This window comes from Ceratotherium simum, chromosome 16 (genome assembly GCF_057802395.1).
Source record: "Ceratotherium simum simum isolate JZ-2026a chromosome 16, ASM5780239v1, whole genome shotgun sequence".
Taxonomy (NCBI): Eukaryota; Metazoa; Chordata; class Mammalia; order Perissodactyla; family Rhinocerotidae; genus Ceratotherium; species Ceratotherium simum.
In genome coordinates, this window is record NC_141915.1 from 43744965 (window position 1) to 43804597 (window position 59633).

Here is a 59633-nt window from a genome sequence, read left to right on the forward strand (position 1 = left end):
CCTGTCCTCCCTGGGCAGGGCTCCTCAGCTGCCTCCCCACCCCCCCCCACCCCCCCCCCCCCCCCCCCGCTCCAGATGCTAGAACATTTTTTTTCCCCCAAATGGCTACTCAAGTGTGGTCCTAACACTATTGAAAAATTCTTTTCACCATGATTTGAAATTCCATGTTTATCATAAACACGTTTGAGTTTTCTATTCCATTTATTGATAAACCAATCACATTTTAAAAGTAATTATATCTTTACATGCATTAATATCTGATAGCTCTATTCTCTTATTACCCTTCTGCTAAAGATTCCTGGATATTCTTAGATTTTTAATTTTTCTAGAGTACGTTTAAAAGCAGCTTATCCAGATCCCCTCCCCAAAGCGTATCTTTATACATTGATATATAAAGGTATAGATAGCTATGCGGATATAGACATCGACATAGGTATCTTGGAAGGAAGCATGAGAGAGATGTCTAGACGTTACCTAATTCAATATCCTATCTTTAGGCTGGATTAAATATCTTTTTAAATCTGTGACTCTCGTATTCCTTAACCATTTTTAAATGTACAGTTCAGTGGCATTAAGTACATTCCCATTGTTATGCAAACATCATCACCATCCATCTCCAGAACTTTTTTCTTTTCATCTTCCCAAACTGAGACTCTGTACCCATTAAACAATAACTCCCCATTCCCCCCTCCCCCCAGCCCCTGGCAACCACCATTCTTCTTTTCTAGAAGCCTTTTGATATGATTGCTTTCCTGCTGCTTTCTATCCAGCTGGAGTCCAGGTTCACTCTCCTTGCAGAACTCCTTTGTCCAATAAATTCTTGCTTCTCAACTTGACTGCCCATCAGAATCATCTGGGAAAAAATTTTAAAGTTCCGATGTCTCGGTGTCACCCACAGAAGTTCTGATTTAATTCTTCCAGGATGCAGCCCCAGCACTGGAGTTTTTAAGGCTCTCCGGAGTGGGGGTGGGGGGGCTCATGTGCAGCCAGGGCTGAGACCACAGTTCTGAGAGTGCTGAATGTTCTCTCTGCCCAAGTTGCCTTTAGCCAGGAATCCCACGTGTGGGGTGCCTCTAACCTGCCCACATCCCCAGGAGGACCCTAAGATGGCATGACCTCCAGTGTGCAGACGCCAGACAGGGAATCAGGGTGTTCGGGGAGCCTTGGAGGGCAGACGAAGGAATGGGCAGAGCTCAGGTTAAAGAGGAAGGAGGAAGTTCCACCAACCAGCTGGGGCGCAAACGGTCTCCGGAGACTCCCGGCCTCCATTGCTGGATGTGCCAAGGCTCAGGAGGAAGGGCAGGAGGTGAGCCCAGATAACATGCTGGGGGCCCCTCCAGCAATCAGATTCTGAAATTCTGCCCAGCAAAGGGCTGTTACTTCATTGCCTCAGCAGCACAACCACCCACTGCATGTGTGTGATGATAACTTCTGCCCCATCTGGGCAGGAGGGCCTCCAGACTGAGGGCTTACAGCCTCCTGCTCCTGGCCTACATCTGTGACCTAGCGCTGTGTGTGAGTTGCTGGCAGTTTCAGAATCAAATGCTATCCTTGCTTCCCTTTTTAGTGCCTTCTGGATTACCCCTCCAACCCCCCACTGCCCCATTTCTCCTCACTCACCCAGAGCGGAGGGAAGGAGGGAGGAGGCCACTTGGAGGCTGGGCAGGGAGGGTTCTCTAGAGCCTGCTGGGCTTCTCCAGTGTAGAGGTTAAGAGCACAGACTAGCATTGGACTACCTGGGTTCAAATCCTGTCTTTTTCTGCCCACTGCTGCTCCCCACCCATCGCAGAATAGGGCAGGCACCTTCCCCAATGCCTGCCCGGACACACACACCCTCCTCTGCTGGTGAAGAGATGCCCTGTCTCATTGGGAGCACCAACAGCACCATTTGTTCACTGAACAGATACTCACTGGGTCTGTTAGTCTTCTAGGGCTGCCATAACAAAGTGCCATGAACAGGTGACTTGGAACAACAGAAATGTACTGTCTCACAGTTCTAAAGACTAGGAGTCTGAAATCAAGGTGTCGGCAGGGCCATGCTCCCTCTGAAACCTATAGGGGAAGGAGCTTCCTTGCCTCTTCTTAGTTTCTGGTGGTTTGCTGGCAATCTTTGGCATTCCTTGGTTTATAGAAGCATCACTTCAATTCTCCATCTTCCCATTTTGTGTGTCTGTCTCTGTGTCTACACTTCCCCTTTTTATAAGGACACTAGTCCTATTGGATTAGAGCCCACCCTAACAACCTCATTTTAACTTGACTACCTGTGTAAAGACCCTATTTCCAATTAAGGTTACATTCTGAGGTATTGGGGGTTAGGATCTCAACGTATCTTTTTGTGGGGGAAGGCCCAATTCAATCCATGACACTGGGTGTCCATGCTGCGCTAGGCACAGTGCCAGGCACTGGGGATATCAGTGGGCTCGATGGACGCAGTCACTGCCCTCATGGAGTTTACCCTCTCTTGCAGTCTTTTTACATACAGCTTCTTACTTAATCCTAACTCTTGTTTATGAATCACTCTGGAGTGTTCAAAGCGCTTGTATTCACATGAGTTTATTTGGGCAACATGATGAGATCCCCATTTCATGGATGGGGGGACTGAGTTTTGGAGAACTAAAGTGACTTGTTCAGGGTCACATGACTAGTAAGTAATAACAATAACACAAGTAATAACAATATTCAGCACTTGCTAGATACCAACTAGTGCAAGCTTCACATACTTCATCTCATTTGATCCCCACAAGCATTTTTCAGGATGAGGAAATTGAAGTAAGTTGCCCAATGTCATGGGCTAATAAGAGATTGCATTGGGACTTGAACCCAGATGGTCCAGTTCCAGCATCCATGCTCTTAGCCACCACCATACGGCTCACTGCAGCGAGACACAGCCTTGTGCCTTGTTTGCTGCTCTCTGCTCTAGGCCAGCAAGTCAAACCTGATTACTCAATGTACCCTCTGTGCCTAGCTGAGAGCCACCGCTGTGCTCTTCCTTATCCAACTTCTCTACAGCTCCTTCTCCTTTCCTTCTTCCTTCCTGCCCCTCTCACTCTGGACAGAGTTGCTTTTCAAATATTTAAGTTATTATATAATATTTTAAACATAAAACAAACACCCATGTACCAACCACCCAGCTTAAGAAATAGCAACACTGGTGGTGAGCACGATGCAGTCCATACAGAAGCCAAAATATGATGGTGTACACCTGAAATTTACACAATGTTATAAACCAATGTGACCTCACTAAAATAATTTTTTTAAAAAAGAAATAACAACATTGCCATTATTGTTAAAGTCCCAGCATCACATTGCATTCCGAACCCTAGAGGGATCCAGGATCCTAGATTGGTGACAATCATTTCCATGCATCTTTAGAAACACAAAGTTGCTTTTGACTAGCAGTAAGGGATTTCTGAGCTTGATTCTTGTTTTTTTAATTTTTTTTTTTGAGGAAGATTGGCCCTGAGCTAACATCGGTTGCCAGTCTTCCTCCTTTTTTCCTTTTTTCTCCCCAAAGCCCCAGTAGATAGTTGTATGTCATAGTTGTACATCCATCTAGTTGCTCTATGTGGGACGCTGCCTCAGCATGGCTTGATAAGTGGTGCGTAGGTCCGTGCCCAGGATCCGAACCGGTGAACCCTGGGCCACTGAAGTGGAGTGCACAGACTTAACTGCTACGCCACCAGGCCGGCCCTGAGCTTGATTCCTGACAAGGAAACGTAGCAGGAGGTGGGGATCAAGGTGGAGGTGTAGCTTGGACTGAATCTCTCTTTCTCTCTCTCTCTTTTTTTTTTTTTGAGAGGAAGAGTGGCCCTGAGCTAACATCTGTTGCCAATCTTCCTCTTTTTGCTTGAGGAAGATTGGCCCTGAGCTAACATCTGTGCCAATATTCCTCTATTTTGTATGTGGAATGCTGCCACAGCATGGCTTGATGAGCATTGTGTAGGTCCATGCCCGGGATCCAAGCCCATGAACCCCGGGCCGCCAAAGCGGAGTGCGAGAACCTAACCACTACACCACTGGGCCAGCCCCTGGACTGAATCTCTTTTGAAAATATATTATGATGAAATATTTCAGAGACAGAAAGGCACATAGAATAATAGATGAACTTCTTGCTTAGGAAATAAAACATTAGATAATCTCCAGGGTCTGCCTCCCTGGTCGCATTCTGCCAGATGAACCACTCACTTGAATTTGGGGCTTATCATTTGGAGCTGAATTTGGGGGGAGAAGAGGGGTTTGTAGCTAGGTAGGGGTGAGAAAGGGCATCACTAACCGAGAGAACAGCAGAGCAAAGACTCAAAGGAATGAGTTTGGGAAGCTGGTGTTGGGCATGGCTGGCAAGCTGGGTACCTGTGTGTGGGGGGCAGTTTGGGGAGGTAGATAAGTAGCAGCCCCACCCTCCTTGGGGCCTCGATTCTGTATTTTCCACTGTCATTGCCCTAATCATGTGGAATCATAATTATCTGTTAGCTTGACTCTGAGATCCAAAGGATCCAAAGGGTCATCCAAAGAGATGACCCTCTTAGTCATCTTTGTTACCCCAGCATCTAACACAGTGGCTGGCACAAATGGATTTTTATCAAACATTAAATTGGTAAATGAGTGAATGAATAACTGTTTAATTGATTTCAGCATGCCTTGCGGGGGGCGCTGGTGTCAAGAGGACAGTCTGAATGGAAAGTCTGAATGAGAGGGTTTTCATAGAGAATCATCATATCATTACCATAAAGTACAGCACACCACTGCCGTCATCAGCGTTGCCAAGCAGAGACCTTGCTTTAATGCACATCAGTAAGGGTGAGAGATCTGCTGTGCAGACAGGTGTGAGATGACGCGATGGATGACCAGATGGGCTTCTCGAAGCTTCAGCCACCACCAGCGTCATTCACAACCCTTCAAACTATTAGCTCCGATTGGAGGTAAGCGAATAATCAGCCTCCTGCAGAAGAAGGACCTATTTCTCCTCCTTAAAAACAATCCTCAAAGCCTATGAATCCCCTCCCCTGTGTTCATTATGCGGTTAACTCTGCTCACTGCTGCAGAGACAGCCTGTCGTTTGCATTCCTAGAAGCCCCTCTCAGGGCTGGGCATGCTTCGGTGGGTTTTGAGTGGTGAGAAGTGTTTTTCTCAGAAGCTGCATTCCACACGGGGCCTAACAAGCAGATAAAACGAGTCTGCAATTAGTGGTGTCTCTTTCCACGCAAAGAATTAATGTGCTGAAGGCTGTTATTCTCTTGCACCAGATATGCTCCACAATCCTGTTTTGACCAAACCTTGGCTTAAAAATCCCCCTTTTCTGTCCCATGGAGAGGACAAATGCACCAATATAAAAAAGACAAATGAATCGAGCTATCATATAGATAAATATTAAAAGGTTTTGGATAAAGAGCAAATTATTAAAAGACTTTGGCAGTATGATTCGTAGAAATTGAGGCCACCACCTTCTGAATTTGCAGAGTTCTGATTAATGAAGCCATTTTGTTCCTCCTCTGTGCCCTGTAATTCATTCTGTAATTCAGTTCAGACACAGAGAGTGCTGAATTAGGCTGGGGCTCCATTATTGCTGCCCCTCCCCAGCTATACCCCAACTTGTGGCAGGGTGGGGAACAGTGTGGCCAGGCGTGCCCTGGACTTGGGATTCCGTCTGGGAAGACTTGACATTAAACCCTGGCTCCCATGCTTTTACTGGCCAAGTGAGTTTTCATTCTCCAAACATTTGCTGAGTACTAGGCACTAGGTTGACGTTGGAAAAGCAGAGATAAACAAGACACAATTTCCCCCCCTCCTGTGTGTGTTTTTTTTTTTTTCGGTGAGAAAGATTATCCCTGAGCTAACATCTGTCCAACCCTCCTCCACTTTGTATGTGGGTCGCCGCCTCAGCATTGCTGACGAGTGGTGTCGGTCCACGCCCGAGATCTGAACCCATGAACCCGGGCCGCAGAAACAGAAGGCATAGAAGTCAACCACTATGCCGTGTGGCTGGCCCCTCCTGTTTTTGTTTTTTAACACCGAGGAGTACTTTTAACTATGAAATATGTAGGCAATCAGAAAAGTATAAAGTATACAGAATAATAAAATGAACACCCATGAAAAGAACCACCTAGCTTAAGAAATAAAGCTAGAAAAACATTTGAAGTCCTTTGTGCATTCCTAAGTCCCCTCTCTCCCACTAAAATGGAACCTCTGTCCTGCATTTGGTGTCTATCATCCCCTGGCATGACTCTTGTTTGTAGTCCCTAGGTATGTATGCTTAAACAATACATACTATTAGGTCCTTTTACAATTTCTATGAATCATACGACCTAAATCTTTTAATAACCTGTTCTGTACTCAAAAAGATTTTAAGATTTATGTATGTGATACAAGTAGCTCTAATCATTTTCTTTCTTATATTAGTATAAACTTTTAATTGAAGTATAACATTTATACAAACAAGGGCATAAACCATAAGGGTACAGCTGAATGAATTTTCATAAAGTTAGCACACCTGTGTAACCACACCCAATAAAGAAACAGAACACTGCCAGCACCCCAGAACTCCCCAAGCCTCGCTTTTAACCACCAAGGGTACCCTCTATCCTGACCTCTAACATAGATTCGTTGGCTGTTTTGGAACTTTCTATCAAAATCAACATGCTATATGTACCTCTTTTGTGCTTGGTTTCTTTCACTCTACATTATGTTTGTGAGATTCACCTATGTTGTTATGAGTAGCAGTAGTTCATTTTTTTACATTGATGTATAGTATTCCATTGCATGAACACACTAAAATGCATGGACTCATGCTGCTGCTGCTGGACATTTGGATCGTTGCCAGCTTTTGGTTATTATTAGTGCTGCTATGCAAGTTATTTTATGTGTCGGTGCACATGTGCACACATCCTTCTTGGGTATATATCTCAGAGTGAAATTGCTGGGTCATACCGTATGCATACATTTAGCTTTAACAGGAACTGCTAAATGCTTTTCCACCCTCTACCAACTGAGTATGAGTGTTTCTTTGCTCCACATCCTTGGCCAACCCTTGGTGTTGTCTGTTTTTTTTCATTTTAGCCATCTGGTGGGGATGGGCTTCCCCTTTTTAAGTTAAATTTACTGTGCTAAGCACTTTATATGCATCTTCTTATTTTACCATCATGTCAACCCCATGAGGAGGGTATTGCCATTAGCCTTGTTTTACATATAAGAAAACTGAACTTGAAGCAGTTAAAGAACTTCCTCAAGGCCACATAGCAAGGCCTCCCTGTCCCCAGTTGCTGTGGTCTGGAGCCCAGTCTGATAGGGATGGGGGATCCATGAAGACAATCACTGAAGCCATGAGACCAATACCTTATGCAAGGTGCAGTGGTGGCCCCAAAGCTGAGTGAGATCAACCCAACTGGGTGAGTTAGGAGAAGTCACAGAGGAGCACTGGATTCAACTGGACCTTTCCTGTCTCCAGTGGTTCCAGCGAGGATGTAAGGTGCTGGCATTAGGTAGAGCTCCCGGTACCTTGTACAGAGCTGGTGCTCAGTGAAAGGTTGCTGAAGGAATTAGTGCACATATAGGACTGGGAGACCCTCACACAGTTATAGCCCTTCCTGAAGCCAGGGGGGTGGACAAAATGACCCTCTCTTGGCCCCTTTCATCCTGGGTCCGGGAGGGTCAGGAGAGAGCTGGAGTAAAGGGCTGGCTCCACCGTCGCAGGGGAAGAAGACCCCGGCCCCCATCCCCAGCCCACTCTGCTGCAGCAGGGCTATGGGGACAACTCCTTTCTATACAGGACGAAATAACATCAGACGGAGTACCCGCTCCCCCAACCCAGCGCCCTGTCACCCCCTCCCCATCTCCATCCTGATCCTTGGTCCCAGCAGAAGGAACTGGAGTCTAGGAGCAACAACTCCTGGAGAAAGGCCCAGGCAGGCTGGGGATGGGCTGAGGAGGTGTGTGTTTGTTTTGAAAGCCTGGGACTGCTCAGGAGGAGAAGGAGGAGGAGGGAGAGTAGGGGAGGGGACAGTGAACGGGAGAGGAGGGACGGGGAGAGAGGGAGATGGGGCAGAGAAAAGGGGAGGATTAATTGCCTACTAGGATTCTAGGGCCAAGGACTGAAGCCTCTTCCTGGTTTTCCCCTCCAGTCCTCCAGTCACAGTCCTCCAAAGGAGTTGCCTTGGGGCATCCAGGGTGGGGGAGGGGGTGCGGGAAAGCTGAGGGTCTGGGAGTTGGACGCTAGACTCGGGCAAGGATGAGCGAGGCTGCTTACAGACCCTGCTGGGCCGGGTTCTGGAAGGCATCCCATGGGGGGACCATCTCCAGGTCCCAGCTCAGCCTCTGCCAGGTTCCGCCAGAGCTGGCTCAACAGCGGCACCTGCTGGCCGGGGCCCTCCCTGCGGGGCGGAGCTCCCCCTCCGCCCAGGGAGCCCCGCGGGTGAGTCACTCCTGGCCTGGGTGGGCAGCCGCCCCAGCTGCCAGATAGAAAATTTCGGGGGCCGAGGAATGTGCGTGCCCAAGCGTCAGGCCTCGGCCCTTCCGGTCGCCACCTGTGCCCCTAATACTGCCCAGGGCTAGTGCTGAGGGAAAAGAGCAGGACAAAGGTCTCTAACTTCGGGAGGCTCCTGGTTTGGGTGGAGTTTGTTTATTTTTAAACTTTTTATTTGGAAAAATTTCAAGCTTAAGGAAGAGTTGCAAGAACGATACAAAGATCTTCCATATAGCCCTTACCCACATTCACCAGTTGTTAAAATTTTGGCCCATTTGCTTCCTCTCTCACTATCTCTCTCTCTTTGTCTCTGTCTCTAACTCTATCTATCTATATAAATTTTTTCCCCCGATCTGAGAGTCAGTGGAATCCATCATGCTCATTTACCCTTAAATGCTTCAGTGGGTATTTCCTAAGAACGGGGACACTCTCTTGCATAACCACAGGAGACTTTTCAGCTTTGGGAAATTTAGCATTGATATAATACTTGAATCTACTGTCCACATTCCAATTTCAGCCATTGATTCAGTAAGGGTCCTTTAGAGTACTTTTTCCCTCTAGTGTACGATCGAGACCAGGGTCACACATTGCATTTAATTGTTATGTTTCTTTAGCCTTCTTTAATCTGGAGCAACTCTTTATCTTCTTCCACCTTTCATGACATTTTTTTTCAGAGTAGAGCCCCCCTGTCCCCTTTTAATTGAGTGTTTCTCATTTTGGGTTTGTCTGGTGTTTCCTTATGGATTTAGGCTACACATCCCTGGTGGGAACACTGCATAAGCGATATTATGTTCTTGGGGTGAGATTCTCCACCTTAAACGGTTCATGGAACTCCTGAATCTCTGAGTCCTCTAGTCCCCCAAACTATCTGTAAAAACTTTAATCAGATTTTCAACACAGGTTAGGAACGGCACCATTAATTTTGTGTGTGTTTTCTCCCTGCGATGGCCAGCTGAGGCTCTGCCCCTCTGTTTCTCTCCTTTTCTCCCTCCTGCCAACAAACTTGCCCTTGGAATTCAGCTGGTCCTGTTGAAAGCATTATGCTTTTTGAAGGCCTGGAGGGACGCCCTGATTGCTCAACTCAGGCATCTTCATAGTCCTTACCCTGTTGACCTCCTTCCAGAGCATGGGACTCACCCTTCTTCCTGAAACCTACCAGGGCCACGCTTCCCCAGGCTCCGCCCATCCTCCCTCATCAACAAATGACAGAATGCTGGCTGGTGCCTGCTGCCTGCTCTGAGAGTCGGCCCTGCAGGGGGTGGTTTATCCAGGGAAATCTGCAGGTCCTGGATTTCTTGTGGCCTCCCCACACCCGAGTGGAGACATCCTCTACTTCCTGTCCTCAGAGGGGTCTCTGGACTCCTCTCTGGGAGAGCTCAGCCTTCTGGTGGCTTCCACATCCCCTCCCTTCTTCACCAGCTTAGGAGGGCAGCCCTGTCCATCTCCACCCTCCTGTCTGGACTGGCCCAGTGGATGCCCCTCAGATTCTAGGAATCCCAAATGGAACTGTTTACTTCTCTCCCAACTGGTAACTCCTCCTTTGTCCTTGTCCCTGTTGTGACCCACCATGTCTTTGTCACCTGCACTCCCAACATGAGCTATTTTTCACGCTTACATCAATGTCATTTTTCCCTCTGAAAGATTTCTCCCTTCCCTCTGCTCTGCTTCTCTCTTTCCTGGTCTGTTGTTTTGTGTTGAAATCCCTAACTAGTCTTCAGTTCTTCCTTCTCTTTCTGATGTGCCCAGCTGATCACGTCCCTCCTGCCCCACCTGACCACGTCAGTCACCAGGCTCAAGTCTCATATCCTTAGCATGTGCCCCAGGACCTTGAGGATGGGGCCTGTGGATCCTTCCAGACTCTCACCTTCCCCTCTCTAGTCGCATGCTCCTCATTCCAGTCATACCTAATCTGTTGTGTGTCTTGCAACAGGTCATTGCCACTGGACCTTTGTACATGCTATTCTTTCCGAACAGCCATTCACCCTCCCCCCCAGTTTGATCAAATACTCAAATGTCACCCTGTCTGTGGAGACTTCCTGACGTCCTCAGGTAGTTCTGCCTTTACATCTGGGCAGGAGGGGTCCAGCTCTGGCCTCCTCTGGCTGTATCCCTCCCCACAGGGTGAGGAGCCCACTGGGAGCCCTGCCTCACCTTCTAGACCAGTGTTGTCCAATAGAACTTTCTGCCATAATGGAAATGTCCTCTATTTGCGCTGTCCAGTATGGTAGCCACTAGCCACATGTGGCTATTGTGCACTAGAATGTGGCTCAGTGCAACTGAGGAAATGAATTTTTGAATTTTATTTAATTTTAAATATTTTAAATAAAAATTTAAATAGCCACACGTGGCTAGTGGCTACCATATTGGATAGCACAGGACTTGACCATGCCTTAGGTATCTGGGATCTCGGGGTTCCCCACCCGGAGGGTCCCAAGCCTGCTTCCAGGGCCTGTACAGTTTATGTCCCAGGTTTATTCTCCCAAGGGCAGACTGTTCAGCTGGTGTGCACAGCCCTAGGTGTACAGGTGGGTAAGGGTGCTGTTTATGTGGACGGGGCCTGCATATGCGGCCTGAGGTGTGTGTGTGTGTCTGTGTGTGTGTGTGTGAGATTGTGGCTCTTCTTAGTGCAGGACAGAGCTGGGGGTGGGAAGGGAAGGGGGTGCTCTCTCTGAACTGCCATGTTCCAGTGCAGAGCTGTAGTGCTAGAATTTTTTATTTGAACTTGGCTTTCTGGGTCCTCTTAAAGGTATATTTACCAGGGTGAGAGGATAGAATTTATTTGTCTGTGTTGGCTTGATTTATAACTTTTCAATATTTAAGGAATTGTAAGTGGGCTCTAGCTGACTTCTGGCCCTGGACCCACAAATGTCAGGGGTAGGGCTGGGGATAGTTTCTTCTTCCGTGGGCCCTGCGGCACATAGAACCTCCCCTCACGCCCCCCACTCTCGGCTGTGAGTTTTTCCTAGGCAGACCAGGGTCTGTTCTTCTCTCTTACCCCGTGCCTGGCATGCTGTTGGCCCACCTTAAATCGTTCCTGAATAACAAGTGAAGAGGTCCAGCTGTTTGCTCTAGGCCTTGCCCTGATCTCGGCTTTCATCACAGCGGCCTCTGACCTCGCTGGCTGGCCGGGAGGGAGACCTTTGAAAACTGGCTGTCCCTGCTCCAGGGGAGATAGTAGGGAGAGCTGGGCCCCCAGACCTGGGATCTTGTCTCTGCTCTGCCATTTTCTTGACCTTGGACAAGTCATGTAACGTCTCTGAGCCCTGGTGTTCTCATCTTTAAAAAAAATGGAACTAATAACACCAACCTCAGCATGTTGCCATGAGGATCAAACTAAATGAGACCCTTTCACAGGCATAATGCCTGGTATTCAGCAGGTCTTCCATAAATGCTCCTTCAGTCAGCATTCATTAAATACTTACTGTGTGCCAGGCACAAGGCTCTGTTTCTCATTGTAGGTGCCCCCTGGCCCGGAGGATGGGCCTGGGTGCTCTTGGCGGCTCCTTCAGCCCACCCTCTCCTCTCAGCTGGCAGCTCTGGGCATCTGTGTGCCTCGTTCCAATTGGTTGCTGGCTGCATGTGGCCTCATCTGCCTTAGTTTGTGTGGGCTTCAGGGCCCTGAAAAGAAAGACCACAGTTTTCACTTCTGGCTGGCCTAGCAGAGCTAGTGAGACAGACAGACACACAGACCAATGAAGGAGACAGCTGTAGTTCATGACCTCTCAGCTCGGCCAGCCACCCCAGAGCTTGAGAGGGAACCAAAGGCTTTCTTGGCAGACTGTTTCGGAGATTAAGACAAGATGTTAACCAAAAAGCTCGTCCCCACCTCCCTCGGCTGTTCCCTTGGGGGCGGCATGAGAAGTGAGAGAGCCAACTTGGGTCTGAATGCCCGCTGTGTCATTTTCTAACCGGGTGACTTGACTTATCTCACCATTAGCAGCTCAGGGGCCTCGTTAGGAAAATGGGACCAGAATAATCCCGACTCACAGGGTTGTGGTTTGTAACTCATGCTTTGGGTCCTCCCTTCCCAGACTCATGGTTACCCCAAACTCAATCCTTCAGTTTTTACCCCTTTGACCTCAGAACTGACTACTGCCAACTTTGTTTTACAGACGCCCCTCCCTCCCATCCCCCAAGCGACTGCTGCATCTTCATCATCCTCCTCACTTCCATTTTTAGGGCACGATGTGCTGAGGACTTTATACCTAGTAGATTTGATATTCTATTCCAGATATTTTCTAATTTCTGTTAGGAGTTCTTCAGACCATGAATTATTTAAAAGTGCATTTCAAATGTATGGGGTTGTCTTTTCTTTTTTTCTTTTTTTTTTTTTTTTTGTGAGGAAGATTGGCCCTGAGCTAACATCTGCCAATCCTCCTCTTTTTGCTGAGGAAGACTGGCCCTGGGCTAACATCCATGCCCATCTTCCTCCACTTTATATGGGACGCCGCCACAGCATGGCTTGACAAGCGGTGCATCTGTGCGCGCCCGGGATCCGAACCTGTGAACCCCGGGCCGCCAAAGCGGAGCGCGCGCACTTAACCACTGCGCCACCTGGCCGGCCCCTAGGGGTTGTCTTTTCTTTATATGTCGTCTTTTTGATGATTGATTTCTAATGTAATTTTATTGCTGTCAGATAATGAGGTCTGTATGAGTTTTTTGAATTGGTTCAGACTTGCCTTATGGTCTGATATGTGGCCACTTTTGTAAATGTGTGTCTGAAAGCAAAAGTGTGTTTGCCAGATGTTGACTGGAGTATTCAAAATATTCAATTATATTAAGCTTGTCAATTGTATTGTTTAAATCTTCTACATCCTTACTGATTTTTTTTGTCTGTTTAAACTACCAATTCCAGGGGGAGGTGATTTAAATCTTCTTTTACCTTGGTGGACTTGTCTATTTGTCCCACTATTTCTGCTTTATGATTTTGAAGCTATGTTTTTTTCAAAGATTTTATTTATTTATTTTTTCCCCCCAAAGCCCCAGTAGATAGTTGTATGTCACAGCTGCACATCCTTCTAGTTGATGTATGTGGGACGCGGCCTCAGCATGGCCAGAGAAGTGGTCTGCCAGTGCGCGCCCGGGATTCGAACCCGGGCCGCCAGCAGCAGAGCGCGCGCACTTAACCGCTAAGCCATGGGGACGGCCCTGAAGCTATGTTATTAGGTGCATACAACTGTAGAATGGTTATATCTTCTTGATAAATTGAGGCAGGTAGGTATCCTACCATCTCTCTGCAGGGTGGATTTTTTTTGTGTGTGTGTGAGGAAGATCAGCTCTGAGCTAACATCTGATGCCAATCCTCCTCTTTTTGCTGAGGAAGACTAGCCCTGGGCTAACATCTGTGCCCATCTTCCTCCACTTTATATGGGAAGCCGCCACAGCATGGCTTGACAAGCAGTGCGTCGGTGTGTGCCCGGGATCCGAACCCGGGTTGCCAGCAGCAGAGCATGGGCACTTAACCGCTCCGCCATGGGGCTGGCCCCTGGGTGGATTTTTTTTCAAGTTTATCCAAGGACATCACCTTTTGGGCACCCTCAACTTTTGTGAGGGGCAGATTGTCTCTGATCCAACCTCCTACCTTATGAAGCCCCAGGTTTTGTCTTGTTCCTTTCTAGATTTGTGCCTTTGGGGCTTTTTCTTTTCTTGCCAGCTCAGCCTTGCTTTGAAAATAACACACACACACATTTTATCTTTTATCTAGCATTTCTAGCTGTTTTGTATCAGAAGGGTTTCTCTGGAAATATAGTCCACCTTATTGCTGGAAATAAGAGTCTCTGCTAAGCCCTTTACATGAAAAATTTTTAAATATTCAAAACAATTCTATGAAATCCTATCACCATTTTTTCAGAATGAGAAAACTGTAGCTCAGGGGGTTTACGACAGGGTTTGGATCCTAGCTCTGACATCTGCCAGCTGTGTGACCTTGAGTAAATCAGCCACTCAAGAGGACACTGAACTCAGAGAGCACTGTGATGCAGTCTGCCTTGCAAGGCTGCTGTCCAGCTTGGAAGGAAACGTGCAAAGCTCTTGCCTCTGTGCCTGTCACAGTGCTGGTGCTCGGGAGATGTCAGTGACCATGCTGTCTATAGGGAAGGACATGTGCCCGGTCCTCGGAGCTTGTCCTCTCTTCACTGGGAGGTGTTGGCAAGAATAGTTCAGTGTCTGCCTGAGAGTTACCTGGGGGATCACAAAAGGCACAGATCCCTGACCCCACCCCCTCGGGATTCTGATTCTGATGCACGGCCAGGTCTGGGAACCTGTGTCACCTGGGCTGTGGCTCACGAGGCGTGGTCCATCCCACTCCCATGGGCTGTCCTCTGGTGGGTGCCATAGAAAGGAAGTGTAGTGGGGCTACTTCCCTCATCTACCACAAGTTGCCAACAAGAGGGACAGAGAAGCCCTCCTTGGTAGACAGTGAGCAACTTGCTTTTATTTTCCTTTAACTTTTTGAACAAATAATAAATGCATATGGTTCAAAAATCAAAATGGTATAGAAAAAAATGCATTGAGAATTCTTGCTCCCACCTCTGCCTTGTCCACTGTTTCCCCAGTACCTTATATGTGACCACTTTTATTACTTTCCTATGCGAATTCAAGCAAATACAGACATTTATTCTTGTTTCCACCTTCCTTTCTTACACACAAAAAAACATACTATATATACTGTTCTGTACCATATTTTTGCTTCAAAATATATCCTGGCGATCTTTCCATATCAGTACCTGGCATCCTCATTTTTTTTTTTTTTTACAGCTGCATAGTTTTCCATTGTGGGGAGATACCATAGTCCATTTAACCCTTCATTGTCCAATATAGTAGCCACACGTGGCTATTTACATTGAACTTAATTACAATTAAGTAAAATTTGAAATTCATTTCTTCAGTTGCACTAGCCACATTTTGAGTGTTTAGTAGCTATAGTGTGGCTAGGGGCTACCATATTGGACAGCACAGATGGAGAACATTTCCATCATCACAGAAAGTTCTATTGATTGGATTGCTGGTTTAACCAATCCCCTATAGCTGAACACCTGGTTTATTTCTGGTCTGTGGGCAGTTCGGTGATGATGAGGCCCATCCCTGAGATTCAGGAGAGCTGAGTGAGAGCTGCCCTGGCAGGCTCCTGAAGAGGGAAGCTTTTGGGTTTGGGGCAGAGGCTTGACTAGGGCTAGGAAATGAAAGTGGCCTTTAAGGTCAGGCTTCCTACTCAAACCTAACCATCTATCCCCTCCCTCCAGGCCTGCCAAAAGGCAGTGCTGTTTTCTTTCACTCAATATTTAAGTCCTGTGTTGGAGATACAGGGATGGAAAAGACACAGTCTCTGCCTTGGTGAAAGAAAGAGACAGATCATCACCTGCCTTGTCATAAAGACTTTCAAAGAGGCCTTGCCAAAGATCAAAAGGTCTGATAATGCCCTCTGTTAGTGAGGATGTGGGGAAACAGGCAATCTCATCCATTGCTGGGGGTTGTAAATTGGTGCAAGCTTTTTGGAGAACAATTCCATGAAAACCTATCCAAAATTTAAAAGTGCATAACCTTTGACCCAGCAACGTCATATTTATAAATTTGTCTTACAGACATACACATAAGTACAAACAAATATATGTACCAAGATATTTCCTGCAGGCAGCATAGTTTGTAGTAACAAAAGGCTGACATGACCTAGATATCCATGAGGAAGGGAAATAGTGAAATAAATTGAGACACACCCGTATGATGGAAGACTATATAGACTTTGTAGTGGCAGATATATTATTAAGTGAAAATAGCAAGGTGCCAAACAGTGGGGAGCGTGTGCTATCATTTGTGTCAAACACACACTGTTTGTATATTCCCAAAATATCTCTGGAAAGATACATCAAAACTGTTTTTATTTTAATCTGTGTACATGTATTACCTTTTTTTTATATTTTAAAAGAAGAACCAACTGAGTAATGGTGAGCAGGGAGGGGGAGGGAGGAAATTTCTGGGGAAACCTTCTCAGTCCCCTGAGCTCTGAGTGTCCCCAGTGACTGCATAATCCTTCCATCGGAGATGACAAGGCGACAACAGTCCAAAAGTGTCACCCACACTGTGACTCTATTTCCATCACCACTGGAGGCCTCGCCCTATCTTGGCTGTCATACCTCCTGTGCCCAGCAGGGGGAAGCACAGACCTATCAAAGCATTGGTTCCAAACTTCACCAAGCATCCCTTCTAGGATTTTTTCCTCTGTGGACCATAATTGGAAAGATACTTCCTGGCAAGCCAGCCACATTTATTAGGTAATAATTGATTAATTTTTCTGCCTTTTTTTTGGTACCTCACAGTTCTGATCAGCACCACAGAGAGATAATGTAGATTGGCTGAGCTGATCATTTTCCACAAAAGAGGTTCTACTTAGCCCAGCCTTATTTCCACTGCGCCTTGGGTGGGTGGTGGTCAGCAATGGCCTGAGCACCCCCAGGGATGGAGGGCACAAGCTGGCAATGACTGCATTAGGGGCTCCCCACCCCACTCTGATTTTCAGGGGCATAACGCCCACCTTTCTCCTACCTGCTCAAAGAAGTACTTCTGAGCAAGAGGAAGCATGAACACCTGGCACTACAGGCTCACTGGCAGCAGCCACTCTCCCAGATGTGTTCAGAGTCTGCCCCTTAGTAGGCTGTGAGCAACCCAAGGACAGTGAGCTTTTCATCTGCCACAGAATCTCCAGGAGTGAGCACAGTCCTGGGCACACAGCTGAGGCTAAGCAAAGGTTTGTTGTTAAATGGAAAGAGCCACTGAGGGGATCAGGGACTAAATTCTTTAAAAAAAAAAAAAAAAAAGAGAGAGAGAGAGAGAGATCCTAGCTAATCTCAAGGGGAAGAACTCAAGGGCAAGACTGGTCTGTTAGGCTGGAGGTGAGGGCAGTGGGCACGGAATGGACCACCTTCTTAGCACGCCCAAGGAAAATCCTGCTTTGTCTCACCTTACGGGCCCCTGGCTGGGACAAGAAATAAGTGACTACGTCCCTCACCCACCAGAGGTGCTGGTGACCTTGGCAGAAGAAAGATTTAAATCAGGTCAGCCTAGGGGAAGGGCTGGCTCATCCCAGGGCCTTCCTTAGAATCAGATAAACTTCCCAGCTCCTGCTTAAACTCTCCTCAGTGGTTCTGAATTTGAGGAAGGCAGAAGAAAGAGGAAGCTATGGGGGAGTGGGACACATGGCCCCTGGCCTGACCTAGGGAAAATCCAGGGCTCATTTAGGGGACCCTCCCTCCTCAATGCCTTGGTAGTGCAGAGAGGGGCAATTGGGGATCTCCCAAATTAAATAGGGAATGAGAGGAGCAACTTAAAGAGAAGGGCCTCAAATTCAGGTTGGAGACAGTGCCCAGACCTGGGGTTCTACACGCCCCAATACTCTCTTGTCCTCTTGTCCACTCTAGATGAGAGGGGCTGGGGAGGTCAGGACAGCAGCTCCGAGGCAGTGTAGATTTTGGAGGTAGACAGAAAGGAGGCCTGTTTCTGCCCTTTATTAGCCGTATGCCCCTGCACAAGTCACTTAACCACTCTGAGTCTCAGTTTCCTCATCTCTAAAATGAGGATATCAATACGTACCTTTCCTGGTCATTGTCAGGATGAATGTAGGAAGATCTCTGGAAATACTGCTGTAATTGCCAGACATCAGCGATTGTTATTCTCCAAGGCGAGAGGCCACCCTAGATCCCTGGAGGTGACAGCGTCAAGGAGATATGTTTCCCCTCTGCGGTGCCTGCTCCTTTCCCAGCCTGGATGCTGGCTTTAATCTGCCGTTCCCCAGCCCCCGCGCTTCTCCTCAAGACCACCTTGGTGGTCCCCAGATTCTCACAGCCTGCTTTTTTCCGTAGGGGCCCCCAATCTAAAACCACTGGAGATGCCGGCACAGGCGTTGAGTTGGTCCAGAGTGGGACGGGTCGCGGGGGTCTCCGCTGGCCTGGGTCTGCGCCCCCCGCCCTGCTTTGGGGTTCTCATTTGCAGATGGTTCCCCCTGGTCCTCAGCTAGGCTCTGGGCTAAACAGGGAAGGAGAGAAACAAGGAGTGGGGGGCCTGGAAGGGGGTTCCCACCTCAGTCGGGAACCCTAGAGGCAGACGCAGTCTTTGCGCCCCAACGCTGCACCGTCAGGTGTCTCCAAGCCGCGCTCGCAGTTGCTGACAATCCCCGACTCCAAGGTCTTCCCCTCGGGCCCCCAGGCCGTGACCCCCTTCACCCATACCCCGCCAGTTCCCCGAATCCGAGAGAGCGAGAGCATGCGGTTCTAGGACCCGGAGGCGCCGCCGAGCGCGCCGCCGCCTCTGCCTCTCCTAGGTCGCCTCCCGCTCCGGCAGGTGAAGCGGCGCTAGCCGCCCCCTCTGCGGCAGGTGAAGCGGCTCGGCGGCCCTCTCCCCACCTCGCCATGGCCCCGGCGGACCCCGGGCCCGCGCCTGACGCCCGCCCCCTCCCTCCAGCCCGCCCCCCTGGGGCTGGGTGCGTAGCGGCGGCGGCGGCGAAATGCGGTTTGCGCGCACGGGGAGCGACAGCAGAAGTTAGAAAATCGCCGAGGGGGGAGCCCGCGCCGCAGCTTCCTGCCCCCGGCCCAGCCCTCTGGCCTCGGCGGCCTGCAGCCTGACTTCCTCCCCCCACCCCGCAGCTCGCCGCCCGGCTCCTCGGACGGGGCCACCCGATGGGACGCCGCGCCCCGGCCCCTGGGCGCCGCTGAGCCGAGCTCCCGCGTCGCCGAGCCCGCCGCCGCCGCCAGCCGCTGCCCGCCTGGCCCCCCAGGCCGGGAGCCTCGCCCCCGTCCCCCGGAAAGCTGGATTTCCGAGGCTGGAGGCGCCTGGCCGGCTGGGTGGGGACCACCATGGGCAACGCGGCCGGCAGCGCGGAGCAGCCTGCGAGCCCCGCCGCACTGTCCCCCAAGCAGCCCGCGCCGCCCAAGCAGCCGATGCCCGCGGTCGGAGAGCTGGAGGAGAGGTTTAACCGGGTCCTGGTGAGTGTGACCCGCCGCGCGCAGAGCGGGGGGCGGCAGGGGCTCGGCACGCGTCCCCGCCCCGCCCCCGGGGGCTCAGGTACCGCTTGGAGATCCCCGGCCCAGTGGCTGCCCCTCCTTGGGGTGGGAGTAACAGTGGCTTCTTTTAGAGTGACTTAGCACTCTCCCCCCAAAACTTTCTTCTGCAATCGCCCAGTCTCCCTCCCCAAGACACCCCCCTCCTAGCGCTTCTGGGTCTAAAGGGCTAAACAAAAACGTCCTGTGAGGAAGTTGGGAGCTGAGCAGGCAAGGAGGGTCCCCGCGGCACCCCCTTCCTCACTGGTCACAGGCCCAGCGACCGGGTGCGGATCTGGAGCATCTGCTTGTATCTTAGGGTCAAAGATGGAAGGGGTTACACTTTAACCACCAGGGAGCTGGAGACTGAGTTGAGGTGTTTGGTCCTGATTTGTTGGTGCCTGGGCTGTTGGGAACTGCGTTGTCAGACCATGCAGAGGGGGTGTCTGTTTCTCACCCCCTGTGTGTCCAGGAGAGGCTGCCCTTGGGTCTTTATCTTGAGCATCCCCTCCTGTCCACTGAAGCTGTTAGGTTAGGAAGGGCGGGGTCAGGGTGGGTTGGTCACTCTGGCTTGGGGTGGAGCAAAAGTCTGGAAGCCCCCTCTCCTTACTGTCACCTGTTCCCAGGAATTGGGGGGCTTGGGGACTAGGCCACTGGGGAGGGAGCCATCAGCTTCATGCTGAGCCTGGAGGCAGTCAGGATGTGTTGATGGGTGGAGGCTCCAGAGCAGAGTCAGAACTCCCTAAGACCTGGTGGGAGGCCCAAGTCCGGAGGGGGAAGGGCCACTCGTTCTCACTTCCCTCTCCCTACCTCAGCCCTGTCCCAGGCTCCCTTCTCTAACTAATTGCCTGGTGGTCTGTCTGCTGTCAGCTCCCTTGCTGGACACTGGGTGACAGGCGAATGAGGATGTGCTTTTTCCCAGAGGCACTCCCCGGGCTGAGCAGGCTGGTACTGCAGGTCTGAGGGTGGGGACCCGAGGGAGGCACAGGCAGCAGAGCAATGTTGGCTCGTGGTGGTGCTCAACTCTTCGTCTCCTCCACCTCCTTGACATCATTTCCCCTCCTGTGGCTAGTCATTAGGCCATATTTGCCAGATCCTCTGCATGGCCCCTCCTAATGGTTCCTGGAAATCTTGGCTGCTGCCCCCTCCCAGGAGACAGGCTAGGAGGGGTTTGGAGGAGCTATGGGGTGGGGTGGGGTCTGGTCTATCCTTGTGAAGGCACCTTGCTTAATTAGGGGAGAGGAAGGGACTCTGAGGGACACTTCACACCAGGCTAGGCCCTGATCACCCTATCTGTCCACCTGCTCTCCCTTCTCCAAACCCATGGCCTGGCAAAGCTGAGCTGAGCTGAGCAGATGGGGGAGGGGGAGAATGAGGAGAGACAGTCTCTGGGGGCCATCTGGGGAGCCTGAGTTGGTGGTGGATTCCTGGACCCCTGCTAGCCTGATTGAGGGGACATGGGTCTGTCTTTCCCCCATAGTGTGTGTCTATGGGTGGGGGAGGGACAGGCCCCAGTCAGTGCTCTGTTATACACACACTAATGGGGACGAGCTGTGTGAATAATTCAGACCAGTGGAAAATCCAAAAGTCAAATGGTGAGGTTCTGATGTGTGTGTAGGACTTGATTGCCCTGCTGATTGGCCTGAGCTCTGATTGGCTGAGTCTGACACTAAATGCCACTGGGAGTCCCTAAGAACCTGGGCGTGGAGGGTGGAGGCCCAGAGATGGGTCTTAGCGGATGTCCTGGTGGAGAAAGCGGTGGTGGCTGTGTAGAATCTAGGGCAGCAGCGCCCGCTGGGGCTCACCCCCACTCCTCAGCTGCCAGGAACCCCAGTGTGTTTTACATTTCACCTTCTTCCTGGGGAGGGATCAGCCCATCCCTTGTCCTGTATGGGCAGAATGCACCCAGTCCAAGGTCACTTGGCTAAGAATCTGGCTCCTGTCAGTTCCCCCAGCAGGGGCATGAGCCCCGCCCTGGGGATGACAGCCTTGGCCCCTGCCTGAGGCCACCCAGGGCTAAAGATTTGGCTAAACCCACAGGCCTGGCAACAGGTATTGCAGGGTGCGCCTCCATCTGGGTGCTGCCTCCGTGGCCAGAGCTGCGTGCGTCCTGTCCTTAGTGAACGTCTGAGAGGAGAGACCCTCTGGCTGCTGAGAGCGATGGGCCCACCACCACCAGAGAAGCCCAGCCCTGCCCTTGGGGTCTAGTGACATGGCCCCAGGGAACCTCTTCCTTTCACCTCCATGGTGGGGAGTAGGATCCTGAGACTCAAAACCACTCCTTGGCTCCTGGCTGTGGGTGCCCCCACCAAGGCCCGCAGAGAGGAGCTGGAGCTTGCTCCCCCTTGCCCCATGGGCAGACTTTCTCCCATGCAAGGGTGGGTGGTGGGGGGCTACTTTTCTAAGGAGGCTGTGAAAGAGGGGGGTTGCCCCTGCTTATAACGGGGGTGGGAGAAAGAGCAGGTTGAGCCAGGGTTTCCGCTGCTGCCTTAGCAACAGCGGAGGAGCGGTGGCTGCCCAGCGACTTGGTCCTGCTGCAATGGTGGGAAAACCAGCTAGCCGGCTCCACTCTCTCGCCCCTCCTACGCCATGCCCAAGGTGTTTTCCAGCCCCTTCAGGCCTTCTCCTGTGAGGGTCAGGGATGGGGATGGCAAGGCACCCTTTCCAGGCCTGCCAGAAGTTCCGTGCTGACGGCTGGGCAGCTGGGTGTAGGGTACCCGTGATCTGTCTGGGCAGGGAGGAGCCTATAACCCTGGGGCAGAGGGATCGAGGGAAGTGCCAGGGATGCTGTGCTTGAGGCCGGGGGTGATGCTGGCATCCAAGAGCAGGCTGAAGCACCTGGAGAGGATGGGGCCTAGCACCCTGGGTGCCCTTAGCATGTGCCCAGAGACATGGGCACTTGGCCAGGCTGTATGGGGATGTCAGGGCAGCTCCAAGTAGGGTGTGGACTCTGGGGTCCTGCTTTCAGCTGGCCCCCTCCCCTTGGGCTGGTGGGGAAGAACAGAGGTGGAGGTCTCCATTCTGTCGGCCTGTGACCAGGGCGCTGCCTCCTTCACCAGCTCCCTCCTCTGGGGTGGGGCAGATGAAGTTTGGGGACATGTAGCTGTGGGGTCGCTCAGGCCCTGTGACTCCCATCTCTGGGGTGTCTGACACGGAGGATCTCAGTGGGGTCGTGGCCATGTGGTCAGATGTTGGGCTGGGCAGAGGCTGAGGGGTGACATTCCCAGCCCGAAGGGCTGGCACATGCTGACCCTGGAAACCCAGGGATGTGGTAGGCATGATTCACAGTGACATCTGGGGCCATTTGGCAAAGAGCTGGTGAGATGGGCAGGAGCAGGTGGGGCTGCTCTTGGGGCCACCTCTTCATTTTTCCTGGGAATGTGGAGCCCTGGAAAGGAAGGGCAAGGGGACTCGGGCCTCTGAGAGGGGCAGGGGTTACTCACGGGAAGGGCAGAGTAGCTTCCTGGGCTTTGGGGTCATGAAGTTTGGGGGTTGAATTTTGTCTTTGCCACTTACTACCTGTGTGACCTTGAGCAAGTTACTTAACCTCTCTGAGCTTCCATTTTCCTCATATGTGAAAAGAAAATAATAATGGTATATGCCGGCCTCCTGGGATTGTTGAGGGGATTAAATGGAGTGTTTCGCACAATGCCTGACAGAGCAAGGGCTCAGTGAACACTCTCCACTGTGAGGAAGGGGATGACGTTAGAGCTGATCTGGTCGTCTCCGTCTGGGAGCCCTTCCAAGTGAGGGAGCCCAGACCCTGCCTCTCCCCTTCCCGCCTCCATTACCAAGACCAACCAAGGTGACTGTCTTTAGTCATCGCGGGTCAGGCTGCCCTCCCTGCCATCATGCAGGTCAGCGACAGTGGGGCCTAGACTGAAGACTGCCTGGTGGCCGGAAACCGCGAGAGGGAGGGCCCACCTCTCCCGGAGGGTGGGGCAGCAGGGTGCTAACGGTAGCTGTGTACACATGGGGAGGCCTCCACTTCCCTCTGAGACAGGGTGTGCTGGGGGGGGGGTTCCCCAGTGAGTAAGAGCTCGGTGTGGGCAACAACAGGAAGCGTAGGGTGCTGGGTGGCAGGAAATGGGGCTGGCTGTTACTGGTTCCTCAGATGGGGGCCGGGGGCCAGGCTGTCTGCAGAAGACCCCTGGGGGCCAGCACCCACACTCCCCATTGCCCTCAATGCTCCTTCCTCCCAGGAAACTGAGTCTTCCTACCAGCTTGCCAGCTAGGTCACCTTGGGCAAAGCGACTTAATCGCTCTGTGCCTCAGTTTCCCATTTGTGAAATGGGGATTGTGATAGTATCTGCTTGTAGGCTTGTTGTTGAGGTTTAAATGAGTTAATAGATAGAAAGCACTTAGCATGGCACCCAGCACAGAGTGAGTGTTTTGGGAGTATTGATTATTATTATTGTTGTTGTTGTTCTACTGGCCTGGACTGTATGGGCAGTGCCTGCTGCCCTGGCTCCCACTCTGCTTGCCCTTGTCCTGCCTTGGGGACCCTTGAACCCCGATGGGAGAATATTAGCTTTTTGGGGTTCTCAGCACCTGATCCTAGGGCCAGGTTACCCCACAGCCCTCCTCTAGCCTTGGGATTGCTTATAAGAACCCCAGAAAATCTATATACAGGAGTTTTTTAAAGTGGATAAAATTGATTGTTTTTGGCGATGCGTTGAGAGCTCTAAAACCAAGGTTGAGGCCGTAGAGAGGTGGGCAGAGGGGAGATGGATGGGGAAGTGGGGACTGGGGGACAGGGCCTGCTTCTAGGCCCATCAGGCTGAGGAGCCCCTGTGGGGCTAGGCTGAGACTGGGGTTGGTGCCCAAGTTCGAGGGCATCCTGGGCTCAAAGGGTCAGGCCTCAGGGGGAGAGGGTGGGCTGGTGGGTTGGGACATAGTCTCAGCTCAAAGTGAAAGTGAAACTGGAGGGTGTGGCTGTGTCCAGGTGTAGATGGAACCCTTCAGTCTCCAGATGTCAGCACTGGTGGGTGGGGGGCGGCCAGTGCATGTTATAAGCCCGCAAGGGGCTGGTCTTGGGTGAGCAAGGCTGGAGGCCCCTCTGGCACCCAGAGAGGTAGGGCAGGGAGGGAGGAGAATGATCCCATACACTGTAAAGGAAGACTGGGTATCAGCCCCTTTTCTGGGCTATACCCCAAAAGATGGATCCTGTCTCCCTCTCCCTCTGACCGGAAGCATCAAGGGCAGCAGGGAAAGGGGGCTGAAGGATGAGTTCATTTTGGCCAAGCCTTGGAGACAAGTCTGTTTCTCCCACGTTTTCACAAACTCCTGCCCCCCACACCATCCCTCGCTTTGGAGAGTTGATGGATTCCCCCACCCCTCAATCCGTGAACTGCCTCTTCATAGCGGTGCATCACTGAAGAGTGTTGTTACAGCAAAGCCCAGCTTCTCACTGGTGTTCCCAGGAGCTCGGCGAGTCTGAGAGGCGGGAGGAAGTGTGCCCACTTTGTGGAGGAGAAAGCTGAGGCTCGAGGAGGCGGAGAGGCTGTAGGGCTGGTGGGCCCAGAGCTTGGGTCTCCTGAATCCAGCTCGGGGTCCTTCACGTCACAGCTGCCTCCCCCCTCTGCCCTCACCGGAGGGCAGTGGGTGTCCCCCACACACACCTGGACTTGCCTGTCCTTTCCTGTCCCCTCTGAGCCCTGCAGCCAACCTTCTACTTGTCTTCCAGCCCCCAGGCCCCTGGTGCTGCCTCCTTGCTGAGGGCCTGGGTCGGGGGTCTGTTGTTGTTTTCCAGGATGGCCTCAACCTACCCCGAGTGAGTGGCATCCGCTGGCCCCTCTCCCGCTCCCTAGGGTGCCTGGCTCCTCGGTGGGCACAGCCGAGGAACAGCTGCTAATTAGTGCTCAGCGCTGTCAGAGCTATTTCTGATTTCCGAGCCTAAATTTAGCCCGTCTGGCAGGCTGGCATGTAGGCCCCAGGGGCCTGAGGAGGCCCAGGTGGGGAAGGGGCAAAGGGGCGCCCTGCCCTCCACCACCGTCGAGACAGGTGCTCTGGCCCAGTGGAGGCCTCCCCCTCCCCAGGAATAAACATGGGGCCGTGCTGGGGGTGTGGACCAGGGCACTGGGTCAGAGTCAACTAGGGCTCAAAGCCAGCCTGGTTCCCTTCTTACTGGCTTTGTAACCTTGGGCAGGTCACCAGACTAATCTGTGCTGCACCTGTAAGATGGGAATCATGACGGTGCCAGTCACGGTGGTGAGGGTGGAGGGCTCGGAGCAGTGCCGGGCACGGCAAGCATTCAGGCACAGCTGGCAAATGCTGGGGTCATTATAGCATTAGTTGCTGCCTCTAGAAGTGCCACTGGGGCCATTCCAGAAACCAAACAGGTCCTCTGGATGGGTGAGGGCCCAGAAAGACCCATGTCGGAAGCGGCTGTCCCCTGGAAGGCTCAGATGCTGGGGCTCAGCCATCCCCCTCACTCTTCTGCCCCCTCCTCCTGCTACCACCTCCCTCCTCTGTGCTGCTGCCCCCCCGCCAGCTCCAGTTCCCCTGGCACCGCCTGCCCTCTCCCCTGCTTCCTTCTTCCCCCTCAGCCTTGCCCCCACCACCTTGGCCCTGCCCCACCCTGGGTTTCTGTGGGGTAAGGGTAGATCAGGAGGGACCAGGGAAAAAGAGTGAAAGAGAGAGACAGAGAATGGCCCCAGGGAGGCCTCCCTGGCACAGTAGGACCCTCCTCTGGGCTCCAAGGCCCCTCCCTGGTCAGTCCCTCCCAGGTGGCAGGAGCTGTCTGGCTCTTGGTGGGCTGGGGGAGGGCGGCAGATGAGACAGCAGCGGTTTCCTCCATCTGGGCTCACTTTCGCAATGGGGAGAGGAATGACGTAGCCCCATCCCCAGCTGGCCTGGGGGGCCTGGTGGACAGGCAGTTTCACCTCTCAAGTGGGCCCCGGCCAGAAAGCTTGGGCAGTGGGGGCTGAGAGCGCCCAGCTTCCTGTTGTCTGGGGCTGACCTAAGGCAGTGATTTTTGGGGCGAGGTCTGGCCAGAGCCCCAGAACCAGGCCCAGCACCCCAGAGAGGAAGTTGGCTGAGGAGCCTTGAGTAGGTGTGGCCCCCTCTCTGCTCCAGCTGTGGCTCCTCTCAGGGTCACGTGACCCTGAGGATGTGCAGTCAGAGCCACCAGAGCTAGTGACAGGAGCCTCCTCGACTCTGGGCTGGGGCTCCCTGGGCCTCCCACATCCTCAGGGATACTTGGAACTCCTTGAGGGCAAGAACTGTCTTTTGGGGCCTGATACATAGTAGATCCTCAACAAACCTGGGGTTTACTGAATTGGGGGGCACTGGCATCGTCTTCTGGGTCTGTTAGGGAGACACAAGTCCTGGGGGTCCAGGGAGCCTCTAGTGCTGGCAACCCTGTGATTCTCCAGCCCAGGCAGGACCCCACACTGCGGTGGGGGAGACGCCTGACAGGCACAGCGCACCCTTGTCTTCTGCGGCTAGGGGAGGAGGACCCAGGCAGAACAATGCTGACCTTTCTTAGCTCCTGAGGGGAGTCCCAGCCTGGGCCACCAGCACCACAGACTCAGCATGCTGGCTGCCCTCCCCAGTTCCTGTGACTGGGTGACGTTCCCTGGGAATACCCCTGGCCCCTGAGCCATGATGCACTTGCCTGGAACTCCCTGCCAGTCTGACCTCAGCTCCCTCGGCCTGTCCCCTTCTCCTTCCTTCCAGGAGTGCTGAGGTGGGAGGGGTATGGGGAGGGATGGGGAAGGAGGCTGCTGTCTTCTGTCCTTGCGAGAGGTTTTCCGGTGTTTGTGAGTCAGTGGTGCCCTGGGCTGGGACTGCACACTGTCCCAGTGGTGTCTGGTGGCACATGGGGATGGGGAGGCATGGGGAGTCCATGCCTGGCCACACCTGGGCCTGGCTGGAGATGGTCCCCTGTTAGCTTCCCACCCGAATGGGAGAAGAGATGATACTGCCTTATTGCACCTGGGGAAGCGTGTCCAGAAGTGCCTGAGGTCCCAGGAAGTTAGGCTGAGAGCTCAGGCTTCTGCCTCCATGCCAGGTGTGCCACTGAGGCGGTGTAGGGGTGACAGAGCCCGGGCCCTGGAGTCAGGCTGACTCGGATTCCAATCCCAGTGTAGCTGTCAGGCCTGGGGAAAGGTGCTCCCCCTCCGGGCCTCGGTTTTCGCATTGGCTAACGCTCCTTATCTCCTGGGGTGAGAGGGTGATGAGGATTCATGTGTATGACAGACCTACTAGGGAGCTGGCTCCTGGTGGGTTCCCTGAAAATGCCCATGCTCCCCTCCCCCTTGTGTTGGGACCCCAGGCTCAGGGTCTTCGCCTTATCCTCCTCTCCCCAGAACTGCATGAACTTGCCCCCCGACAAGGTCCAGCTGCTGAGGCAGTATGACAACGAGAAGAAGTGGGAGCTCATCTGTGACCAGGTGGGTACCAGGTCCCTTCGTCATCAGGGTGCCCTGCTCTGGCCAGGCTGGGGCTGGCAGGAGAGGGGGCGCTGCCATGCTGCCCATAGGGCCAAGACCCGGCCCAGAGGCCAGTGCAGCATCTGGGGAGGGTGCTGGGGGTGCCTGCATGACTCTGGAATCCCCTCTCCTGGATGTGGGCCTCCCCAGGGACCTTGTGAGTCATGAGCAAGACTGGGTCTGCCCTCCAAAGAGCTGGCAGGGGCCAGTCTAGGGCACTGGCCAGTGCAGCTGGGGCTGTGTCACCATCCTCCTGGCTGAGCTTCCTGGAGTAGCTTCTGTTGACCCTCCAGCTCTGGGCTGGGGAAGAGACCGGGCAGCCCCAGGGTTGGACATCTTTGTTTGACCCCTTGGGAGGTGGGAAGGAAGGGGCGGGAATCCCTGCCCTCTTTTTATCTCGGGTCCAGAGGAACTGCAGTCAACCCAAAGTCAACCAGCTCCCCAAAGTCAACCAGTTCCCAAGTGGCAGAGCAGGGACTGGAACCCCCATCTCCCCGTGCTCCGTCAGGCACCTGGGCTTGCCACCTTCCTGGCTCACTTGGCTGCCCCCTGCCCCTCTAGCCTCCAGGGCTGCTGTCTGTGGTGGCAGGGAGGACCCCTCTCCCGCTGCCGGGGCAGGGTGGGGCCTGGCTATGCAGAGATTCAGTGAGGGAGGGAGGCAGGCCTGTGGCTGTGGAGACTGGGGGTGGGGGGTTGGGGAGCAGAGAGCCTCCCCTGGGAGTCAGGGCTGGGCCTTCCACTCCTGCTAATGGACCAGGATGGGATAAGCCGGCAGGGCAGGAGTCTAGGGGTAAGGGCAGGGCTGTGGGGAGAGGGTGGGGAGCTGCCTCCAGAGGCATCGGGGCTGTTATAGGGGTCCCTGCTGCTTGGCCTGGCATCTCAGGTTGGGGGCTCAAAGGCCTGGGAGAAGTGGGAGGTTGAGGGGGTAGCTGGGCACGTCTGAGGGGTCAGGGTTGGGAAGGATGGGAGCTCCTCTGGGTAGGGGGCCTCTGATGTGGCCTCTGCCTCTTTGTGTGAGTGGCTACTGGAGCCTGGGTGGGGCGGGGGAGTGAGGAGTTGCTTTGTGGAGCACAGGAGATGAGCACACACACAGGTGCCCACCAACACAGGTGGGCAGGACGGCCGAGGTGGAGCCCTGGGGAAGGGGCCCTCAGCCTGCCAAGGAGTGGGCCCCTTCATAAGGCCCCTCTAGAGTGTTTTTCCTCCCTGTACTCCCAGCTCTGGGCTGGGCTGTGGTTCACGAAGGACAAGGGGCTGGGAGGGTGCCACCTATTGGCCTGAGAGCCCCCCTGCCCCAGGGCGGGGTGTATGGCAGCACTGACCCCTCCATACTCCACCCCAAGGCTGTGCTAGGGCTGTGGCCTGTGAGGCCGTAGTGGGGAGGGAAGGCGAGGCCCGGGACCTGGGTCTTTTAAAGTGGCCTGGCGGGTTGTTTGGGTGTATGCCTTTGGTGCTTCACAGGGGTCTTAAGCAGCCTGGGGCCTTGGGTCAGAGCTAGAATGGGACAGTGGGACAGGGGCTCGTCACTTGCCCTTGCTGGTTCTCCTTACACCCCATTCCATCTCCCCAGGAGCGGTTTCAAGTCAAGAACCCCCCCGCAGCCTACATCCAGAAGCTGAGGAGCTACCTGGAAACCGGTGGGGTTGGCCGAAAGGTAGCGGCTGATTGGATGTCCAACCTGGGGGTACATGTCTCCCCCGTTTTCTCTGCCCCTTTCCCCCTACACTCTCCAGCCTCCGGGCAGCTGGAGTAACTGGATGTGTAAACTTTTCTGTGGGCTTGTGTGGGTACCTGTGTGAGTGTGTGTGTGTTTATAGGGGACTGAGTGCCCCGGGCATGCACTTTTACGGGTTCCTCTGCATATCCTGTCTGTGCTTACACAGGTACACTGTGTGTACTTGTATAGAGTGTGTGCATGTGTGCACCCTGTGTGCCCATGCATGGGTGTGCGTGTAGGTACTACGTGTGTACTTTTGTGTTCACATATGGATGTGTGTGTGTACCCGTGAGTCCGTGTATAGGAGGGGGGTATGTGTGTGTGTGTACCCCAAGGATGTGTGGGTACCTTATATCTGAGTATGCAGAGTGCTTGTGTATGGATGTGCGTGTGTGTGTGTGTGTCTATGCTGTATGTCTGTGTGTGGAGGTATGTGTGTGCACCCTTCATGTCTGTGCATGGGTGTGTGTGTGTGCATCCTGCGTGTCTGTGTGTGGGGGAGTGTGCGTAGCCTGAGAATGTTTATTTGGCATGCAGGTGTGTGGAGGTGGTGGGGGAGGCCACGTGTGAAAGGCCAGTTGTTGGGGGAGAGCAGGCACTGCTGGCTGCTGCTTCAGGGCTCGGCAGGCCTGTGGAGTCCTGGTCTCCGCCCACTAGACTCCCCTGTTCTTGGCCCCTAGTTTAAGAGGCGAGTTCAGGAGTCCACGCAGGTGCTGCGGGAGCTGGAGATCTCCCTGAGAACAAACCACATTGGGTGAGCGAGGACTCAGATTTCCCTCTCCGGGGGCCTAGGAGACCTCTGCCTCCAGGCAACTCCTGGGGCTTCCCCTTCCTGTGGCCTTCCTCCTCCACACAGACTGTGGCTGTGGGCCACTTCCGGGGTGGGGTGGGTGTCAGGATAGTGTCCCAGCCTCCTCCCTTGCCCACTCTCTGCCTGCCCGTTGAGGGGTGGCTGGGCCGTGTGTCCTGCCCAAGCCCGCTAGCATCCCCTAGCGTCACTGGGTCTTCTGAGGCTGGGGCTGGTTGCTGTCTTCCTGGGGGAAGGGCACCCCAGAGCCCTTGCCATGCCTATTCTGTGCCCACTCCGGGTGGGACCTCCTGCCCGGCTGGAACTGAGGGAGCCCTGTGCCCGCAGGTGGGTGCAGGAGTTCCTCAACGAGGAGAACCGCGGCCTGGATGTGCTCCTTGAGTACCTGGCCTTTGCCCAGTGCTCTGTCACGTAAGCCCCTTGCCCTGGCCTCCTACTGCTCCTCAGAGCCTTGATCCACACTTCCCTGTGCCTCGCCCACAACTCGGGCCACTTCCATGCAGTGCAGCCAGAGCCCACCCTAGAACCTGCACTTGGCCCTGAGCAATGCCCCTTCCTGAAGGCCTGCCATGGACAGGGAGGGACATGGCCTGCGGTGGCCAGCTGGGGCCTGGGTGGCTTACTCCTCTGTTCCACTGTGCCCTCTCCCCCTTCTATGCCCAGCACAGTGCTAAGAACACAGCCTCCTCCTCCCGCTGCCTGGTCTCTGCTGCAGAGCTGTCTGCCCTCAGTTTCCCCCACCCCTCTCTTACGAGCCCCTGCAGTGTGGGCCACTCTGACCCCCGGCAGGTATGACATGGAGAGCACAGACAATGGGGCCCCCAGCCCGGAGAAGAGCAAGCTGCTGGAGCAGTCGGTGGAAGATCTCAACAAGAGTCCACCCTCATCTTTGCCATCACAGCCCAAGAGTCGCCACCTGACCATCAAGTATGTGGGCCCCATGGCGGGGCGGCAGGGAGAAAGGCAAATTGCCCTCTAGACCACTGCATGCAGCCAGCCCCACCCCGGGTACTTGGGGATGGTGGGAGGGGTAGCCTGGCATTGGCGTCAGAGTAAAGGCCTCAAACAGGGCTCGGGAGATGGGTGTGTTAAGGAGCCTTTGGGGTGGGCACCTAGAGGCTGGAATCTGAGTGGGTCTGAGATAAGGAGGGGGCTTCTGGGTCGGTGGAACCCCTCTTATACCCGTCTAACCCCCTGTTTTCTCCCACGCGGCCTCCAGGTGCCCCCCTTCTCCCCGGTACGTAGCCACCTGGGGGCAGGTGCATGCCTGGTCGGCTCCCGGGGTGGTGGTGGGGTTGGTGAGGCGTTCAACTGACATCCCTGGGTTCAGCTGCTGTGGTCAGGTCACCCCACTCTAACTTAGGGCATTTAGGTGGGAGGCGGGGAGAGGGAAGAAGATGGCCCTGGAGCCTCATGTGGACCCCCAGCTTCCTCCCTTCCCACTTTGGGTCTAGGGGACCAACTTCATATTAAGCCTGAAACTCTCACAATATGCTTCTTTGTTCATTCATTCATTCAACAAGCATTTTTCAGCATTTACTGTGTATCAGGCGTGGTGGCAGGTGCTCAGGAGACAGATTACCCTGCCCTTGGGAGCCCAGTGTCTAGCAAGGGACAGTGTGTGACAGGCTGTCATGGAGGTGTGACTGGGAACATTGAGAAGGGAGGTGGCCACTGCCTGGGGCATCAGGAAGGCTTCCCAGAAGAGATGGAACTATGTCCTGCAGATGGATATGGGCTTTACAGGCAGTGATGGGGAAGGGGAAGGGCATTCCAGGCAGAAGGAACAGCATGAGCAAAGACAGGGAAGCATATTTGAGCAATGATGGGAGAAAGGGGATGTGGTGGGGCCTCCCAGTGTTGTTGGAAATGTGATAGAATTGTCAAGAAGACCTGATGTGGAAGTCATGATTGGCAGTTCTGCAACAATAGAAAAAATCACCTATCTTTGAGCAAAGAATTATCAAGCACACTCATAAAGCACTCACTCTGTGTCAGGCACGTTCTAAGCTCATTTCATAGTCCCAACAACCCTATTAGGAAGGTACTATTATTACCGTTCCTGTTTTACAAATGAGGAAACTGAGGCACAGGGAGATTAAGTAACTTGCCTAGTAAGTGGTGAGCTGAGATTTGAACCAAGGCAGTCTGAATTCAGTCACCTCTCAAGATGGAAGATAAGCCCGCATGGCCCTGAGCGCCACCTTGTGGAGACCATCTCCATGGCGGTTTCCAAGCATTGGCTGTGTTTTCCTTCCATAGGCTGTCCATCACTGCAACACAGCAACCCTTTTCAATGCCAGGTCGCTGTTAAGGGTCTTTGCTTTCCTGGCCCCCTCCCCACCTCCTCCGCGGCAGGCCAGGCCCCGGGCCTAGGGACTGAGGAAGGCTTCCTGCACTCAGCTGGCCTCTTTGGTTGGGTAGATGGGAAGCAGTGGCCTGAGGTTCCAGATGTGTCCCCTCTTACTCCAGAGGCCATCTGAGTGGTGGGGGGAAGGGGAAGCTGGTTTGTGACTCTGAGCCCTGCTGCCTCCTCCTCACCCGGCCCAGGCTGACCCCAGTCCACAGCAGGAAGACCCTGCGGAACTCCCGCATTGTCAGCCAGAAGGACGACGTCCACGTCTGCATCATGTGCCTGCGCGCCATCATGAACTACCAGGTTGGCCGCTGGGCGCGGGGGTTTGAGGGATCCGGGAGCCTGCCTGTCCTCACTGGGGGCTGCCTGAGCTGGTGAAGTTCTAGGACCAGCTGTCCCCCGACCCAGTCCCCCACTGGGGGACCCTGGGGATCTGAGCTGTTGGCTCAGGGTCTTAGGGCTGATGAGTGTTGAGGGGAAGCCCAGATTTCTGCCCACTCCTGGTCGGGACCCCTAGAGTCCCCCAGACATGGCTGGGGGCATGGATATGCCTTGAGGGGGGACTTAGGCACACCTACCAAGAAAGGCTGGCCACCAGGCCCACGGGGAGATCAGCTCTGGGTTATTTCGTTTGGAGGAGTGGTGGGTGAAGCCCGCCCTCCCTCACTTAGCTGGCCTCTGAGAACTCACTGTGTCCAAGGTGCTGAGTCCTGACACTGGCTTTTGAACAGAAGTATTTAAAACGAGGGACCAGGCTTTGGCTGCTGCAGAAGAGGTTGTGGTTGGATATAAAAAACTTCCTAAACTTGAGGGCAGTTAAAGAGCAGAGTGGCATGGTGCTGACAATATGGGAGATGCTGGGTAGGAGGGGGTGGGCAGTCCTGGGGGTCTACCTGGAGGAGCTGACCTCTCCTCTCTCCCCAGTCTGGCTTCAGCCTCGTCATGAACCACCCAGCCTGTGTCAATGAGATTGCTCTGAGCCTCAACAACAAGAACCCCAGGTGAGATCCAGGCCTCTACATCCAGATTCTCCTCCTACTTAACCCATTGCCTACTCTGTCCCCCAGTTCTCAGGACCACTGCCCAGCCTTATTCCACCCCCATCAGCTCCCCTGTCCTCCCCCAGCCAGGCCCACGTCCACCCTTGCTGTGGGGCTGGCCTGTTCTCAAGGGACAACCTGCCCCTTCTCTCCCCAGAACCAAGGCTCTGGTGCTGGAGCTGCTAGCGGCTGTGTGCCTGGTGCGGGGAGGGCACGACATCATCCTTGCAGCCTTTGACAACTTCAAGGAGGTACTGGAGCCCCCCACCCAAACGTGCACTTGCCCTCTAATGCTGCTTGGAGCCCTGTGGCTGGCAGCTGTGGCCTCTGCTGGGGGCAGCTGGGGACATTGAGTGGGACAATCTGGGGTGGGGAAGCTCTGAAGGGAAGATACAGGGTCACATGGGGGCACTGCCTGGGGCAACAGGGACAAGCACGTGGATCTGCTGAGCCTCTGACCCTCAGTGCCAGATCCAAACTGGACTTGCTCCGCACATCTCGGAGTCGTGACTCTGGTTAACAGGCTCACGGGAAGTAAATGCTTGAGAATATGAGGCATGAGGCAGGATACGGGCATTCATTCCTTTCATGACTATTTACTGAGGGCCTACTACGCATCAGGGACAGAGTGGGCACTGGGATACATCACTGAGCAAAAGAAACAAAGAAGGCAGGGAAGACAGGTAATAAACATGTAGTAAACAAGCAAATTACGTAGTGTGTAAGAAAATGCTAAATGCTATGGGGAAAAAGTCAGGGCCGCTGGAGGGGGAGGGGGAACTGGTGGCAGGGTAGTCAGGGAAGCCTCATGGAGAAGGTGAGATCTGAGGAAAGTGAGGGACCTGGCGTGGTGGCCATCTCAAGTAGGAGCACACCAGGCAGGTAGAACAGCAGGTGCAAAGGCCCTGAGGTGGGATGTGCCAGGATGCCAGTGTGGCCAGAGTGGAGCAAGTGAGAGGGAAGGCCATGTGAGAGATGGAGAGCAGAGGTTTTGAGCCAAAGAGTGACATGGCCTGACTCAGACTTAACTTGAGAGGAGCCTGTAGAGGCACAAGGGTGGCAGCTGGAAGATGGCTTAGGAGATGTGTAGTGCCCTCAGTGACAGCCATTCCCCCGCCCCCCCAGGTGTGTGGGGAGCAGCACCGCTTTGAAAAGCTGATGGAATATTTCCGGAACGAGGACAGCAATATCGACTTCATGGTGAGCTCAGGAGCCCAGGCTGGGCCGGGCCACTCTCGGTGCAAGGAGCAGCTAGGGGCCCGGGGATCTGGGGTCTGGGCTCTGCCCCTGCAAAGCATGAGGACTGAGTACTTGGTGGGGGAGGGGTGGATATCAGAGAGGGGAAGCGGAGGGAGGGGACATGGGGGAGAAATATGGGTAGGGACAAAGCTGGGTTAGTGGAGTGAGAAATGTGGAGAGGGAGGGAGACTTGGGGGCAAATGGGGGGTAGAAGGCACTGGGCACCCCCCACCTGGAGGATCACAGACCTGCTTATGGCTCCTGCTCCCCAGGTGGCCTGCATGCAGTTCATCAACATCGTGGTCCACTCAGTGGAGAACATGAACTTCCGTGTCTTCCTGCAATACGAGTTCACCCACCTGGGCCTGGACCTGTACTTGGAGGTGAGCCCTGCATGCCCCTGGACTTAACCACTCGCCCACTGCAGGGTATGGCTCAGTGGTTAGCAGCATGGGTGTTGGGGTCAGGCAGAGCTGGGTTCAAATCCTGGCTCTGCTACTTCCTAGCCCATGTGACCTTGGATAGGTCTGTTCTTCTCGCTGAGTCTCAGTTTTTCCATCTGTAGAATAAGAGAATTATAGAAACAATGACTCTCCGTGTATAGAATGGTGCCTACTGCATAACAGGCAGCCAGTCCCTGCAGCTGTTGTTGTGGCACTAGAACAGGCTCTAGGTGGCCGTGGGCCTGGCTCTGGGAGCATCAGCCTCAGACAGGTGCTCTGACTTGAGCACATAATGGGGAGTGCAGAATAACTGGACCAAAGTGGGACCCAGCTCATGTTGGACGGGTACAGCTCATGGAGGAGTTCCTTGCCCCAGGGAAGGTGGGCAGAGGGACTTGGTGCTTCCTGGTCCAGCCTGAGCTGAGAAGTTGCATATTTCTTCCCTGATTTCTTTGGGAGGCTTCCTGGAGGAGTGGGGCCTTTGGGATGGGATTTTTGAAAGCCAGGGTTAACAAAAGATGACAAACAGGCTAGGATGATACATCCATACGATGGAATATTATTCAGCCATAAAAAAGGAACAAAGTACTGATCCATGCTTCCACACGAATGAGCCTTGAAAACATTATGCTAAGTGAAAGAAGCCAGACACAAAAGGCCAAATATTGTGTGATTCCTTTATTTGAAATGTCCAGGACAGGTAAATCCATAGAGACAGAGAGTAGATTGGTGGTTGCCAGGGGCTGGGGGAGGAGAGAATGAGGAGTGACTGCTAACAGATACAGGGTTTCTTTTTGGGTGATGAAAATGTTCTGGAATTAGATAGTGGTAATAGTTGCATAACCTTGTGAATACACTAAAAACTACTGAATGTACACTTTAAAATAGTGAATTTTATGGTATGTGAATTATATCTCAATAAAAGATAAAGACAACAAAAGTGGGCTGGGGCTCGGGCCCCTTCCTCTGGGCTCTGGTGGTGAGGGGGCGGGGCTTGGAAAGACCTCTCACACCGGGCCTCACCCTGCACCTTCCGTCCCGGGACAGAGGCTTCGGTTCACGGAGAGTGACAAGCTGCAGGTGCAGATCCAGGCATACCTGGACAACGTGTTTGATGTGGGCACGCTGCTGGAGGAAACTGAGACCAAGCATGCTGTGCTGGAGCACATGGACGAGCTGCAGGAGCAGGTGACCCTGGTGAGAGCCGCTCCTGAACTTGGCCCAGCACATAGTAGGCCCAAGGGCCCCACACTGGCATCAGACACTGGGGTTCTACGTGTGAACAGGGGGTGGCTGGATGTCTGGCCCATGAGTTTGGCCTGAATCCAAATCCTGTATGCTTTGGGTGTCTCTTGCAATGAGGCAGGCTCCTCCTCTCCCGGCGCTCCGACCCCTGGCCCTGATTTGGGTGGAGCTGGCTGCCTGGGGCCCCTCCCAGCTCAGTTTCCTCTCCACCTCCCTCCCTCGTCAGTGGTGCCTTGGTTTCCCCTCCTGAGAGAACTTTACTGCCCTCAGTGCCTCACCTCCTTGGGTTCAAGTGCCAGGCCCACCACTCCCTCCGCCCACCCCCGCCCGCGGCACCCTGGGCTCAGCACATCCGGAAGCCTCCCCCAGCCCTCCAGGCAGGCATGCCTGATGCCGCCCCCTCAGCGGCGGCGCCAGTGCCCGGCCGCGGGTGGGAGCTCACCATGTGCGGGTGCCACAGCTGACAGAGCGGCTTCGGGACGCGGAGAACGAATCGATGGCCAAGATCGCAGAGCTGGAAAAGCAACTAAGCCAGGCCCGAAAGGAGTTGGAGACCCTGCGGGTGAGGCTGGGGCCATAGGCCGGGCCAGGGTCGGGTCGGGCCGGGCCAGGGTCGGGCCGAGCTCACAACAGACCACTAGGGGCTTCTGGCTTGACACCTCCCTCCACCAGGGCAAGAGGACGGGGGCTCTGTGCCAGGCCTGCTGGTGGGCACTGACCCCTCCTCCCCCGGGGCTCACAGGACCGCTTCAACGAGTCGACCCCCCTGAGCGCGTCCAGGCATCCCCCGGAGCCTGAGAAAGTGCCTGCCCACGTCCCGGCGCGGCCTTCGGCCCTGGAGCTGAAGGTGGAGGAGCTGCAGGAGAAGGGGTTAATCCGTATCCTGCGGGGGCCCGGGGATGCTGTCTCCATCGAGATCCTCCCGGTCGCTGTGGCAACTCCGAACGGCAGTGATGCCCCGATTCCAACGGTGCCCGCTGGCTCCCCCAGCCCAGGTGCACAGGAACTTCAAGCTGGGTGGGGTGGGGCCGGGGGAACCAGGGCTGGACCGGGAGCCTGGGACACCTCGGGCCGGGAGAGGTAGGTTTGGGTTGTGGGCGTGGCTCAGGTAGGTGCGGAATGGGCCCAGTGCACATGCATAAGGCGGGGAGGCGGAGACGAGACCACCCAGGTCACGAAGTTGACACCCCTTTCCTTCTCCCTGTTCCTTGCTGAGCTCAGATCTTCCACCTGCAGCAGAGCCGGTTCCCGGAGCAGCACCGCCCCCGCCGCCGCCCCCGCCCCCGCCCCCACTGCCCAGCCTCCCCTCCCAGCAGGAAGCCCCCCCCTTGGCGCCCCCACTGGCCCCGCCCCTCCCAGGGAGCGCGGATCCCCCGCCCCCGCCGCCTCTGCCGGGAGACCTGCCGCCCCCACCCCCGCCGCCACTGCCACCTCCTGGTACAGATGGGCCTTTGCCTCCACCGCCCCCGCCTCTGGGAGGTCCCTCTGATGCCCTTGGAGCGTCTAGCCCAGAGATGGGCCCAGGTGAGTGGACTGCCCAGGGCTGGGGGAAGATGGGGTGGGGGGCGGCTCCGGCCTCAGTGTCCTCCGGGACCTTCTGTCAAGGGGGTCTCCTACTGCCTCCTGCCTGCCCTTTCAGGCCTCGCTGGGCCTCGGTTCTCTCCAGCCACACCACCGGCTAACCCCCCAGTGCTCACCACTCCCTCCTTTATCCCAGGAGTGAAGGCCAAAAAGCCCATCCAGACCAAGTTCAGAATGCCGCTCTTAAACTGGGTGGCCCTGAAACCCAGCCAGATTACAGGCACTGTCTTCACGGAGCTCAATGACGAGAAGGTGCTGCAGGTGAGTGTGGCCCTGCCGTGTTCCCAGCGTGGGCACCAGCGGAGGAGGGGACCCGCCTGCATCATGCTGGGTACTAGTCATCTCCACCCCATTTTATAGATGAGGACTTGGAGGCCCAGGATGGGTGTTAAGCCAAACTGGGTTAGTGCATCTAGTAGGCTGTGTATCCTGACTCCCCTAACTTTCCCCCCACCCCTGCAGAGGGGCACATCCCTCCCCCAAGTCTGGTACCTCTCTCCTTCCAGGCCCCTCTGCTACTACCTTCCCACAGACAACCAGGGCCTCAGCCCTTCTAATTCCACTTTCAGTTTTCCAAAAGGGATGTGTTCTCTTGCCTCCAGGCCATTGCTCATGCTGTTCCCTCTGCCCGAAATGCCCTTCCCTTTCTCCTTTTTACCCCTGGCCAATTCAGCTTTTCTTTCAGCTTTAATGGCTTGGGGTCTGGGTCCCTGGGTGAGGTGCTGCTCCTCCCTCCCCTCAATGCTTCCTGTGCTTCCCCTGAATCCCCTGTCAGGTCCGGTGGCCAAGCTGGGCGATTGGTTTGTTTCTGTGCTGGTGGCCTGGTCAGGGCTGGATAGGTGGCTCTAGCACCAAGCACAGTGCTCATCCAGGAGGGTACCCGCCCCCAGTCCCGCCCAGCCCCACCTCCTCTCCCTGCGCCCTCAGGAGCTGGACATGAGTGACTTTGAAGAGCAGTTCAAGACAAAGTCCCAAGGTCCCAGCCTGGACCTCAGTGCTCTCAAGGGTAAGGCAGCCCAGAAGGCCCCCAGCAAGGCCACGCTCATCGAGGCTAACCGGGCGAAGAACCTGGCCATCACCCTGCGGAAGGGCAACATGGGGGCCGACAGCATCTGCCAGGCCATCGAGACGTGAGTACCCCTGTTCGGGGCTTGTGGGCAGCCCATCTCCTCTGCTAGGCCAGGGTCATCAGGCAGGTCCTAGTAAAAGAGCCCCAGCTGTGGGACAGAGCCCATCAAGCTTCATACCAGCCCAGGTCAGGGAGTAGGGCAGGGGGCCTTGTTTCCGTTTTGAGGTGGAGAAAACGAAGGTCATACTGTGAGTCCATGCCCAGACTGAGACATTTCCATTCCCTCCCTGCCTCTTTGCCCAGCACTCAGCTCAGGCATTTACAGCTGGCATCTGCCACTGATGTATGATGGGGACCCCAGGCTTCCCAGCTCCCAATTTCCCTAGATTCTTGCCTCCTGTTCCCTGAAGCTGTTGGCAAATAGCAAATACTGAAGTTTATTTATTCAGTCAAGGGAGGGGGTTAGTCCTGCTCTCAAGAACTGGTGGGTGTGGAGTGATGCTTACCCCCCTCCCCCCACGCTCCAGGTATGACCTACAGGCCCTTGGCCTGGACTTCCTGGAGCTGCTGACCCGCTTCTTGCCCACGGAGTATGAGCGCAGCCTCATCGCCCGCTTCGAGCGGGAGCAGCGGCCGATGGAGGAGCTGTCGGAGGAGGACCGCTTCATGCTGCGCTTCAGCCGCATCCCGCGCCTGCCTGAGCGCATGGCCACGCTCACCTTCCTGGGCAACTTCCCGGATACTGCCCAGCTGCTCATGCCGGTGTGGGCAGGGCGGGCAGGGCGGTGTGGGCAGGGCGGGCAGGGCAGGGCAGCCGGGTTGGGGATGGGGAGGAGGCAGCTGCCAGCCTGGGCTCCAAGAGGGCTTCTGGGAGGTCTTGAGCCTCCCCGGTATGGGCGTGCCCCCACCCCACCACAACTTACCTTGCTTCCCCCATCCTACTCCTAGCAACTGAATGCCATCATTGCAGCCTCAATGTCCATCAAGTCCTCTGACAAACTCCGCCAGATCCTGGAGGTGAGAGCCCAGGGCAAGGGTCTGGGAGGCAGGGCCCACCCATGACTCCCTGCCTGTTCTGGGTCATGTGAGAGGGAGATCCGGGCCCTGCCCTGCACACCTAGGATGCAACAAACATAATGTTCCCACCTCGCATATACAGGCTCAGAAGCTGGGGGTGGGGGCCATGTCTACCACAGTGCATTTTAGACCCTGCCCCCTCTGGGGATTGCTGTGTAATTAGCAGCAGAGCACCCACACCTGTTCAGTGGAGTCTCAGGGAACCAGTATAAATGGCTGTTAGAAAGCCATCTACTCCCCACAGCCTAGGAGAGATGTCGGCAGCACAGTTTTGGGTAGGAATAGCAGAGGACAAAATTGGGTGTGCCATAGTGTTAGCCGTGCACATGCGTCAAACATGTACACACACATGTACACGTGTCACAGACCTGAGGGGTCCACGCAGGAGTGCAGAGGGGGCTGAGTGTGGGCTTGCTCTTCGCCACCTTTTCCTCTTGTGCAATTTATACTTCAGTGGGTTCCTCAGCCCGGCACCCTGTTGAGCTCTGCCCCCTGCCTCTCCCAGATTGTCCTGGCTTTCGGCAACTACATGAACAGCAGCAAGCGTGGAGCAGCCTATGGCTTCCGACTCCAGAGTCTGGATGCGGTGAGGGGGCGAGGAGGGGTCCGCTGGCCTGGGGGATGGAGGATGCCTGGTGGCCTGTGGCTTACAACAGGTCCTCATGCAGCTGCTGGAGATGAAGTCGACTGACCGCAAGCAGACGCTGCTGCACTACCTGGTGAAGGTCATTGCTGAGAAGTACCCACAGCTCACAGGCTTCCACAGCGACCTGCACTTCCTGGACAAGGCGGGCTCAGGTATGGGTGGGGGCACCCCGTCCCGGGTAGGGGGAGGGGCTCAGCCCTGCGGACTGGTATGTGTTGGGAGAAAGTCAGGGGACCACAGGATGTAACTGGACAAGAATGCGCCTCTCTCACTTCCTACATCTATACTGCCCCACCCCCCAGTGTCCCTGGACAGCGTCCTAGGGGACGTGCGCTCCCTGCAGCGAGGCCTGGAGTTGACCCAGCGGGAGTTTGTGCGGCAGGACGACTGCACGGTGCTCAAGGAGTTCCTGAGGGCCAACTCGCCCACCATGGATAAGCTGCTGGCAGACAGCAAGACGGCTCAGGTGGGCTGGGGCTGGCCCGGCCCTGGAGGTGGGGAGGCTGGGGTGGGGTATGAAGAACTACCTGGTGGGGTTTAGTCAAGGCCTGGAGGGACACCTTGGTGGAGGAACAGGAGTGAGGGGCCACTTGCCAAGAGATGCAGAGATGAAGTGGCCAGTGTCTTAAGGGGGTCCAGAGCAGTGGTCAGGCTCCGAGGGGGTCCATGCTGATGGGGCTGACAGGCTGTGCCCGCAGGAGGCCTACGAGTCTGTGGTGGAGTACTTCGGAGAGAACCCCAAGACCACATCCCCCTCCATGTTCTTTTCCCTCTTTAGCCGCTTCATCAAGGCTTACAAGGTATGTGTGTCTGGTGGGCAGGCTGGGGGCCCTGCAGGGCACTGCAGCCTCTCCACATGGGCAGTGGAGGGGCGGGAGAGGCGAGGGTGGGCTCCCCTCATGGAGACCGCCTCCGCCCTTTAGAAAGCTGAGCAGGAGGTGGAACAGTGGAAGAAAGAAGCAGCTGCCCAGGAGGCTGGCGCCGACGTCCCGGGCAGAGGGGAGCTCCCAGCACCCAAGGTGGGCAGCTGCCCCTGAACTTGGCACAGGGCTGCAGGGGTGCTTGGGATCCTCATCCCAAAGATCGGGCCCTCCTCCACACCCTCGTTTTTATGGACAGACCCTGCCCGAGGCCAGGATGGTGCCCCAGCAGCCTGGGATGGGAGTGGGCTCCTCTCTTCCTGCTGTGGGGGAGCAGGCAGATGTTCCAGGGTTTGGTGGCATGGAGAGAGGGGATTCTGGGAGCTGGAGCTGTTTACCACCCCCCCTCCCCCGCAGTCCCCATCCAAGATCCGGCGGCAACAGATGGACCTCATCTCTGAGCTGAAGCGGAAGCAGCAGAAGGAGCCACTCATCTATGAGAGTGACCGTGACGGGGCCATTGAAGATATCATCACAGGTGAGGGCTTGGCCAGCTCTGTCCTGTCCTGGGTCTGTCCTTCTATGCTGTCCTCCATTCCCCCTGCCCCCACCCTGGGGGTCTGGCTGCCTCACTGCCTCTTGCTACTTTTTCTGTCTTTTTTCCTTTTTCTTTTCTCTCCCCCTTCCTCCCTCCCAACCCTCAGTGCTCAAGACAGTGCCCTTCACGGCCCGCACCGGCAAGCGGACGTCCAGGCTCCTCTATGAGGCCAGCCTGGGAGAGGAGATCCCCCTCTAGCCCCCCAGGTACCCTGATGGCCTGGCCTCTCATCCGAGTGGCCGCCCACAGCCCTGGGGGTCCTTGGGGGTACTGAGTCATGCTGCCCTGCCCTGGGGTGTGTTTGAGGGGGTGTCTGGTAAACATAAACAGGCCCCCTCCCACATGCATACAACCTGGGTCCCTAGAAGGGTGAGGCCTGTGACCTGGAGTGGTGGTCCCAGCCCCGGGCAGGCTCCTGAAGGGTAAATGTGTCTGTTCTCGGCTGGCAGATCTGCGGAACCAGCCCTACATCCGCGCGGACACAGGCAGGCGAAGTGCTCGCCGGCGCCCCCCAGGACCCCCCCTGCAGGTCACCTCCGACCTCTCCCTGTAGACCCTGTTTCCGAAAATGGACTCTGCGGGTTGGGAGGCGACGCGGGGCGTGGGCAGGCCGGGGCTCAAGGAAGGTGGTCCTCAGCTCGGCTGGGCCGGGCAGCCCCCTCCGCCGCAGTCCCCTGCCATGGACCCACCTCAAATGGGCCGGCGCATCCTCATCTTGCCACAGGGGGCAGCATCGCCGGCCCCTCCCCCTACATGCTGCTTGCAGCACCCTCCTCCCGCCAATAGCCATACTTAGCCTCAGCGGGAGCCTGGCCTGTAACTTATAAAGTACAACCTCGCGTTCCCCTACCCCCAGCTCCAGGGACTCTCCGTGGACCTTATTTTTATACAAGATTAATAAAGACGTTTGCAAAAGATCCGCGTCCGCTCTGTGCCCGCCCCCACCACGCACAGCCTGTTTCGCTCAGCAAACACTTTATTTGTATAAGTTCTTCATAGCAGGTCTCTGCAGAGAGGCCGGCGGAGGGGAGAAGGGCTGCTTCTGCACTAGAGTTGGTGGGGAGGGAGCCAGGGTCGATGTGCGCATAGACTCGAGTGAATGGCTCACGAACCCTGCGGGAGGGCGGGGGGGGGGGGCGTGCGGAGAGCCAAGCCTGCAGCTGGAGTTAGAGACGCTGGATTAGCAGCATCTGGGTTCACCTTTCTGCTAGCCCCGCCCCATTTTCGCCAGCCCCGCCTCCTACCTGGGTACCTGCCTCTCTTTCTTATGCCCCGCCCTGTCCTCAGTCATGCCCGTGAGTGATGTCAGGTTACATCTCCGCCTCCTTTTCCGCCGGCCTCGTCCCCATTTCTCGGAGGCCTACTCCCACTCTTTGCCTGCCCCTCCGCTCCCCGCCTGTCACGTCCCATCTGTCAGCCTGGCCCCCACCCCGTACCCTCCGCCCCTACTCTGTCTGCCCAGCCCCCACTCCGTCTTCCCCGCCCCTATCTCCAGGTCCCGCCCCTTATCTGCATGGCCTGCCCCTCCCACAGGCCCCGCCTCCTTCCCCGCTTTCACCTTGGCTGAGGGGCCCCCGGTTCGGCCGGAGCTTGGGGCGGCTGGGCTGGTAGGACTTGGAAAGTCGGACGTCGGGGCGCGGGGCTCGGTTCCGCGTGTTGCGTTCTGTGCGCGTCCGCCGGGCCAGGTTCGGTATCTGAGAGTAGGGGCTGTGCGTACCTGGGGTGGGGAAGCCGGTGGAGGAAGTGGAGGCGCCCGTTCTGAGCGCGGGTCCTGAGTAAGAGTCCCCCCCGCGGGTCCGCGTCCAGCCCGGGGCACACCTGCTTTGTGCAGTCTGTGCAGCGAGCGCGCCAGCTCGGCGCTGGAGAGGCCGCCGAGGCGCGCGGCCTGGCGGAAGAAGGTGAGGTCCGCGTAAGCGCGCGCGGTGCGGCCGTGGCCGCGGGAGGGGCCTTTCCAGCTTGGGTTCAGCCGCAGAGCCTGCTGCCTCTTGGAGTAGTAGCTTGAAGGAGAAAAGGGGGGCAACCGCCTCAGCCTCCGCCTCCTCTAGCCCTCTCCATCTCCCATGTGAGGAGACCCAAGCAGGACAGGAAGCCCCTTGTCTCCGGTGTGGGGCAAGTTGGCGCCCAGGAAACTGATCCAGAATTCAGGGCTCCCGTCTCTGGGGCAGGAACGTCAGGGGACCCCTGCACGGAACGCAGTCTGCTCCCGCCATCCTGGGCCCTGCAGCTGTGTACAGTTGTGCCTACCTCATCACCTCCTGCACTGAACTGGAGGGCACGAACCCCTGGCTCATCAGCTTGAACAGCATCTCTAAGAACAGAGTCTGCAGGCCCTGGGGGTCACCGAACCGGCTGTTCCTCACCTGGCCTGGGGGCAGAGAACATGGGGGAGGATAAGGAGGAGCCTCCCCCAGGCCAGGCCCACTCTTGCCCCACCAGCCTTGCCCCTCACCCAAGCACTGGGCCAGGCGGTGGCTGCCGGTGAGGACACCCAGGAAGTCTTTGAAGCTTAGGGTTCCATCACCTGGGAAGAGAGAGAGAGGAGTGGGTACTGTGGGTGCCCGCCCCTGCAGAAGGCTACCCTGTATACGCATTAGGGGCTTGCCAGCAGTTCAGGCATTAGAGAATCCAGGTCTGCCTCTAGCCAAGGGTGTACCCTGATTTGAGTGGAGGAGAAGTAGCCCTTGTCCTGGGGGAGCCCCAAGTTGGATGAGGATTCACATAGCAGAAATGTTTAGGGGCTATGGGATAGGAGTGTAGATCAAGGCAAGCTTCCCAGAAGAGGGAACTTTAAAACAGGACCAGCCTGGGATTTTGTGGGCCAGGGAGGTGTTCTTCAGGGCTAGAGGAGAGAGAGGGCAGGGATGGGGCACCCACTGTCCAAGTCTGCCTGCCGCAGGGCCTCACACATCTCCTGTGGGCTCAGCTGGACACCCACGTTGTGCAGGGCAGCTTGCATGATGCGCATGTCCACAGTGCCTGTCAAGCTAGAGCTGAACAGTTTGAAGACGTCCTGGAAGGCTGGGGGCAGGGAGGGGGCAGGCAGCAAGGTGAACCACATGCACAGGAACGCTGAGATCCTCCCAGGCTAGCTCAGACGGGACTGATGATTTGGTGACCAACTCCAGCCCCTGGGCATTATAACTTCTAATATAAAGAACAACAGTGGCTGCTGTGTGTTGGTGCTTGTTAATTGCCCATTCAATTCTCATGTCCAAAACTCATGTTTGGACATGTTTGTGTGAAAAGCATTCAAAACTTGTGTCCACGGTCACATCCCCAGTAGGGGCAATGCTGGGCTTTGGACTTGGCAGTCTGGCTCTGGAGCTACAGTGCTCTGAGGCTTCAGGTGCCCCGCTGGCACCTGGCATGTAGCAGGCACTGAAAATTATTGATGATCAATAAAATTATTCTGCTTTGAGAGGCCCCTGCCAATATCAGGGCATGATATTTGGGGGGGCATTGGGGTCCCCAAATGTACAAGTGGTTCCTTCTAACCCTACCCCTACAGCCCCAGATGCCAGGGGGCCAGGGAACTCAGATTCTTTTTTTTCCATCCTTTCTCCCAATTTGGCTCCTCCCTTCCTCTTTCCATCTTGTTCATCTGTCCGTCCATCCATCCATCCATCCCTCCCTCCCTCAACTATCCAAATACCTTCCTATCCACCAATCTATCCTTCCCTCCTACACACACACACACATCAGTAGAGATGAGCAAATTAGACTGGCATGGAGGGAAGTTTACAACACAATCACCAGCTTCTTGCAGTGACCCTAGACTCTGGGCAGGCAACCCCTTGTAGTTCTACACCGAACACCCCCTAGTTTTCCTCCCTGCTCCAAGCCCTGAGGCCCTCACCTGCCAGCTGCTGGGGTGTCAGGGGTAGCAGGTTCTCGACTGCAAGGCTGCCTCAGGGGGAAGAGGTTGCAAAGGCCTTAGCACCTGCTGCAGAGAGATGCCAGAGCCAGGCATCTCTCACCTTACCCCACACCCAGAACCCCAGGCCTGACCTCCAGTCCCTGCCCTCATCTCGGAGACCCTGTGCCTGGGCCTGATTGTACTGAATGGGTAGCCGCAAGGCCCTTGAGCTCTCTGGCCCTCCAGGACGCCTGCTCAGCCCGTGGCCATGGCAGTGTGCAGTGCGCAGGGCAGGGCAGTGTGCTGCTGCAGCCTCCCCTTTTGCATCCTGCAGGCCTGCTCCTCTCCTGGGACTTGTGTGAGTGGTCTTCTAGGCTTCTGTGGAGGCCTTGGAGGCAAGGAGAAGACAAGGCCGAGGGGCCCAGCCCACTCGTGTGCTCAGACTGCAGGGGACCTGGGACCAGGCCTGTGGGTGCACAGCTCCGCCTCCTCCCAGGACCCCTACGCCAGCCTGCACCCACAGTCCTCTCTCCAGGGGATTCTGGAGGCAGTAGCTTGGAATAGTAGTGGACCCTCTCCAGCCCTGGTCACCTGTGCATTCTCTGTGCCGACCTGGGTCTCTTGGTCTTCTGCCCTCTGCTGCCTGAAAGGCAGAGTCACAGGCTCTGAGGCTGGTCTGCGCCCCAGGCTGCAGCCCTCAGGCTGGCTTTGGGGTGGATTTTAACATCTTTGGCAGGGGTACACTCTCTCCCCCACTACTTGCCCGCTCCTCCCTGCTGGGTACCTGCTGCTTTACTCTTTTGAGTTTCTGCCTCCCTTAAGACATCTGAATTTGAGACTATACTCTGGACGCTAACGCCGGATGGCAGAGCCCAGGGGAAAAGCAGGCCCCAGAGTCCAAAAGTGAGGGTGTGGGAGAGTGGGGTCCAGCCCAAGGTGGGAATGTGGCCCACCTCACCCCAGGTTCCCTGGGAGGGAAGGATCCCCTTCTTCAAACAATGCAAACCCACAAACCACATTTAAAAAAATACTCCAGGAAGATGAGTCCCAGCAGCCTAATGACACCTCTGGCCCAGCCCCTCCCCACACACTCACCTCTGCATCTCCTCCTTGTCCCTCCTTCCAGCCTCATGCCCCCTCTCCTCTGGTCCTGGCCCATTCTTAACTGCTACCCTTCCTAATCCCACTGTCCCAGGCCCTGCGCACCTCCCTCCTCGGCCCCCTCTCAAGGTGGGGCAAGCTCTTGAGGATCTGCAAGGCTGGGCTTTCACTGACAGGGAGGCTTGGCCCTGAGTGGGTCTCAAGGCTGACCAGGGCACACGCCATGGCGCTGTCCCCCTCCCCTTCCTCCCGGACTTTCCTCTTCATGTGCGTGTCCATCTCTGCACTCTGAAGTCCCTTCTCTCTGCTGCCATCTCTTCTCTTCCAGAAGCTTCCCCATATTGCCCGTCCTCCCCTGATGTGGGAGGCTTGTGCATTTGTGTGCATGTTTAGTACGTGTGTCTGAGTCACAGGCGTGCGTGTTGATGTGTGCTTTTGCACATGCCTGTGTGGAATGTGCTTCCTCTGTGTTATGTGAGTGCCTGTATGTGTGATGTGCTGGTCAGCTCATGGCGTGTTTGTGTGTGTGTGCGTCTGAGTTGCATGTGCCATTACACAGGGGCCCCCCTAAAGTTTGATGTACCGCCAACTCAAAGCTGTGGGCCCCTGGAGGGCCAGTCCTTTGGCTTCTTTCTTCCCCTCTTCTAGCGCCTGGACACCATCCCTTCCCCATGCCAGCTCTTCCCAGTGGAGAGAAGCAGGAAGAACTCTCTTCAGACTTGCCTTCTTGCTTGCCCAGCTCCCCCTAGGAGGCTATCTCCTCAGATGATCCCAACATGTCCCTGGCTTCAGGCCAAGAGGAATCCCCATTTCACGATCTAGAAACTGAAGCCTCAGATAGGGCACTGCGGCCTCCCCAAGCCCAGCCCTGAGTCTCTGCTGCTGGCCCCTCTAGAGGTCTGGATAGGTGCGGGGGAGTGGAACTACCCACAGGGAATGAGCAGGGGCAAAATGGGGCGGCAGAGCCCTCAGGGGCCAGGTGGGGCAGGTGGGGCTAGGGTAGCTAAAAAATGGGAGTGGCATCCTTAAAAAGTTGAGCCTGGGACGCTGCAGCCAGGGGAGGTCACTGGTCCAGGAGCATTTACACAAAATGTCTGAGCCGGGGGCCAGCACTGGAGGCTTTACTGGTTTTGTCTAGTCATTTCTCTGGGGAAGTGGGGGACGACAGCTTAAAATGGATTTTCAGCAATAATGGACTCCCTTTCTTGGTTCCCGGCACTGAGCTGCAATGCAAAAGAGAGAATGTCATTTGGTCCCCAGGGGGAGGGTCGGGGGAGAGGGGTGAGCCCAGAGGCCTCTCTGAGGAGGGCACAGGGGTAAGGGGGCCTCTTCCTGCTGCACGCTGATGGGCAGCTGATATTCTGTATCCATTCATCACCAGGAAGCAAGGGGTGCTGGACAACCCTGTTCCCTCATTCTCCGCTTGATGGAGGTGTCCTGGGCCCAGGGCTGGGGCTATCAGGTTCTCTGCAGGGCAGACACTAGCCTGAGCATTTCTGCTGGGGTGAGGCCATCTACCCTCTGAATGGGAAGCTTCCTAACGCTGCAATAGCTCTTCCCATTTTGAACCCAGGTCCCTGCCTGAGCCCTGGAGTGCTCACCCACCATGGTCCCCAGGCGTCTCCAGCCCTGGCCTTGGCACTGTGCCTCAGTCCACTGGAACTTTGTTTCCAGTAGCCTTTATGAGGTCACTGAGGTTGAGACATCGCAGCCCACCCCATCCCCTCCCAGCACCTCATTCCGCTGTTCCCCACCCCCACCGGCTGCGTGAGGAGTGGGCCCACCCACACATCCTAGCACAGCCCCCTCTTGGGGGGCGCTGTGGGCTGGCCTCACTTACTCTTTCACAGCTTCTTGCGATGTAGGGGACATGGCTGGGTGCTGGAGAAGATTCACTTCCCCTTCGATGGTGGCCCTCTTGACCCCTGGCTTGCTGAAGTCAAAGTAAGGGTGAGGGAAGTTCTTGCCTTCCTGCTTCGAAGCTTTCTGGGGTTCCCTGGCTTCAGGTGGTTTCTCCAGCAGCTCCTTGGTGAGCGCTTCCCCCTCTGGCTTGTGCATGGTCAGTTGGGCGGCATGACCCACGGCGGGCTCTGTGGAAGGCTCCACGGCCTTCTGGGGTGGAGCTTTGATCATGTGCTCCAAGTTGGGCAAGTCTATCTTGCTGGAGGAGGCCAAGGCCAGGGAAGATGCGAAGTTGATCAGCTCTGCCAGGCCAAGGGCGGACGGGAGACTGGAGGAGGACAGGCCGGGGCTTGGCGGCTGCTGGGAGCCCACGGCTGGAAGAGCTGGCTGGGTGCTGGGGTTCTGGAGCTGCTTCTTGGAGCACAGGGTGTCCTTGGGGACCGACTCCTGGTTCCAGCGGCTGGTGGTCTCATCTGTGCTCCTCTTGCTAGGCTGCATGCTGAATGCCCGTTGCAGGCTGTTTTCTGAGGCCTGGATGACCTTGTCTGCCCAGAAGAGGTGCTTGGAGGTCTGCACGCAGATGGAGCGTTGGTCGGTGCACACCTCGTCCTCCTCTGTGGAGCTCGGGTAGCTGAAGTCTGACCTCAAACTCCACCGGCTGATGTCCTGCTGCGTTAGCCCCTCCGTGTATGGGTGGAGGGACTCTATCCTGTACCCCTGTTGCCTAGGGTCTTCACTGTGGGACTCCAAGTTGGGCCTCACGTCCAGCTCGGCCTCAGGCTTGAGCATGGGTACCGGGCACAGCGCCGACTGCAGCAATGCCTCGGGCTCTGGTTCCATCTCCAGCTCTAGTTCTGGGTCCAGGTCCAGGTCGGCTTCGTGGCCAGGCTCCAGCTCTAGCAATTCTTTTTCCAGCTGAAAGGTTTCCACTGAAAGCTCAGGAGGCCCCTGCCCCTGAGGTCCTCCCTGGTGCCAATTCCCTGCCCTCCGTCCCTCCTATACCCCCCGCCCCCCCATACCCTACCTCCCTACTGCTCACTTCCTCCCCCACACCTGCCTCTTCCAAGATACCTGCCTGGGGTAGGGAGGTGGTGTGTGCAGGTGGAGAGGTGGGTGTGTGTGAGCATGCCAACACTGGCCTGGCACTAGGGTCCCAGAATTGTCAAAGGTAGGGGCTGGTCAGGATTTGGGGAAGATGGGCCTCAAAGAATGCTGCCCCTTGCCTACCACCTCCCCATAAGAGGACCCTGCCCGTGGTTACCTCCAGCTCATCTTCCTCTTGTAGCGGTGGCTGGAACTGGTGTTGGTTTAAGTCACCCCTAAGACAGAAGGAGGCCGAGTGGGTGACAGGGCTCCATGGGGTGGGGGTGGGGTGGCTTCAGGGGGTAGGGGGTCTCTAGGGCCCTCAAGGCCCCCTGCCTTGTACGGGGGCTGGCAAGATGCACCCAGCTCATCCACCCCCCTGGCTGTCCCCGCTACCACCAAGAATTCCAGAGTAGTATTCTCAAACTCTAGTGAGTTTAGGAATCATCTGGAGACCTTGCCAAGTCGCCCCCCACCCCAAAGAGGGATCCAGCTGGTTGGAGGTAAGGCCCAGGAATCTTCATTTTAATCAAGCATTCCTGTGAGCCATTGCAGCTCACTGGGAGAGCCAGTACCCAGAAAGTGCTCCTGCAGAGGGAGTAGCCCAGAGCAGTGCCCTCCCTGACCCGCCCAGTCCCAGCTCGGCAGATGTGAAAAGCAGAGGTGTGTGTGGAGGACCCCTCAGTTCTTGTGGGCAGTTTGCTGCCATCTCGGCCCTTGCCTTTGGTGCTCAGCCACTGTGACCCTCTCTCCATCCTCAGGCATTTGCCCACCCGCCCCGGGACAGCTCTGTCCTCGGAGCAAGGCAGCTCTAAGGGGTCAGGTCCTTTCCATGTCCCTGGGTGTGCCCCACCACCCCTCAGTCCTCCTCCAACATCAGGGGTTCGAGGTGGAAGCAGAAGGGGGATGGTAGACACCCCCTGCCCCGCCTTTTGGCCTGGATACTGCCCTTGGGGAGATTTTGGAAATGGGAAAGATGGAGATCCTGAGTTGGGAGGTAAATGAAAACTTGGCAGTGGTGGCAGGGGGTAGGTGGTCCTGGAGGGTTGGGGAGAGGTCCTGTGATGATGGGGACTGGTTCTCACTGTGTCTCCATAATGTCCACTGACTCCTTGCCACAGCAGGGGAATCCATTGGCACCTGGCAGGGAGAAGGAGGTGAGGGTAGGAGAGCTGCAAGTGGGGACAGTCCCTGAGGGGTTCTGGAGCCCGGGTGGTGGTGCTGCTCCAGCCTCCTCCTCCCTCCCTCCCTGTCCCTCACCTCAGCCCATTTGCATCCCCTCTCCCATCCTGCCCCTCATCTCCCTGCTCTCTCTTTTCATTGTCACCAGCCCTATCCCCCACATCTGCTCCCCTCCACTTGCCATGTTGGCTTTTCCTCCACCTCTCCATGATCCCTCACCATCCTCCACAATGGTGAATGTTAACAGGATTCAATTCCATTTATTGAGTGCTACTAGCCCAGGCGTTGTGTTGAGAACTTTCTGTGCTTTATCCCGTTGATTGAATACAAACAATGAGAAGAGGTTCATTTGCCCAAGGTCCCTCTGCTGATCATTGCTGAAGTCAGGACATGAATGCAGGGTTGACTCAAGAAACTCTTAACTCGCCTTCCCTGCACGCACGCTGTCCTGCCCAGGAGCCTGTAACTGTGTGGGTTCCCCTCTCCTGCCTCAGATGAACCTTCCTCATCTCCCTCCATTCCTGCCCCTCTGCCCCCTTTCTCCACTCTCTCTGGCCAGACTTCAGATCTGCTGCTCACCCTAATCCTGGCCTCTCCTATGCTGAAGTCCATCCACTCTTTCCCCGGCTTCTCATCCCATCACACCCTGGGGTCCATCTCCAACTCCAGGCCAGGGTTCTCACCCTGAGGGCTTGTTCTGAAATGATGCTGACATCCATCTGGTGATTTATGAGCTTGGATCACCCTCCGCAGAGGAGACTGAGTGACTCCTTAGGGGAGGTCCCCCCACCCCAGGCTCCCCTGGAGGCTTGTAGCTTTTACTGCAGAAGCTTCTTTTTCATCCTCTGGGGCTCCTTAGGCTGTCCCACTCTCTGCTCCCCTGCGTAGAGGATAGGGGTTGATGGTGGGGCCATCATGGTAATGGGCAAGCTGGGTCCCCATGTGCCTGGAGTGTGGCAGGAAGTGACAGCCTCGGCTCTGGCTGAAAACTGCTCCCAGGATTATGTCAGAAGGATCAGAATGTGCCGTGGTCTCTTCCTACAGATGTAGAGGCTGGGGAGGGTCCTTGCATGGCTGGTCCCAGGACTGGGATTTGGGCGCATCCATGTTCAGCCTGGGCCTGAGGGTCTTGGATCAGCTGGCTGGATAGGCTAGGAGGGTACCACCACAGACGGGCTCCCCATGGCCAGCTCAGTGGCCTCTTCATAACCCTCCACCTCTTTTTTTTTGTGAGGAAGATCAGCCCTGAGCTAACATCCATGCTAATCCTCCTCTTTTTGCTGAGGAAGACCGGCTCTGAGCTAACATCTATTGCCAATCCTCCTCCTTTTTTCCCCCCAAACCCCCAGTAGATAGTTGTATGTCATAGTTGCACATCCTTCTAGTTGCTGTATGTGGGACGCGGCCTCAGCATGGCCGGAGAAGCGGTGCGTCGGTGCGCGCCTGGGATCCGAACCCTGGCAGCCAGTAGTGGAGCGCGCACACTTAACCGCTAAGCCATGGGGCCGGTCCTCCTCCACTTCTTTGACCACCACGCTCCCTTGGCTTCCTCTCCATGGCTCTTTTCATCTCCATCTCCACCTGCCCAAGTGCTGCTATTCCCTGGGCTTCTGACCTCAGAACCATCCTTTGCTTGCGTTACAAAGTTTCCCTGGGCAATTTAATCAGAACCCACAGCCTTAACCCTTCCATGAACAGCAACGGGGCATGGAGAGGAGGAGAAAGTCTTATGGTGTGAACATCATAGCAGCTCTGGGGGTTGGAAGCAAAAATCTGAGGTTTAGTCAACTTAGGGCCTCTGTGCCCAACTTGAGAATGTTCTATTAGCGATTCAAGTGACATTCTGTATATGTGAAATAATTTCAGCTTCCAATTGCTGATTGCTAGTATATAGAAACGTATTGATCTTGTATCGCGCAGCCATCCTAAAATCCTATTAGTTCTAGTTTTTTGTTTTTTTTTAAGATTCCGTAAGGTTTTCTACATAAACAATAATGTGTGTGACTCAAGATAGTTTTACTTCTTCCTTCCTAATCTGGATGTCTCTCAATTCCTTTCCTTGCCTTATTGCACTGAGAACAATTGCCAGTACAATGTTGAATAGAAACGAGAATGGACGTCCTTGCTTTGTTCCTGATCTCAGGGGGAAAGCATTCAGTGTTTCACCATTAAGTATGATGTTAACTGTAGTTTTTCTCATCGATGCCCTTTATCAGGTTGAGGAAACTCCCTTCTACTCCTAGTTTACTCAGTTTTTAATTAGGAAGGGATGTTGGATTTTGTCTGATGTTTTGTCTGTATTTATTGAGATGATCATATGATTTTTCTTTTATATTCTGTTAATATATTATATATGTTATAATATGGTAACATATGGATAATATTATATACTATTCTGTTAATAATTATTTTATATTCTGTTTATGGTGAAATAAATGGATTTTTAAATGCTAAATCAATCTTGCATTCCTAGGATAAACCTCATTTGGTCATGATGACCAATTTTTTTTATATATATTGTTGAATTTGATTTGCTAACTAGCTTTTTAGAATTTTCACATACATGTTCATGAGGTATACTGGTGTGTAATTTTCTTTTCTTAAAATGTCTTTGTGAGGTTTTGAAATGCTGGCTTCGTAGAATGAGTTGAGAAGTATTCCCTGTTCAAATTTCTGTTGAAATTCCCTGTTCAAATTTGTGTAAAATTGGTATTATTTCTTCCTCATGTTTGGTAGAATTCACAAGTGAAGCTTTTGAACCTGGGCCTGGAGTTTCCTTGTGGGAAGATTGTTAATTACAAATTCAACTTTAAAAAATAGATACAGGGCTATTTAGCCTATCTATTTCTTTTTTATTGTGGTAAAATATACATAACATAAAACTGCCCATTTTTAAGTAGACAGCTCGGTGGCATTAAGTATATTCACATTGTTGTGCAACAATCACTGCTATCTATCTCCAGAATATCTGTTTCTTCTTGAGTGAGTCTGTATTTTTTAAGGAATTTGTCTATTTCATCTAAGTTGTCAAATTTATTATTCATAATATTCTCTTATTATTCTTTTTATATCTGTAGAATCTGTAACGATATCACCTCTTTCATTCCTCATGTTGGTAATTTTTGTCTTCTTTCTTTTTTTCCTGTTGAGTTTGGCTAGAGATTTGTCAATTTCGTTGTTGTTCTTGAACCACCTAGAGATATGTCTGGTTCCTGCCTGATCACCCTAAAGTGACATCTGCTAGACAATAAGTCCTGTAGTCACAGGCTCCCAGTCAGCTTTTTATGATTTCACTCTTAAACATGGACAACCAAGCATCACCAGACATTTGAAGAGACTGCCAGCATGCAAGTGACAGGTCAAGAGAGAAGATGACTTCAGAGTACCAGAGGTAATTTGGGAAACAGAAGGGAGCTTAAAGAAAATCTCTAATCATCTTCAGAGATTCAGAGATGAAGATATTCAATAATATACATTGCATCCAAAAAACAAGAACAGGATGCTATTTAAAAAAATTAGAGAAAAGAAAGTGCTCTTTTGGCAAATAGAATTGGAAAATAAAACACAAAGAATCTTCTGAGAAAGTGGAACCAAAATATCAGGACAATGTGAGAAAAAAGGATCAATAGGAAGTCCATTTATGAGTTATAGAAAGGAGATCTAAAAGAATAGAGAACATGGAGAAGAAAAGAGAAGTAAAAAATTCCCTGAGCTGAAGGATGTCATTGGCTTAAAATGGTTCTCTGAATGCCCAGCACTACAGATGTCAAAAGATCCTTGTTGTGAAAGGTCATTGCACCAGGAACAAAAAATGCCCAAATACTTCTAAAGTGGAAAAACCAGTCACCACCCAAAGGGAGGAGAATCCTACTGGCAGCAGAGTTAGCAATAATTGCTGCCTTTAAAATTCTGAGGAAAATGTTTTTTAACCTAGAATTTTATATCTAGCCAAACTATCATTTCAACATGGAAAGACTCAGAAAATTTACCTTGTCTTTTTTTAGGAAGTTATTTGAGGATGTGCTAAAGCAAAATAAAGGTATAAAACAAGAGAGACAGGAAGGAAATAGTGTGTCTACCCCAGGAAAGCAGCTAAGTCCCAGGATAGAGGCCTAGAACCAGTACACATTGGTACAAGAGGATGGAGGGTCCTGGGCAGTAGATCTCTGAAATAAAGAAAACCTGACAGAATAGTTGACTAGATGTAGAGGCTGAAGAAAACTAAGACTAGGATAAAACCAAACAGTACAAGGAAAAGGCAACTATAAACTCCAGGAAAAACAAAAAGCTGTATGAGAAAGAAAAGGTAACTGTGGTACCTTTTCTGGCTCTGCAGTGAACAGTAGTTATGTAGCCACAGTACTGTAAATCCTCTTTACTAACTTTCAACTTTCAGAATCAACATATAGACAAAATTTGGAAAATATAATTGTGATTATCATAACCTTGATATTAAAAAAATAAAAAGACAGGTTAGAGTATTTGGGAGGTGGAAGGCAGGGAGGAAAGTTGAAGGGAAAGGTAGGAGCGCTAAAAACTTCATCTTATGCTGTAGGGTGTCAAAAGTTGATGAGAAAATGAAGATATAAGTATATTAAACTTACAAAGGTATCAGCAGATCTAAAAATGATGTTGAGAGCTTGGGGGAGGGTGGTAATATCTAGAAGTGATAAACCAAGAAAAAGCCTGTGAGCTTGTAGAGAGAGAAGAAGGTAATGAGGCAGAAAAACAGTTCAAATGAAACAACTGTGGTTGCTCTGATGAATGAGACTAGGGGTGTGGTGTAGGGGATTCTTGCTTTTCATCACTGAATAAGCTCTTAAGTACTATTTAATCATACGCATATAGTTGTTTGATAAAGTTAAAAGAAAATGTTGAGCCCCAGCTAGGAGCTGGGGGCTGAGTGTTTCCTTGGAGCTTTCGAGCCTGTGACTGTGACCACGGGAGACTCTCCAATCTCTGTTTTTTACTCTCACTTCTCCTGAGCTCTAGACTCAAACTGCTGTCATCAAATACACATTTCTCCCTAAAGGGACCTCAAATTCACCTTGACCAAAACACTACGAGTCCCTCGTCAGAGCCTGAGCTGTCTCCTCTCTCTGGAATCCCCTTGCTTCTTATTGTGATGATGCCCAGGGCTCATCTCTTCCTGGAGACCTGCCAGACTCTATCCCGTGGTGCTGGGCTACCAGCTCCTCCTCCAGGCGCCCCCACTCCACCCCTGCAGATCTCTATCTGAGCGCACAGCCTCTTGCTGACCCACAATCAGAGGTGGGCAGGGTGTGTGGGTTGCTCACTTTGAATCTCTGATCCCCTGCACAGAGAGTCTGGCATAAGGTGGATGCTCAGGACAAGTCTGTGCAAAGAAATGAATTCCTTATCCCTCTCACCCACCAAACTCTGTGGTTTTTCCTCCATTTCTTACCTCAAGTTCACATCCTGTGTGTCTAGACTCTAGTGTGGCCAACACGGTTCTGCATGTCTGACCCGTCTTTCTTTCCAATCTCTCACCTCTTGATAACACCTTCTCCCTTCTCCCTGATTCATCCTTCACCCTATCGCCCAAATTGGAAACCTGGGTCCTTTGTGACCCCCCCACTCCCCAGCTTCTGAGCATCCTACCCCTGACGCTGACCATGTGCACATCCCTGTCTCCACCTCCGCCGCCTGCCTCCTCCTCATCGCCCAACACCAAAGTCAACACAAACCTAGCACTTACTACCTGCTGGCACTCAGTGCTGAGTTCTTTGCACACATTCAATCCTCACAGTCACTTTATGCACAAACGGTCGCAACTCTTCTCTCACAGATGAGGAAACTTGCACAAAGTCACAGTGCAAGAGCAGTCCCACAACCTGAACACAGGTCTGATTGGCTCCAAACCCTGTGATGCTCACCACTGTGCTGTCTGAAGTCTCTTTAGGCCTCTAGCTGGACCACTGCAGCCATATTCACCTCCAACTTGGGCTTCTCAGTGACCCCAGAGTGAGCCTGCCGCGTCACACTTGCTTCTACTCACGTCCAGATTCTAGGGTGGTCTCAAAGATCTTGTGTGGTCTGATGTCTGCCTTCTTTTTTCATCTCTTGGTACCCAGGTCCCTGCCTTGTACCAAGCCCAGCCACTCCACAGCATGGCAGGCCCTTGTGGGCTTCAGCGCCTTTGCACATGCTATTTCCAATACCCAGAAAGTCTCTCTTCTGGCAAAATCCTACTCATGCCTGACAGTTGAACTCAAATCTCCAGTGTCATCTGCTCTGTGACATACCTAGCTGTCCAACCTACATTTTAATTTTTAGTCAACTTATCAGACTCAGGGCCTAGCACAACAGTAAGCCCTGAAGGAGGTGCAGTAAATGTTGCAGGACTGATTTAAGGTGTCTGCATAAATTTGTTACCCCACTTATTTGGGAAAGGGGAAAAGCTGCTCTCTGGTGGTTGTTTCCTCGCACATTTTGAATGCTGGCCCATGTCCTTTTGGGAGAGAAGTCCTGGAGAAGAAAGCCCCCATGTCGGTGGGGATCTGAGCCCACATCATTAGAAACCTGAGAGACCCAGGGCCCTGAGGGCAAACGTCTTTGCTCAAACGTCTCTACAAAGAGCGCAGAGCACAAAAGGAGGCGCTCAGTAGATATCTGTTGAAGCGGATTGCTTCTCCCCGCCAAAGCTCCAAGCGTCAACTAGGGACAACTGGACGTGATTTAGGGCGTCATCTGCAGTTTGGAATAATTCATGAGTCGTTACCTGGGCACAAGGCTCTTTCTGCGTGCCCAGCCTCCCTCCAAGAACCCGCTGAATCTGCACCCTTTACCCCAAGGTGTGCCTGTGGGCCGTGCACACACACGTTCCTGCGCTGCGCAGGGCAGAGGCTGGGTGTGGCAGTCAGGGCAGCACCCGCCCCTCACCCCCGCGGGAACGGCGAGGGGTTCGGCTGGAGTTAACCTTCCTTTCAGGCGCCGTGGCTTCGGGAGCAGGGGCGGGGCCCCGGTCGATTCCCTGCCGCCTCTGCGCCCCGTCCCCTCACTTTCACTTTCTCCACCCCCTCCACCCCCCCGCCGCGCGCCCGCCCGCTCCCACCTGTCACCCCCATGCTGACCGAGGCTCTGTCGGGGAGGCGGGGAGCGGGCTGGTGGCTGCTGCCCCTCCGCCTCCAGCGCGCTCTTTGGTTGGGGGCTGTGGGGGCGGTGGAGATGGTGGGGACGCCAGCGTCTGTGATGTCGCCGCCTCTGTGACATCCCTGCTGCGCACCCGGTTGGGAGGGAGCAGCGCTCAGGATTCCCAGAGCGTAGGTGGGCAGGGCCGTTGTGTGTGGGGGTATCTTCTGGAGAAGGCGGCCGCATCCGCAGCCCGGAGCCCCTCTCTGAACACCTCCAGGTGGGAGGTTCCACTCCTCTGCAGCAGGCCCTGAGCAGTGAGGAGGGCAGCAACTGGTAAGCCTGGAGTCTGCGGGACTGGTCTTTGTGCCTGCTCTGGGCACACTGGTACAAGGCCGCTGCCCCTTCCATGTGCCCAAGATCCCTCCAAGAACCTGCTGAACCTGGCGTCTTTACCCCAAGGTGTTGCATGTGTGTTGTGCACACACATACTTGTGCAAGCTTCAGGGGGCATGGAGCCAGATTAGACAAGGTCCCTGTGTACTGGTGGCATCTATCCTCAGAGAGGCCCTTGCCCCATGACCAAGAAACCCACTCCAAGTCAGCCCAGATCCCTTGCAGGCACTCAGGAGGCAGCAGAAGGGCTAGGCCAGGCCCAGGCCCAGTCCAGTTCCCGGGAAGCCAGTCCTCAGGGACAGGAGGGGGGGTGTCTGGCAGGCTTTCTTCTGGGCATGTGCTATGCTCCCACCTAGCAGCGCCTGGTCAGTGCCCAGGCCTTGGCGTCTTCCTCTTCCTCCCCTCAGCCTGGCAGTGTTTGACCAGGG

The 59633-nt window shown here is 54.5% G+C and overlaps 3 protein-coding genes and 1 long non-coding RNA gene across 9 annotated transcripts; 1 reads left to right on the forward strand and 3 right to left on the reverse strand.

Annotated features, from left to right (window-relative positions):
* Positions 1 to 211: 211 nt before the first annotated feature.
* Positions 212 to 18830, reverse strand: LOC147915044 (uncharacterized). Its single transcript, XR_015554744.1, has 3 exons — positions 18038 to 18830; positions 11878 to 12073; positions 212 to 853 (listed from the first exon to the last, which is right to left on the reverse strand). It is a non-coding gene; the product is annotated as an uncharacterized LOC147915044 (long non-coding RNA).
* Positions 18831 to 19171: 341 nt separating this feature from the next.
* Positions 19172 to 43508, forward strand: FMNL1 (formin like 1). 6 transcript variants are annotated; one of them, XM_087441311.1, is made up of 28 exons: positions 19172 to 19425; positions 27792 to 27875; positions 29485 to 29598; positions 30312 to 30385; positions 30767 to 30850; positions 31229 to 31366; positions 31659 to 31676; positions 32990 to 33098; positions 33720 to 33796; positions 33993 to 34086; positions 34961 to 35035; positions 35347 to 35457; positions 36565 to 36714; positions 37223 to 37324; positions 37505 to 37757; positions 37984 to 38286; positions 38480 to 38604; positions 39271 to 39473; positions 39940 to 40174; positions 40361 to 40429; positions 40995 to 41075; positions 41158 to 41287; positions 41438 to 41601; positions 41834 to 41935; positions 42059 to 42154; positions 42413 to 42533; positions 42700 to 42799; positions 43043 to 43130. In XM_087441311.1, exons 1-27 carry the CDS (start codon positions 19297 to 19299, stop codon positions 42789 to 42791), a joined length of 3333 nt encoding a protein of 1110 aa, XP_087297437.1. In that variant the 5' UTR covers positions 19172 to 19296; the 3' UTR covers positions 42792 to 42799; positions 43043 to 43130. The 6 variants fall into 6 exon arrangements, with proteins under 6 accessions (XP_087297437.1, XP_087297436.1, XP_087297439.1 ...); XM_087441310.1 differs by lacking the exon at positions 43043 to 43130 and having other exon boundaries at positions 42700 to 43036; XM_087441309.1 differs by lacking the exon at positions 42700 to 42799 and having other exon boundaries at positions 19173 to 19425; positions 43043 to 43508.
* On the reverse strand, positions 43505 to 47829 carry LOC101408137 (spermatogenesis-associated protein 21-like). The gene is given in 11 exon segments (XM_087441886.1): positions 43505 to 43706; positions 44152 to 44310; positions 44412 to 44590; positions 44838 to 44958; positions 45043 to 45114; positions 45468 to 45611; positions 46450 to 46503; positions 46622 to 46710; positions 46712 to 46837; positions 47041 to 47096; positions 47761 to 47829. Coding segments are annotated over 11 exon segments (1206 nt in total). The 3' UTR covers positions 43505 to 43569.
* Positions 47830 to 48688: 859 nt separating this feature from the next.
* On the reverse strand, positions 48689 to 58882 carry SPATA32 (spermatogenesis associated 32). Its single transcript, XM_087441317.1, is given in 5 exon segments — positions 48689 to 48773; positions 49391 to 50367; positions 50714 to 50749; positions 51611 to 51675; positions 58793 to 58882. Coding segments are annotated over 5 exon segments (1176 nt in total). The 5' UTR covers positions 58806 to 58882.
* Between the last annotated feature and the right edge of the window lie 751 nt (positions 58883 to 59633).

Excerpts from the sequence above, each read along its gene's own strand:
- FMNL1 (XM_087441309.1), top strand. The coding sequence starts at position 19,297 with ATGGGCAACGCGGCCGGCAGCGCGGAGCAGCCTGCGAGCCCCGCCGCA. Across the intron at positions 37,758-37,983 it reads CGCTGGCTCCCCCAGCCCAG|ATCTTCCACCTGCAGCAGAG; the intron begins GTGCACAGGAAC and ends TGCTGAGCTCAG. Across the intron at positions 41,602-41,833 it reads CAGACAGCAAGACGGCTCAG|GAGGCCTACGAGTCTGTGGT; the intron begins GTGGGCTGGGGC and ends CTGTGCCCGCAG.